Source organism: Euleptes europaea, chromosome 12, assembly GCF_029931775.1.
Source record: "Euleptes europaea isolate rEulEur1 chromosome 12, rEulEur1.hap1, whole genome shotgun sequence".
Lineage (NCBI taxonomy): Eukaryota > Metazoa > Chordata > Lepidosauria > Squamata > Sphaerodactylidae > Euleptes > Euleptes europaea.
In genome coordinates, this window is record NC_079323.1 from 4,795,254 (window position 1) to 4,866,889 (window position 71,636).

Here is a 71,636-nt window from a genome sequence, read left to right on the forward strand (position 1 = left end):
TTTCCATGATTAATTTTTTTCTCAAACATCGAAAATTCCTCCGTCAAATAATAACGATAGCAATTTCACGGGGGGGGGGGGGTCTTGGAAATTTCATCTCCCTGGTGAAGAAATGCCCGTGGCATCTGCTTTTAGATCTTACAGACCAAAATTCAATAACTTTTTGGTTACTTTGGACAATATTTTACTGCCTTTTCTTTCAACATACATCAATATTGGCGTAATAAAGATGGCCCTGTTGCTGGATCTCTGATTTTGCCTTTTTTTGGGGGGGGGGGGAGGAGACGAGCCCTGAACTTGCTGAGAATGTGTGGCTTTGAGCCAAACATTCCCTTCATTTGTTCAAGGATCTGGTAGCTTGTTGGGATGGTTCTTTTGACCACGGTGTTCTTTTATTAATGGGCTTCTGCTGAAGGTCAAAGCTGTGCTGGACGAACTGGAAGGAAAGCCTCGAGGGGGATATTGCAAGAGGCAGCTGCCTTTCGGTTTAAGTTCAAAACCAGCCATATCCATTTCGAGACAGGGCCAAAGGAGGCAAAACAGAGGACAGTCAGACCTAGGGTTGCCAACTTTGGGCTGGGAAATTCCTGGAGAATTGGGAGTGGAGCCTGGGGAGGATGAGGTTTGGGGATGGGAAGGACCTCAGTGGGGTATGACGCCATAGTCTACCCTCTAAAGTTGCTGCTTCTTCCCAGGGGACTGATCTGTGTATTCTTGAGCTCATTTGTAATTCTGGTCATTCTCCAGACCTCACCTGGAGGTTGGCAACCCTAATGTTAGGGTGTCTCACATATCCCAATCCATCCTTGCCTCAAATCCAGGGAGAAATCGGAGTGGGAACAATTTCACAAGCATCCATGCCCTATGTCAAGAGAAACTGTTTGGGTAGGGTGTCCGGCTAGAACCTGGGGGACTCATAATCACTTCCCTGATCAGTCATGAAACCCACTGGTTGACCTTAGGTAGGGTTGCCAGGTCCCTCTTCGCCACTGGTGGGAGGCTTTTGGGGTGGAGCCTAACGAAGGCGGGGTTTGGGGAGGAGAGGGACTTCAATGCCATAGAGTCCAATGGCCAAAGCGGCCATTTTCTGCAGGTGAACTGATCTCTGTTGGCTGGAGATCAGTTGCAATAGCAAGAGATCTCCAGCTATTACCTGGAGGTTGGCAACCCTAACTGTAGGTCAGTCTCCCTTCTTCAGCCTAACCTACCTCGTGGGGTTGTTGTGATGAGAAAATGGGGGGGGCAGGGGAGAACAACATACAGCGCTCTGAGCTCCTTGGAGAAAAGGGTGGGGGAGAATGTATCGATTGATATTCACAGGACTCTTTCCTTCTTTCTTTCCCTGAAGAGGTGCCATGCCAAAGTGACCGGGATTTCCATCTGTTGGAGAGGCACATCACCCAAACACCTTAACTGGAGCTCCAGCTGGCTGTAAACGCACCTTCAAAGATGGAGGCACAGTGGAAAAGAGGACAGATCCATCTCATATACCCCGGTTAAGAATATAAGAGGAGCCCTGCTGGATCAGACTGGTGGTCCATCCAGTAAAGCATCCTGTCTCACACAGCGGCCAACCAGTTCCTCTGGAGGGCCAACAACAGGGCCCAGAGGCAGAGTCCTTCATAAGAACATGAGAAAAGCCCTGCTGGATCAGACCAGCGGTCCATCTAATCCAGCATCCTGTCTCACACAGTGGCCAACCAGGTAGAGAGCCAGTGTGGTATAGTGGTTAAGAGCAGTGGTCTCTAATCTGGAGAACCGGGTTTGATTCCCCACTTCTCCACCTGAGCGGCGGACTCTAATCTGGTGAACCACCCACATGAAACCAGCTGGGTGACCTTGGGCTAGTCACAGTTCTCTCCGAACTCCCTCAGCCTCACCTACCTCACAATGTGTCTGTTGTGGAGAGAGAAGGGACGGAGATTGTAAACCAGTTTGATTATCCTTAAAAGGTAAAGAAAGTTGGCATATAAAAACCAACTCTTCTTCTTCTACTATTACTACAGAGGGCCTCAACAGGGAATAGGGTCTGAGATCTCCCCCTGATGTTGCCTCCTGGCTCTGGATTTCAGAGATTTGCTGCCTCTGTATATAGAGGTTTTCTTTAATCCCTGTGGCTATTAGCAATTAATGGACCCTTCCTCTATGAAACTCTCTAAACCCCTGTTAAAGCTGGCGGCCATCGCTACATCCTCTGGCAGCAAATTCCACATGTTAATCTCTCGTTGAGCGTCCTTGTGTCCGTCCTGAATCTATTGTTCACCAGATGCCTTCTCTCGAGTTCTAGTAGCCTTGGGGGCAATCTGGAATAATTCCCCTTGCTTTCATGCAAAGACATGGATTTAAAAGCAGGTGTCACCAAACTCTCTCCAGTTTTGAGCCTGCGGACCCCTTTGGAATTCTGGGGCTGTGGCTCAGTGGCAGAGCATCTGCTTGGCATGCAGAAGGTCCCAGGTTCAATCCCCGGCATCTCCAGTTAAAGGGTGATGTGAAAGACCTCTGCCTGAGTCCCTGGAGAGCCATGGAGAGGGGCCGTGGCTCAGTGGTAGAGCCTCTGCTTGGTATGCAGGAGGTCCCAGGTTCAGTCCCCGGCATCTCCAGTTAAAGGGTGATGTGAAAGACCTCTGCCTGAGTCCCTGGAGAGCCATGGAGAGGGGCCGTGGCTCAGTGGTAGAGCCTCTGCTTGGTATGCAGAAAGTCCCAGGTTCAATCCCCGGCATCTCCAGTTAAAGGGACTAGGCAAGTAGGTGATGTGAAAGACCTCTACCTTGAGACCCTGGAAGAGCCGCTGCCGGTCTGAGTAGACAAGACTGACTTTGATGGAACAGGGGTCCAGTTCAGTATAAGGCAGCTTCGTGTGATACGTGTGATAGTATTTTGGGGGAGGGACCGTTCGGCCTGCAGGAAGAAAATAACAAAGCCGCGCTCGCGCTCTGTTTGCCATTGTTAGGTTCTTCTGGCACCACACAACCTGGTGTATTCCAGCTCGTAAAAGCCTTTCTGAGCCCTGCAGGCAGCTGTGAAAAACGCACGCCTGATGAAATTGACTGCCACATCTGGAGATGCCAGTGGGCCCTTAATGACCACCGGCTGGATTTTGTCCTTAAGGCTCGGGGAAATTAAACAGCGGGCGGCAAATCCCTCGGATCCCGCAGCCTGCAAAGCTCCGAAACTCTGTGCAGGCGCTTGCAAATGTGCTGCAACCGTGCGCTACAGGAAGGGAATTAATTAAAATGGCCAAAGAATGGTGAGAGCCCAAAAAGCTTACCCAGAGTGGAGGCTGCCCGCTGGGTCTCTGCGTCCTCTAATTCTCTGGCTTTATCTCCTCACAGTCAGTTGGAAGGCAATAGAACCACAGAATCATAAAATCATAGAGTTGGACAGGACCACCAGGGTCATCTAGTCCAACCCCCTGCACAATGTGGGAAATTCCAAACTTCCTCCCCCCCACACACACCCAGTGACCCCCTACCCCATGCCCAGAAGATGTCCAAGGTGCCCTCCCTCTCATCATCTGCCTAAGGTCATAGAATCAGCATTGCTGACAGATGGCCATCTAACCTCTTCTTAAAAACCTCCAGAGAAGGAAAGCTTACCTCCTCCCGAGGAAGCCTGTTCCATTGAGGAACAGCACTGTCAGAAAATACTTCCTAATGTCTAGACGGAAACTCTTTGGATTTAATTTCAACCCATTGATTCTGGTCCGACCTTTCGGATCAACAGAAAACAACTCGGCACCCTCCTCTACATGACAGCCCTTCAAGTACTTGAAGATGGTTCTCATATCATCTCTCAGTCTTCTCCTCTCCAGGCTAAACATACCCAGCTCCTTCAACCTTTCCTCATAGGACTTGGTCTCCAGACCCCTCACCATAATTCTGCCCGGGCTCTGCATGGGACAGGATTGGACTAGCCATTCCATCCTTCCCAGCGCAGAGCTGCTGAAGCAGAAGGAACATCCCTCGGAGGATGTTGCCTGTTGTGCCTCTGAATACATCACTGAACAGCGACCTCCATAGAAACACAAGGCAGGGCTGGCATCACTGGGGAAACACTGGGGCCTGGGTACCCCAGGAGGGTCCCCTGCTGGTCCCTGAATTGCTACAGCACAGCAGCAGTCAGTGCTGCTTGTTTCTGTTTCTGTGGGGTGGGGGTGGCTGCGGGATCAGGCCCATTGGATATCCATAATCCATAACAGGCCCATTGGATATCCATAACTGCTGTTCCACACAGCCTTCTCTGTTTCTTTGGGTGAGGAAAGGGTAACAAGTAGTAACGGCAATATCATACATGAACACATGAAGCTGCCTTCTACTGAATCAGACCCTTGGTCCATCAATGCCAGAAATTGTGTTAGTCTTTAAGCTGCTACTGGGCTCTTCCTCTTTTCGACTTCTTGAGCAAAGCTGTCATGGTAGAGCATAGGGAGAGGGGTGGTTTAGAAGACCTGCTGGGGGAAAGCCCCACCTGCTTCCTAAAAACACTTGGTGGGCACCACATGGTGAGCCAGCTTGGTGTAGTGGTTAGGAGCAGTGGTTTGGAGCGGTGGACTCTAATCTGGAGAACTGGGTTTGATTTCCCCACGCCTCCACATGAGCGACGGAGGCTAATCTGGTGAACCAAGTTTGATTCCTCACTCCTACACATGAAGCCAGCTGGGTGACCTTGGGCAAAAACCAACTACTACTACTTCTACTACTCTTCCTCTTCTTCTTCTCTTTCTCCTTCTCCTCCTCCTCCTCTGTTCTAGGCCATATGTACCCCCATTCCGTTCATAATCAAGTTTGCTTGGGGAGGGGAAAAAATCCTTTCTCTAATGTTGCTTTGCTCAGAGTCTTTTTTCCATGTCTGTTTTTTCCATTTGCAGCCAGCAAAAGGAAGCCCTCAGCCTGTGAAAACACAATGTTATTTATCTAAAACACTTAAACAAACAAACAAAATCCTTCCACCCTTCACGAGATCGTCCATCCTTATTGCAAAAACCTTCCTGCCTCATGAGCTATCACAAGCAGAAACTAAATCACGGGGGATGAAAACAAGGCGATAAGCAGAAATGGGAACACTAATTTATTGGGCTGAAGTTATCTCAATCCAAGGAGAGGGGGAAGAATATTGCTGAATGTATCCGTGCTCCTGACAAGACACCAAACCCTAATGCAGCATGACATTGAGCAGATGCCGGCCATTAAGGCACAGATCCCGCGGAGACACTTACTCCTGTCAGGGCAAAGCCTGGTTGAAAACTTCAGTCCTTTAAGGAAGAGCCGTGAGAAGATGTTAGCTCTTGAGCTTTACGATTCTAATCTATTCTCCCTGTCAGGTCCCAGGATGCGAGGATGATAAATATGGGATCGCCTCAGCTCAGTTTGCTGGCACGGTTCCTAACATAACCCCAAGGCCAGCCCTGTTCTCCTCATGCGAGTCACCTGTTCCCAAACCTCAGCAGAACTGAGCTACACAGTTCAAGAAGCAGCAGCAGAAGAAGAGTTGGTTTTTATACCCAATTTTCTCTACCTTTTTCAGGAGACGCAAACCGGTTTACGATCGCCTTCCCTTCCTCTCCCCACAACAGACACCTTGTGAAGTAGGTGGGGGTGAGAGAGTTCGGAGAGAACTGTGACTAGCCCAAGGTCACTCAGCTGGCTTCACGGGTAGGAGTGGGGAAACCAACCCAGTTCACCAGATTAGAGTCCGCCGCTCATGTGGAGGAGTGGGGAATCCAAACCTGGTTCTCCAGATTAGAGTCCTCTGCTCATGGGCCGGATTAGGGAATCAAACCCTGTTCTCCAGATTAGAGTCCGCCGCTCCTAACCACTGTACAACGTTGGCCGAATATACTACCATAGAAGCCGCCACCCCCACCCCCCAAAACCCATCCATTTTCTCTGGGGAGGAGTGGGGAATCAAACCCGGTTCTCCAGATTAGAGTCCTCTTCTCATGTGCCGGATTAGGGAATCAAACCCTGTTCTCCGGATTCTCTAGAGTCCGCCGCTCATGTGGAGGAGCGGGGAAGCAAAGCTGGTTCACCAGATTAGAGTCCACTGCTCCAGACATGACCTTTGAGAATACACTTGTCTTCTCCTCATCTGCTGGAACAGAAAGACAGTGACTTCACCCATCTTGCCCAAGCGTCAGCTGGCCAAGAGAAGTGTTTTTCCTCCTGATTTACAATCCTGCACATTTGTTCTGGCTGCTGGAGTCTGCCTTCCCCCTCCCTCCCCCTCTGCTCCTCTTCCCAAAGGGACTCTTAATTCCATCAAGCATATTTCATATTTTAGCAAGGATATAAAACGGGATCAAGTGGGATCAAAGCACACTGTAAGGGTGCAAACACTGAAGAGGATGGATGGCTCTAGAGACGTGGAAGGGGGGTGCCAGGAGATAAAGGGATGAGCAGGAGATTAAAACCTGTTTTTCCTTTTGGCAACGTGTCAGGAAACTGAAGAGCTGTCAGCGGTTGGAGATTCTCCCGTGGGAAGCACCAGGGACCTCAACACTTGAATATTTCAGACTCGTATGGCACTGGCCATAAAACCAGAGGAAATAAAATTGCTTTAGGGAGTAGGGGGATATCTAACTGTGCACCTATTTAAGATCTGTTCGGGAGATTATCCCCCCCCCCCCAGTGGATAAGGTTGGTATGTAGTTATGGTGATGCGTGATCCCCAATTTGTAGGGTTGCCGACCTCCAGGTACTAGTTGGAGATCTCCTGCTATTACAACTGATCTCCAGCCGATAGAGATCAGTTCTCCTGGAGAAAATGGCTGCTTTGGCAATTGGCCGCTATGGCATTGAAGTCCCTCCCCTCCCCAAACCCTGCCCTCCTCAGACTCCACCCCAAAAACCTCCCGCCAGTGGCGAAGAGGGACCTGGCGACCCTAAGGTGGTGGCTGGAGATATCCTACTATTACAATCAATCTCCAGCCGATAGAGATCTCCTGGAGAAAAAGGCCGCTTTGGCCATTGGACTCTATGGCATTGAAGTCCCTCCCCTCCCCAAACCCCGCCCTCCTCAGGCTCCGCCCCCAAAACTTCTCACTGATAGCGAAGAGGGACCTGGCAAGCCTAAGCAGAAGGCCAGCTGGAGTCTGCGGTGCAGATGAGCCGTCTTGCTTAACCGGCACCGCTTTTCCAGAGGTGATGCCTTCAGGGTCTGTTTTCCAACAGGAAGCACCGCTGATCCCGCTGGGACCCGTTTATCACTTTCTCGACAAAGCCATCCTTAATTACACTCAGCTTGCCTTTCCCCTCCTCTTCCCCCGTCCCCCTTTGCCCAACGTGTAGCTTCCCAGGAAAATCCTCTTTTCCTTTGTCATCTCTGGGACAATTCAGGCAGCTTCTTCAGCCAACGTGGTGTAGTGGTTAAGAGCACTAGTGGTTTGGAGCAGTGGTGGTTTGGAGCAGTGGACTCTGAGGAGAAGACCGAGATGGGATATGATAACCATGTTCAAATACTTGAGGGGCTGTCATATAGAGGAGGGTGCCGAGTTGTTTTCTGTTGCCCCAGAAGGTCGGACCAGAACCAACGGGTTGAAATTAAATCCAAAGAGTTTCCGTCTAGACATTAGGAAGAATTTTCTGACAGTTAGAGCGGTTCCTCAGTGGAAGAGGCTTCCTCGGGAGGTGGTGAGCTCTCCTTCCCTAGAGGCTCTTAAGCAGAGGCTAGATGGCCATCTGTCAGCCATGCTGATTCTGTGACCTTAGGCAGATGATGAGAGGGAGGGTATCTTGGCCATCTTTTGGTCACTGGGTGTGTGTGTGTGTGGGGGGGAGGTAGTTGTGAATTTCCTGCATTGTGCAGGGGGTTGGACTTGATGACCCAGATGGTCCTTCTATGATCTGGAGAACCAGGTTTGATTCCCCAGTCCTCCACATGAGCGGCGGATACTAATCTGGCAAACTGGATTTGTTTCCCCACTCCTCCACCTGAAGCCAGTGACCTTGGGCTAGTCATAGTCTCTCAGCCGCACCTACCGCACAGGGTGTCTGTTGTGGGGAAGGGAAGGTGATTGTAAGCTGTTTTGATTCTCCCTTAAATGGTATAGAAAGTCAGCATGTAAAAGCCAACTCTTCTGCTTCTTCAGTATGTAAAATAAAGGGGGTGGGGGCCAGAATGGGAGCTGACGTGATGTCATTCTTGCAGAGGAACCAAGACACCCGCAGGAGATGATGAGAGAGTATGGAATGATGCCAAGGCTGGACACATGAGACTTCAGAGAGTGGAGGACAATGTGAGGAAACGGAGAAAGAGGGAGCTTCCAGGCAGGCAGCATGTTTGCAGGCCTTGTCTGTCGCCAGGGTGGGGCCCGTTGGGGCCTGACACCACTTGGAGTGAGGGTAGGGTTGCCAACCTCCAGGTAGATCTCCTGCTCTTACAACTGATCTCCAGCAGGTAGAGATCCGTTCACCTGGAGAAAATGGCCACTTTGCCCATTGGACTCTATGGCATTGAAGTCCCTCCCCTCCCCAAACCCTGCCCTTCTCAGGCTCCGCCCCCAAAACCTAACACTGGTGGCAAAGAGGGACCTGGCAACCCTAAGGTGGTGGCTGGAGACCTCCTGCTATTACAACCTCTCCTTAAACTACCCCCAAAATCTCCAGGTATGTTAGGGTTGCCAGGTCCCTCTTCGCCACGGGCAGGTGGTTTGGGGGGCGGAGTCTGAGGTGTGTGATTGGGCCAAGGTCTTACACCAAGCATCCATGGCAGAGTGGGAATTCCACCATTTTAGTTTTGTATCAACACACGCACACATTAGTAACAAAGACTTTAATTCCACGTGTGACGTAGTGGATGGGATGTCACAATAGAATCCAGGAGACTTGCATTGAAGTCCCCAACTCAGGAAGAACCTGGGCCAGTTGTTTCTCTCCACCTAATCTACCTCATGCCCTGACCCAGATGGCCCAGGCTAGCCTGATCTCATCAGATCTCAGAAGCTAAGCAGGGTCAGCCCTGGTTAGTCCTTGGATGAGAGACCACCAAGGAAGTAGAGTCACTACGCAGAGGCAGTAGTGACTCTATTCATCCCTTGCCTTGAAAGCCCCATGAAGAGGTCACCATAAGTAGGGCGTGAGTTGATGGCGCTTTCCACCGCCAATCTACCTCACAGGGTCATTGTAAGAAGAAGAAGAGTTGGTCTTTAGATGCAGACTTTCTCTCCCACTTAAGGAAGACTCAAACCTGCTTACAATCACCTTTCCTTCCCCTCCCCACAACAGACACCCTGTGAGGTAGGTGGGGCTGAGAGAAAACTGTGACTAGCCCAAGGTCACCAAGCTGGCTTCATGTGGAGGAGTGGGGAAACCAACCCAGTTCACCAGATTAGCGTCCACCATTCATGTGGAGGAGTGGGGAATCAAACCCGGTTTTCCAGATCAGAGTCCTCCGCTCCAAACCACCATTCTTAACCACTACACCATGCTGGACAAAATGGGGGAGAAAGAACCACACGCACCCCCCTGATCTCCTTGGAGGAAGGACAGGTTAAAAATAGATTGATGAGTATCCCTTATTTTATTATTCAGCCTGAGCTCTCGTGAAGAAATTGTTTTGGCAGCAAAATACTCTTCTGGACTGCAGACAGTCGTCTGGGGAACCGAGTGGTCACCAAGCACACACAATTGATCATCTGCGCTCTACAGGTTCTTGTCAACATCCTTCATACCAAATGGTGCTCACGATTTGGCCTTCGGCCCTTGCCCAAGGTCAGCAGAACGGCAGATGAATCACAAGGGTATCAGGCGTCTTTCAGACCTGTGTGTTATTCCATCCTTTATTTCAAACCATTATGAAGCTTGCCGTTAATATATTTATATATCTATACATATTTATATAAAGTAGAATAGAGGGAGGGCCGAAGAACGAGATATACTTTATAAATATTTCTGTATGTTCCGCATACAAAATAAAATATATACATCCACGACTCGGTAGTGGTTCTTTGCTGGTATGTCGAAAGGGCCGGGTGTTTCTCCTCCCCATACTTTGGCAAGCCCGGCTTGAAACGGCTGTCTTTCTGGGGAACTTCTCCCCGTGGGTACTCGGCTCTTGAATTACAATTCAATTTTGGCCTGTTATGCATGGCTGTTTCACTCGCCGGCACCCTCCGACGACTCCAGGTCTTTGTGTTGATTCTGCGTGTTGTTTCTGGCCGTCAGAGGTTGCCTCGCTCTCTCCCTGCCTTTCTTCGTGTTTTGCCCGCGTTCTCAAATTTGAGATAAAACAGGTTTCTGACAACGGGGCAAAACATGGGGAAAGGCAGGGGGAGAGCGAGGCGACCTCTGATGGTTGGAAATGGCATGCATAATCAACACAAAGACCCAAAGTTGTTGGAGGGATGACAGCAAGGGAAACAGCCCTGCATAAAAGACCTTTGCTGAAAGAAGTGTCTTAGACAGAGCTGGTTAGAATGAGTTTCAGAATATTGTCACAGAAGACATACAACCTAAGAAAAGTTGGTGGGAAAGATGGTGGCCGTTCATGAACTGGTTTTCCATTTCATGCCGGCATTTAGTTATGCCTCTGTTGGTTGTTCTCCTTTGCCCACTTGCAAATGTAGATCCTCAAGCCCCAGAAAGCTCCCTCCAGTTGCCAGGGGGGGGACCTGGTGACCCTAAAGGAAGTCCACATTTGGGGTTCATGGGCTCTTTCCTTTTCCTTTGGCCTGCTTGCCTGCTGGATATTTGGCAAGAGCTGTTAAGTGAATATACAGGGGAGCGTTGAGGCCTGGGTCCTTCGAACCGCTTCCTGACTGCAGGAAGCAAGGTGGTTCCTTCCGTAGCACATCAGGCTGCCAGCCTCCAGGTGGGGCCCGGATAACTCCTGGAATTACAAGTGAAATGGGTGCTTTGTAGGGTGGACTCTATCGCATTATGTTCTCAGAAACCAAGCGGGGTTGGCCCAGGTTGGTATTTGGATGGGAGACCACCAAGGGAGTCCAGGGTCACTAGGCAGAGACAGGCAATGGCAAACTACCTCTAAGAACATAAGAACATAAGAAAAGCTATGCTGGATCAGACCAAGGTCCATCAAGTCCAGGCAACCAGGTTCCTCTAGGAAGTCCACAAACAAGACAACTGCCGCAGCATCCTGCCTGTGTTCCACAGCAGCTAATATAATAGGCATGCTCCTCGTATAGTGGAGAGAATAGGTAAGCCTCATGACTAGTGTCCAGTTTGACTAGTAGCCATGGATAACCCTATCCTCCATAAACATGTCCATTCCCCTCTTAGAGCCAAGTTGGCAGCCATCACCATATCCTGGGGCAGGGAGTTCCACAATTTAACTACACTCCTCTGAGGTCCCTCCTTTCCCCAAACCCCACTTTCTCCAGGCTCCACCCACAAATCTCCAGGAATTTCCCGCCTATAGCTGGCACCTGGAGGCTGGCAACCCCACTGGCAACCCTAAGCAGAAGGGAGCCATAGGATTCAATGAGTTGCCTTTGATTACATTTGGTGAAGACCCAAACATTCCCACCTTCCGTTAGAGGCCTGGACCAGAGTCGGAGACCTCTTGCTGCAGCATGAAGGAAGAGCAAACTCTTGAGGGGTAGCAAGGTGTGTGTGGGATTTTATATTGATCTTGGCCCAGCGGGCGTGTGCATTGTGATGCTCAATGAGATCCCTCCTCCCCGACCCTAAGATGGGTTGCTGTGAATGAATACGGCATTGTAGTCTTTGGAGAGTGAATTGCTAGAAGGGGCAGTACAGGTTGTATCAGTGAAAAATGGGGGAAAGCGGGAAAGGATCAGAGGGCTGAGGAGAGAAGATAGTCCTCCAGCACCAAGTCAAGACGCACCCAATGCAATCACAGGTTGCCCTCTACTTAAGCTTCCTGGCTTGAGAGTAAGGATCAGCAACCGGTGAATTGGGGGGCAAGTAGTAATCTCCGGCCCCTGAAGATGAAAGAGGGACTTTTGCTTTGGCTTGGGGGTCGAGCATCTGCTTGGTATGCAGAAGGTCCCAGGTTCAACCCCCGGCATCTCCAGTTTAAAGGACCAGGCAGTAGGTGATGGGAAAGACCTCTGCTTGAGATCCTGGAGAGGGGCTGTGGCTCAGAGGTAGAGCATCTGCTTGGCATGCAGAAGGTCCCAGGATCAATCCCCAGCATCTCCAGTTTAAAGGACCAGGCAGTAAGCGACCTCTGCTTATGATCCTGGAGAGGGGCCATGGCTCAGTGGTAGAGCATCTGCTTGGCATGCAGAAAGTCCCAGTTTAAATCCCTGGTATCTCCAGTTTAAAGGACCAGGTAGTAGGTGATGGTAAATATCATGGAGAGGGGCCATGGCTCAGTGGTAGAGCATCTGCTTGGCATGCAGAAGGTCCCAGGTTCAATCCGCGCCATCTCCAGTTTAAGGACCAGGCAATAGGTGGGGGGAAAGACCTCTGCCTGAGACCCTGGAGCTGCTGCCCGTCTGAGCAGACAAGGCTGACCTTGATGGACCAAGGGTCTGATTCAGTGTAAGGCAGCTGTGTGTGTGTGTTCATTTGTGAAAGAAACGCTGCCCAGTAGGTAACAGTTGCAGTGACATGGCTTGGTGGCAAGGTACTTTTGGGCATGGGGATTGGGGTACTATGCCCATTCCCCATCCCAAATTTCTCACAATACCCCTCTAGCAAAACAAGCAGCCAACTAGGAGTTTAGCATCCACTCTAAAAGGACAGAAAACGGCATTGGTTTCATTATCGACAAAGACCTTTCTTCCTTTATCACCTAGGGTTGCCAACCTCCAGGTACTAGCTGGAGATCTCCTGCTATTACAACTGATCTCCAGCTGATAGAGATCAGCTCACCATGATGAGAAAATGGCCGCTTTGGCAATTGGACTCTATGGCATTGAAGCCCCTCACCAAACCCCACCCTCCTCAGGCTCCGCCCCAAAAATCTCCCACTGGTGGTGATGAGGGAACTGGCAACCTTATTGTCACCTGAAGTCCTTGTTCCCATCTAAAAAAAGAAGAGTCCATTTTGGTCAAGGAAAAGAGGGGAAGAAACACCAAAAGAATGAAAAACCGTGGCTGAAAAAAAAAAGCATTTCCTTTGCTTTTGAATGTCGGATTGAATGTCGGTCTCTATGGGACATCACATCTTTTACAAAATAGAAACAAACGGCTTTCCTGTATTATTTTCATGCAATCTTCATCTCCCCACCCAAAGCTCCCCACCCTGTCACATACTGCAGGCATTTGGTAGCTGGGTACCACCAAAAACGTACACCAACTGGTACCCAGGAGAACTGTTTTTTCCTTCTGGTTTGTATCTGCCACTGAGATCCCATCCAACGAGAAGCGCAGATATTTTAAGTCTTGCTTTTTTCGCTTGTTACCAAAAGGGAGCATAACATTGAAGAACGCGCTCATACGAATGCTGCGATCACTTTCTGATGAATTAATTTTTGTCCCCCGTGGCTCTCTGCAAAGTAAACATTGTCTAGCGTGGGAAAGCTTTTCTCCCGTCTTGGAAGGAGGCGGCGTGGACTCCTCGGTCTGTGGGCCAGCCGAGAGGAGAAAGGGGCCTCATTTGCACACGTATTTCTCGACAGTCTTCTCGCATTTCTTGCAGGTGACGTAACAGCACCAGTGGTACTTGCAGTGACACCTTTCCACCACTTTATCCATGTAAGGGTTGTAGCCACGCCCGCAGCACATGAGGTCACAGCTGTCGCTGCCGTTGGAGGTTTTGTTGCATTGCCTGGAAGAAAGAAGAGTGCGTGAGCTGGTGGGGAGACCAGAGGGCCGGCCGACAGGGTCACCCACAACGCAGATCGTGAGCGGGCAGAAAGCTGAAAAGCCACCAAGATCAACGTACGACAGAGCCAACATGGAAACTCCTTTACCCACCTTTGGGAAGGGGCCATGGCTCAGTGGTAGAGCATCTGCTTGGCATGCAGAAGTTTCCAGGTTCAATCCCCGGCATCTCCAGTTAAAGAGACTAGGCAGGTAGGTGATGTGAAAGACCCCTGCCTGAGACCCTGGATTGCCATGCAGAAGGGCCATGGCTCAGTGGCAGAGCATCTGCTTGGCATGCAGAAGGTCCCAAGTTCAATCCCCGGCATCTCCAGTTAAAGGGACTAGGCAAGTAGGTAATGTGAAAGACCCCTGTCTGAGACCCTGGAGAGCCACTGCCAGTCTGAGTGGACAATACTGGCTTTGATGGACCAAGGGTCTGATTCAGCATAAGGCAGATTCATGTGTTATGCAAAATAGGTGTCATTCCAATGCCTCGTTGCCACTTCCAGCATGAGCCCAGCAGTGACACCATTGTGTTGCTGCAATGTTCTAGAATTCCCCTATACCAACCTCTCCCAGGTGGGGCCTGGAAATCTCCTGGAATTACAAGTGATCTCCAGACTACAGAGATCATTTCCCCTGCAGGAAATAGCAGCTTTGTAGGATGGGCTCTATCGCATTATACTCATAAGAACATCAGAAAAGCCCTGCCAGAACAGACCCAGGCCCATCAAGCCCAGCAATCTGTTCACACAGTGGCCAACCAGCTCCCAAGCAAGAGCAACCAGCAATCTCAAGACTGGCTTATCTGAGTAGATCAGGTAGCCAACAGTTGTGTGTGAACAAAAATAATCTATCAAGGGTTCTAAGGAAAACCCATACACTCTTAGTTCGTTCCGTTGGAGCACATGAACCACTGCCAAAAATCTGTATGTCCTGTTAGATATGATAGGTGGTACCATCTCCTTCCCTTCCTCTCCCCACATCTGGTGAACCGGGTTGGTTTCCCCACTCCTCCACATGAAGTCTGCTGGGTGACCTTAGACTATTCACAGTTCTCTTAGAGCTCTCTCAGCCCCAACTACCTCACAGGGTGTCTGTTGTGGGGAGGGGAAGGGAAGGAGATTGTAAGCCGGTTTGATTCTTCCTTAAGTGGTAGAGAAATTCGGCATATAAAAAACCAACTCTTCTCCTTTTCCTTCCCTTCCTTTCCCCACAACAGACACCTTGTGAGATAGGTGGGGCAGAGACTTTGGAGAGAACTGCGACTAGCCCAAGGTCACCCAGCATGTGGAGGAGTGGGGAATCCAACCCAGTTCTCCAAGATCAGAGTCCACCACTCTTAACCACTACACCACGCTGGCTCATAAAAACAAGATACATTTCTCTGAGAAACAGTTTGGACCATCTCCTTTGCGTCGAGCAATTATTGAACAGCCCATCAGGCTGGCGAAGAGGAGAGGGAAGCAGAAACAAGAGAACTGGACTCTACCTCTGTTAAGGGATGGAAATGAATCCCCCCCCCCCAAAAAAAAGATTTATATTAAATTCCTTGTGAGGTAATGCTTTATGAGAAGTTACGGGATTAATGAAGTGTGAAGACTCTGTTCTCCATCCGTCCTCTTATTTATTTCTGACTCAGCCTGGCCTCCTGTTTGTTATTTCAGATTTTGGAATTCCTTTGCAGGTTCAATTTTTCCCCCCTTTCCCCCTTTCTCTCTTAAGCCTGTCCGGCTCATCACCCGTTTTCCAGAGGGAGGGAGAGATGCATGTAAACATTTACAGACCTCTGGGAGGTTTGCCGAGGCATTCTTTGCAACACACCTCAGCCCTGAGCCAAAACCCTCGATTCGTGGCCACATGCTGTGTGTTTGTCTAGCGCGAGACCAAAGGCGTTGTTATGCACACGCCCCTAGGAGCCGGGACAGCTTCCAGCAGGAACATTCAGCACAACCACCCCCCCTACACAAATTAGTCCCAACAAATATTTGGAGCAAAGGTTCAGAGGTGTCAGCGGATACAGGGGGGAATTGGAGGGTTTAAGAAAGGGGCGAACTTTCGAAGCCAACTGCCAGAGGATCCAACAACTTCACATAATGCAAAGCTTAATTGTGGAACTCCCTGCCCCAGGATATGGTGATGGCTGCCAACTTGGAAGGCTTTAAGAGGGGAGTGGACATGTTCATGGAGGAGAGGAGTATTCATGGCTACTAGTCAAAATGGATGCTAGTCATGAGGCATATTTGTTCTCTCCAGGATCAGAGGAGCAGGCCTATTCTATAAGGTGCATTGGAACACAGGCAGGGTAATGCTGCTGCAGTCGTCTTGTTTGTGGGCTTCCTAGAGACACCTGGTTAGCACACGGTGTGAACAGACTGCTAGACTTGATGGGCCTTGGTCTGATCCAGCATGGCCTTTCTTATGTTCTTGGATTCTTATGGAACTTGCTGAGCATCTATTTAAAAGCAAACCCTGAGATAAGACTCAGTTCAGAAGGCAAAAGTCTTATGCAGGTGGGGTTTCCAACTCCGGAAAATCCCTGGAGATTTTGGAGGCGGAGCTTGGGAAGGGTGGCTTTGGGGAAGAGAGGGAGCGCAGTAGAGTCAACCCTCCAAAGAAGCCATTTTCTCCAGGAGAACAGATCTCTGTACTCTGGAGGTCGTTTGTAATTCTGGGAGATCTCCAGATCCCACCTGGAAGTTGGCATCCCTAGCCAAAGGGGCTTAACCCTCCCTTCCATTTGCTGTTTGCCCCCTGGCAATCCCTTTCCCCCCAGCTGTTTTTATTTTTGAAGGAGATGTTACAGAATTTTGTGAGCATGTCGCTTTTGAAAATTTCAGGCACGAATATTTCACAAAGCTCTTCCCATAAAGGCAAATCTGAGGCAGGGGGAAGGAAGAGAAAGCCAAAACCCACAGCATGTTTCTTTATAGGGGAAGAATTGTGTGTTGATGTGCTAGGGGAGGCAGAAAACCTACGGGAGTAGGGTGACCAACCTCCAGGTACTAGCTGGCGATATCCTGCTATTACAGCTGATCTCCAGCCGATAAGAGATCAGTTCCCCTGGAGAAAATGGCTGCTTTGGCAATTGGACTCTATGGCATCGAAATCCCTCCCCTCCCCAAACCCCGCCCTCCTCAGGCTCTGCCCCAAAAACCTCTCGCCGATGGCGAAAAGGGACCAGGCAACACTATACCTTATGGGGAATAACACCACCATCAAGATAGTTTCGAATTATTGTCTCATGCAACGTATTTTAATTCAATGTAATGTTTTTAAATCTATGTTATTATGTATTATTGTACATCCTGTTTTTGTTGTACATTTTGTGTTGTTTGCTGCCCTGAGCCCCGCTTCGCCGGGGAAGGGGGAAATAGAAATAAAAATTTATTATTATCTTTATTATTGTCATTATCATCATCATCATTATTATTATCATAATCATTATCATGAAAGGAGAATGTTGCAAGCTGCTTTAAAGGGTGCCCGTTGGGGAGAAAAGCGGGGGGATAAATGAAGGAAATAAAATGAATTCAGTAAGCTATAAGCCCCTCCATCTATCCAGGGGCTCTTTTCATCATTTGAAACTCAACGGAGCTTGCGGTTAACCTCTCTATCCCGTAAACAAGTCTAACGCTGAAGAGAAGGAAGGGCTTGTTCCCTCCAGGGAAACGGCCCTTTAAATTTGGTCTCAGTGTGAACAAACAGCTCAGCCAAACAGTCTCCCAGCCATTGATCATTCGCCTTAATGGGATGCCCCAAACAGATGTTTTCTGCTCCCGGTCTGATTGCTCATGAAACAATTCTGCAAACCCCAGTCGGTTGCTCTCTTTCAACAGGGTTTCCCTCGTCTTCTTTTCCCCTTCTTCCCCCATTGTTGACTGCAGCCTAATCTGGTATCATTTAAATTGTTATTTGAAATCAGGGAAGAATTTTCTATCAGTGTGTGTGGGGGGTGGGAATTGAACAATTCCATTTAAAAGTTAGACGTGCATTTCTTGACCAGGAAAAATCTTCCAAAAACTGAACAGAAACATAGAATCATAGAGTTGGGGCGAAAACGCATGGTCGTTTTATCCTCCTTTAATCCCTGTTTTAGCCAGGATCGAACGCACATTAGGCGAAACGCACGCAATCGATCCAGGCTGAACCCTGGATGAAACAGGGATTAAACGAGGATAAAGCAACCATGCGTTTTCGCCCTTTGAAGGGACCAACAGGGTCATCTAGTCCAAAGCTTCTTAAACTGTGGTTGCGACCCCATATGGGGTTGTGTAACTGATTGTGGGAGTCGCAAAAAAATTGGCAACAGTAAACGGTTTCTTTATGATTGATTATCAGTAAATGTTTGGTTTGTATACCTATTTTATATACCTATATATCCGGGGTTGCGTAAAAATTTCTCAGGCGAAAATGGGTCCCAAGTGGAAAAAGTTTAAGAAGCCCTGATCTAGTCCAACCCCCTGCACACTGCAGTAAATTCACAACTACCTCCCATATCCCCCCGCCCAGTGACCCCTACTCCATGCCCAGGAGATGGCCTTTTCTCCAATAAACATGGGCTGGTTCTTGACAAATCTACAGATTTGATTTTTCTCCTCAGGTCATTTTTCTTTTGCTTAACATAACCACAATGGCGATAAATGGAAGGTAGAGAGATATCATTAGGGTTGCCAACCTCCAGGTACTAGCTGGAGATCTCCCGCTATTACGACTGATCTCCAGCTGATAGAGACCAGTTCACCTGGAGAAAATGACCCCTTTGGCCATTGGACTCTATGGCATTGAAGTCCCTCCCCTCCCCAAACCCCATCTTCCTCAGGCTCTGCCCCAAAAACCTCCCACTGGTGGCAAAGAGGGACCTGGCAACCCTAGATATCATCATTCTAGTTGTTAGAGCTAGCACAGTGGCATAGATAGCACGCTTATTCATCTTAAATCACTGGTTTCCATCTAGGCCTTGAACAATTTCGATGTTTACAGGATGCGAGTTGAATCTGAGAGCTGAGGGGCCAATTTGTGAGCTCTCTGGTTCCAGATCCAAAATCGGAACGCTCCCCAAAGCTTGGGTGCGGACTTTGGTTCACCCAGGCCCGCGTCCAATTTCAACTTTTCTTTGATTAAAACAAAACATAAACGAAACCAGGTTGGCTTTCCAACACGGCCCCAGGATCTTTGAGAATGAGTCCCAGGTTTCTCTAAAACCAGTTACCCCTTGCTCTCACCTTAGGCTTGCCAGTTGCCCGTGTGTGTGTGTGTGTGTGTGCAAAAGCCGGGCAATTCACCAGGCTGCCTGCCGCCCCTCAGCTATCAGAGATAGTAAGAAGCCCTATGGGTCACTGGTCATCACTTGAGGTCTTTGTACCTATCAAGAACCTACTTAAGGAAATATATGAACACAAGGATTTATGACTGAAGAAGCTACCGTGAAACGAATACAAGATCCGGAAGTATCGTTTCATTCATTATCTTACTTTGGAATCACGGTGGAGCAACGGTCAGCAGAACTCTTTTGTTTTCCACATTACTTTGCTGCAACGGTGGAGCAACCGTTTTCAGAACCCTAATTTTTCTTTTACAATATAACAGCGGCGGATTAACCGACTGGAACGGACTCTTTCTTTATTCTATTCATGACGGTCTTTACTGTCTTAGAAACTTACCATATTTGGACTATTACGGTGTAGGAACCTATATTTTTGTTTGTTTACTTTATTGACCTGTATTACCAGGTTTCAGACTTGTTCATACCTGCGTTGTATGTTTAGACATGTTTGATTTCTATTGACGGTAAAGTTACTAAATAGTTTCTATTGAATACTATATTGAGCTGTGGTGCTGTTTGTTTTCTCAGCCCCTCAGCTGGTCGGCAGGCAAAAGAGGGAAAAGCGTGCGACATGTGTGCGACCCTCCCACCACGCTGACGTCACTTCCGGGTTTACACAGAAGTGATGCAGACGGTCTAGCAATCTCTGCCAAAACTCTATGGAAACCATAGTGGAGATTGCTAGAGCGTCCACTTTGCTTCCGGGCAAACCCGGACGTGACATCAGTGCATGGTGTGGGTTGCGTGCATGGTGCACCCCCCAGCCATGCCCTCGCAAATCTCCCACCAGCCGACAGAGATCAGTTTCCCTGGAGAAAATGGCCGCTTTGGCAATTGGACTCTACGGCATTGAAAACCTCCCGCCGGTAGCAAAGAGAGACCTGGCAACCCTAGGTAGCCTATACCCTCTCCTCATGCAAACAGCATCAGTAGATTGCCCCCAAGAAGATAGATGCAGCTTCCCGAGTCCTGGTGACTCGCGCCAATCTATCGCAACACTATTTGGGGCCTCTGCTCAAGCCAGAAATGCAGGCATACCACCAGTTAATCCATTAACGTTCAGAGAGCGGAGTGTCAATAAAGAAGGGGGAAAGGGGGAGAGGTGATGGATCATGTCCTGGCTGCCTTGCCGTTCTAACACCTCCAGTTTCCTGATCCTCCAAGAGCCATTTGCAGCCAGCTCGAAAGATGAGGGGGGGACCCCCTTTTCTTCTCGGCCTGCCAACCCAAAGCATGTATGAGTGGGTGAAGTCTGGAGGACTCATTTGGGGCAGGGTGGGAGGGGAGGAAGCCCATCGCGGACTACAACTTGGAATAACCTCCAGAGTTCTCAATCCATCGGATCCATTTCTTAAAAGCCATGCCCAAATCCTCTGCAAATGGAAGTTGAAACGGCGTCAAATCTTAAGGGGGCCTTGGGGGCCCCGTCAACCCATTTGGAACATGGCCACGTGAACATTGCGCTTTTTATGTGTGGGAGGTGTGAACTATATTTCATATAAGTTCTCTTGCCCTCTTTCACTCTCTCACACATGCAAACACGTTATATATCTCCTGTTCCTGCCTGGAAAGACATTTCTCCGGAATTTTCCCCTCCCGATCCTCGTCTCTTTCACCGGTCAGTTATTTGCACGGAGAACACAGGAAGGAGAAGAGGGCCCTCCCTATTTTCATGCATCCCTCAAGTGCGAGTTCATACAATATATTTTCCCACACAACCACACACGTACAAGGGGAGGGGCTATGGCTCTGTGGTAGAGCATAGAATCATAGAGTTGGGAAGAGAGGCCACGCAGTCCAACCTCTTGCTCCATGCAGGCTCAACCTAGAGCATCCCTGAGAAGTGCTTATCCAGCCTCTGCTTAAAGACTGCCAGGGAGGGGGAGCTCACCACCTCCCTAGCTAGCTGATTCCACTGCCGAACAACTCTTACTGTAAAGAACCTTTTCCTAATATCCAGCCAGTACCTTTCAGCCCTCAATTTAAACCCATTATTGCAACTCTTATCCTCTGCTGCCAATAGGAACAGCTCCCTGCCCTCCTCTGACAGCCCATCAAATGCTTAAAGGGAGCAATCCTGTCCCCCTTCAACCTTCTCTTCTCCAGAACATTCCCAACTCCCTCAGCCTTTCCTCGCAGGGCTTGGTCTCCTCGTCGCTCTCCATTGCACCCGCTCGATTCTGCCCACATCCTTTTTGAAGTGAGGCCTCCAGAACTGCACACAATACTCCAGGTGCAGCCTGACCAATGCAGCATCTTCTTGGCATACAGAAGGTCCCTGGTTCAATCCCCAGCATCTCCAGTTAAAAAGGACCAGGCAGTAGGTGATGGGAATAGGGTTGCCGGCTCTGGGTCAGGAAACACCTGGCAATTTGGGGGCGGGGCCTGAGGAGGGCGGGGTTTGGGAAGGGGTCACCTTGGGCTTGTCACAGCTCTCTTAGAGCTCTCTCAGCCCACCTATATCACAGGGTGTCTGCTGTGGAGAGGGGAAGGGGAGGTGATTGTAAGCCGGTTTGATTCTGCCTTAAGTGGTACAGAAAGTCGGCATATAAAAAGCAACTCTTCTTCTTATGTTCAGAACATACTCCCAGAAACCACTTGAATATCATGCAAGTGCTTCCAAGCCTACTAATACCATTTCGATGTGACTGATCCTACAGAGTGGAAAGACCAGACTTGGTCATCGATAACCCTGCCATGCATAGGGACGCCAGGTCCCTCTTTGCCACTGGCAGGAGGTTTTTGAGGTGGAGCCTGAGGAGGGCGGGGTTTGGAGAGGGGAGGGTCTTCAGTGCCATAGAGTCCAATTGCCAAATCGGACATTTTCTCCAGGCCGAACTGATCTCTGTCTGCTGGATATCAGTTGTAATAGATGGAGATCTCCAGGTAGCATCTGGAGGTTGGCAACCCTAGCCATGCAGTTGTCCTGTCACTGCTAAGAGGTCCCAGGTTCAATCCCTGGCATCTCCTGCTAAAAAAGAATCTGGTAGTAGGTGACATGAAAGACCTCTACCTGATACCCTGGAGAGCAGCTACCAGTCAATCAATCAAATTTTATTCCGATACAATATCAGCTCTGAATAAAAATCAAAGTTAGGTTAAAATAATAAAAATTGATGGTAGGGATGATTTGAAGAATAGGAGGAAAGATCTTCTATGCGGAAAGGTTTTCAATCAGCCGTTTACGGATCCCACTAGACCAGAGGCAAAATTTAGCTACTTGAGTGGTTATCTCCTGAGAGGTGTCTGCTAAGAGAAGGGAAACTTTAGCTTCTTCCAATCTCCCAGGAAAGGATGACAATATGGGGAGAATGTACTGCGATCTTATGTCGTTGTAGAAAGGACATTGCAGCAGAACATGTTCTATTGTTTCCACTTTCTCTGTTTTGCATGGGCATAATAGTTGATGAAAGGGGGTACAGCGATACCTGCCTTCCAGGAGAGCAGAAGGTAAGGCAAGAGTAAAGGCCCTTCGATATCTGGATATTTCCAGGAATCCAAGGTCAGCTACCAGTCTGAGTAGACAGTATTGACTTTGATGGACCAAGGGTATGGTTCAGTATATGGCAGCTTCACACGTTCAAGTGAATAGAAGAGCTACAGCTGCTGAGCTGAGCAAACGGCCATATCATCTGAATCTTCAAGGCAGCTATTGAGGTCGACAAGAAGGAGGGGAAAGACAGCGATTAAAAACTCTGGCCGTGTCCAACTGGACAACCCTGAAAGGCAGAAACTTAACTCTCCGAGTGGGAATTGGACCAGGATACAATTCTTTTTTAACGCAACAAACAAACGAGCGCCTGGAGATCTTGGATGACCTCTCTGTTCACTTCTAAAGCTTGCGTTGGGTTGACTGCAGGCCAGTTGGAGGACAGCCCTAAGGTTCCCCCTGGTCTCCAAACACTAGTTGTTTCGTCTTGCGACAGACACAGGTCACTGGCTTAACTTAAGATCTTGCAGATGGAGAGGATGATAGCGAGGCAGCCGTGCTCCAGTGAGGAAGGAGGAGCCAAGGACAGATGGTGGGAGAGTGCTAGCCTTAAAGCCGGGGCAGGCCATCTGCCATTCTTAGAATCACAGAATCATAGAGCTGGAAGGGACCACCAGGGTCATCTAGTCCAACCCCCTGCACAATGCAGGAAATTCACAACTATCTCTTTCCCCCTCCCCACTTCCCCAGTGACACCTGCTCTATGCCCAGAAGATGGCAAAAAAAAAAACAACCCTTCAGGATCCCTGGCCAATCTGGCCTGGAGGAAAATTGCTTCCTGACCCCAAAGTCGCAATCAATCGGCTTTACTGTGGGCATGCAAGAAAGGGCCACGAGAGCCAAACACTGGCGCAACCCTTCCTGTCCTCCCTCTCATGATCTGCCCAAGTTCACAGAATCAGCTTTGCTGTTAGATGCAAAGAACACAAAACATGCTACAGGTTAACATGAACACATTAAGCTGTCTAACACTGAGAGATTGTTGGTCCATCGTGGTCAGAACTGTCAGCTCTAGATGGCCGTTGCTCTCCTGGGTCTTTCGCAACACCTAATACCTGATCCTTTTAACTGGAAATTCTGGGAATTGAACCTGGGACCTTCTGCACACCAAGCAGCTATTTTGCCACAGAAGCACACCCCTTCCCCATGTAGGGTTGTCAGCCTCCAGATACTAGCTGGAGATCTCCTGCTATTATAACTGATCTCCAGCCAATAAAGATAGTTCACCTGGAGAAAACGGCTGCTCTGGCAATTGTACTCTATGGCATCGAAGTGCCTCCCCTCCCCAAACCCCACCCTCCTCAGGCTCTGCCCCAAGAACATCCCGCTAGTGGTGAAGAGGGACCTGGCAACCATATAACCACGCTTCTCCCGGGTCTCAGGCAGAGGTATTTCCCATACCTTCTACCAGATCCTTTTAACAGGAGATGTCAGGGATTGAACCTGGGACCTTCTGCACGCCAAGCAGAGGCCCTACCACTGAGCCATGGCCATGACCCGACAGCTCTATTCCCCTGAGAATCTGCTAAACAGACAACGATTCTGATCATGATGCCTATTTTGAGGGGCTTCCTGAAGAAAAAGAGTGTTAAATCAAGATATAGGACAACACTCCACCGAGACGATATCTACCTGTCCTGCGTCCCGTGGGAGCCAACTTTCTCGTTCTTCATGCAGAAGTCAGGGGAGCTTTGCAAATAAATCAATTCCGTCTCCTTTACTGGGCGAATATCGATATCCTTAGGGACCAGATGCTTGCGCGTCCCCATGGGGCGATGTACCACCTTTGTAGCTGAGAGGTATTTGTTTTTTAAGTCCTGGGAAATATCTCTGAGCTCCTGAAGCCCTCTCCAGCAAGTCTTGATAGAGCACGAACCCGATACTCCGTGGCACTTGCATTTCATTTCCAAAGAAGCTTTCAGGGCCTGCAAAACCAGAAAAAGACGGGTTTTGAAGAGACTGTTCTTCTTTTTCCTCACGTGTCCATTTACCACCTCCCCTCCCAAAGAATGCTAAAGGGAGTACGTGTGTCCTAAATGGGTGTGCATTGGGCACCCAAATAAAAAGCAAGCTATAATCTGGGTACTGTTTGCTAGGGTTACCAAATCCAGGTTGGGAAATACCTGGAAATTTGAGGGGTGAAGCCTAAGAAAGAATGGGGTTTTGGAAGGGGAGGACCTTGTAATGCCATATATTTTACCCTCCAAAGCAGCCATTTTCTTCAGGGTTATGGATCTCTATAGTCTGGAGATCAGTTGTATTTCTGGGAGAGTTCCCCTGGAGGTAGGGTTGCCAGCTCCGGTTTGGGAAATATCTGGAGATTTATGGGGTGGAGCCTGAGGAGGGTGGGACTTGGGGAGGGGCTTCAATGCCAGAGAGTCCAATTGCCAAAGCGGCCATTTTCTCCAGGAAAACTCATCTCTATCGGCTGGAGATCAGTTGTAATAGCAGGAGATCTCCAGCTAGTACCTGGAGGTTGGCAACCCTACCTGGAGGCTGGCTTCCCTATGATGTTCACACATCTCCTTGGAGGGGGGGGGTCCTTTCTGTTTTGTTCACATTCATCCCATTTGGTGGCTTTGGAGAGGACTTAAGTGATAGGCCCATATCCTACAAGCCAGGGAAGGTGGGATTGTTCCCACCTCCTAGGGCTGCCAGGTCCCTCTTTGCCACCAGTGGGATGTTTTTGGGGAGGAGCCTGAGGAGGGTGGGGTTTGTGGAGGGGAGGGGCTTCAATGCCATAGAGTCCAATTGCCACAGCGGCCATTTTCTCAAGATGAACTGATCTCTATCACCTTTCGGGGCAAGAGATCTTGATTATAGACAGCAGAGAAGACATCTCAAGGAGGGACAGAAATCCTGAGATGTCAGTTTGTCCTTTGGCTATAAGCGTAAGGAGCCAGGTCACAGCTTTAGAAGACCAGGCACAATTCTACCGGTCTCCAGAATTGACCAAGTCAGTAGCCGCAGTACCACTTTTTGCCCATCCACAGTGGGGGCACTGAAGATCAGCAGAGAAAGGGCCAGAAACCCCTTTCTCTAGTGAGCCGCCATTGCTGTTTAAAGAATTAGGGGTCTGCTGTCATCATCTCTGGATTGAAATGCGGATGCTAGAGAGCACCCTCGCCCCACCTATGAACGTGCTGTGCGATCAGTCAGTCATGCAGTTCTCCTGTACATTCCTCATTGGGCTAGAACTCCACAAAAAAAAGCAGGAACAGGAGAGGACTTCCCGATGGATTGCCCCCTGAGGGTCAGATCTGTGTATCTCTGTCTGTGCTATCCTGAATGACCCTCGCAATCTGCCCCTGGTTGACTCAGTTGGGGCTGGTGGAAATAGGGTTGCCAGCTCTGGGTTGGGAAATACCTGGAGATTTTTGGGGCAGACACTGAGGAGGGCAGGGTTTGGGGAGGGGAGGGACTTCAATGTCATAGAGTCCAATTGCCAAAGTGGGCATTTTTTCCAGGTGAACTGATCTCTGATGCCAGGAGATCAGTTGTAATAGCAGGAGATCTCCAGCCACCACCTGGAGGATGGCAACCGTAGGGGGAAAGTGTCATCAAGTCACGGCTGACTTATTGTAACCCTGTAGGGTTCTGAAGGCAAGAGACATTCGGAGGTGGTTTGCCATTGCCTGCCTCTTCATGGGCTGAGAGAGTTCGGAGAGAGCTGTGACTGGCCCAAGGTCAGCCATAGGATTGCCAGGTCCCTCTTCACCCCCGGCAGGAGGTTTTTGGAGTGGAGCCTGATGAGAGCAGGGTTTGGGGAGGGACTTCAATGCCATAAAACCCAATTGCCAAAGTGGCCATTTTCTCCAGGGGAACTAATCTCTGTTGGCTGGAGATCAGTTGTAACAGCAGGAGATCTCCAGCTAGTACCTGGAGGTTGGCAACCCTAGTCACCCAGCAGGCTTCAAGTGGAGGAGCAGGGAATCGAACCCGGTTCTCCAGATTAGAGTCCGCCACTCTTAACCACTACACCAGGCTGGCTTGCGACTGCCTTTCAATACTGGGCTCCCTTGGTCAAACCCCCAGAATGGCGATTTTGCATTAACGAGAACAACCCTCTCGGATCGGTTACCTGTCTCCCTACTTCACTGTTGTGCAGATGCATCAGCTTATTGGCTTGTGATCCTGATTTTTTCATCTTCATGGGAGCATCTGAAAATTTGGACCCCATGACAAGACCATAGTTGAGGTTGTCTGCACATCCTCCCCAGCGATACCCAGGTCCAGGTGTCTCACCTGGGATGGGACCACAGGAGCAGCCAGGGAGGTCCCCCGTGGTGCAGGATCTGGCGATGGTGTGGCTGATGGCGGCGGCGGAGAGGGCGTACACAAAAGCCGACTCCCTGGTGCCTGGAAGACAGAAGGACACACGGGGCAGGCCGTCAGTGACATCCCAAAAGTTCAGAAACTATTTTTGTAAATAACCCGCGGTACATAACACCTGCCGGGGGACATTGTAGACCAGTGGGGTCAAACATACAGCCCACAAGCTGGGTCCGACCTTTTGAGAGCTCTTATCCGGCCTGCAAGCCAGCAGAGGCAACCACCGCCCCCGGTCCCAATCTGGACTTGTGAGGCATGGCCCAGCCTGACCAAGTGACATTTATGTCATATCCGGCCCTTGTAACAATTGAGTTTGACACCCAATGCAGCCAAATTATAGTAATTCCATCAAGTTTTTTCAAGGCCTGCTTCTGCGTAGCAACTGCAGACTTCCTAGGTGGTCTCCCATCCAAATGCGATCTTGAGCTGCATCAACAGAAGTGCAGTGTCCAGATCACACGAAGTCCTATGAAGAAAGGTTGAAGGAGCTGGGTATGTGAAGCCTGAAGAGGAGAAGACTGAGAGGGGATATGATAATCATCTTCAAGTACTTGAAGGGCTGTCACATAGCGGGTGCCAAGTTGTTTTCTGTTGCCCCAGATGGTCGGACCATAACCAAGGGGTTAAAATTAAATCAAAAGAGTTTCCGTCTAGACATTAGGAAGAATTTTCTAACAGAGCGGTTCCTCGGTGGAACAGGCTTCCTCGGGAGGTGGTAAGTGCTCCTTCCCTGGAGGTTTTAAAGCAGAGTCTAGATGGACATCTGACAGCAATGCTGATTCTATGACCTTAGGCAGATGATGAGAGGGAGGGCATCTTGGCCATCTTCTGGGCATGGAGTATGGGTCACTAGGGGTGTGGGGGGAATTAGTTGTGAATTTCCTGCCTTGCACAGGGGGTTGGACTAGATGACCCTGGTAGTCCCTTCCAACTCTATCATTCTATGATTCTATGATACTAGGGTTGCCAACTGGAGATACTAGCTGGAGATCTCCTGCTATCACAACTGATCTCCAGCCGAGAGAGATCAGTCCCCTGGAGAAAATGGCTGCTTTGGCAATTGGACTCTATGGCATTGAAGTCCCTCCCCTCCCCAAACCACACCCTCCTAAGGCTCCGCCCCAAAAACCTCCCACCAGTGGAAAGGAGGGACCTGGCAACCCTACCAAGTACTAACCAGGGCTGACCCTAGTTATATTTGAGGTCTGGTAGGATCAGGCTAACCTGGGCCATCCAGGTCAGGGCAAAAGACATACAGAGGTAGTTTGCCATTGCCTGCCTCTGCGTAGCAACCCTGCCTGGACTTCCTTGAGTCTCCCATCCATGGACTAACCAGGGTCGACCCTGCTTAGCTTCTGAGATCTGATGAGATCAGGCTAGCCTTGGCCAACTAGGTCAAAGAAAGAGATGAACAGAGGCGATTTGCCTTTGCCTGCCTCTGCGTAGTGGTCTCCCATCCAAGTAGGGTTGCCAACCTCTGGGTACTAGCTGGAGATCTCCCGCTATTTCAACTGGTCTCCAGCCGAGAGAGATCAATCCCCCTGGAGAAAATGGCCACTTTGGCAATTGGACTCTACGGCATTGAAGTCCCTCCTCTCCCCAAACCCCACCCACCTCAGGCTCCACCCCAAAAACTTCCCGCCGGTGGTGAAGAGGGACCTGGCAACCCTACATCCAAGTACCATCCAGGACCTTCCCTGCTCAGTTTCTATGATCTGATAAGATTGTGCTAGCCTGAGCTACCAAGGTGAACGCAAGGCTTCTTCTTTCTTTTTTTTACCTCTCTCTAAATCCAGCAGGTAGTTTGGGGCCAGCTCGATGGAGGAGCAGTTCCACCGCATGTCGGAGAAGGCTTTGCGGCAGGTCTTGATCACCTCCCGGGCGGCCTGGATGATCGTCTGCATCACCTCCAGGTTGCTCCGGCAAAGCTGTACTTGGGAGACCACCAACCCTTCCAGCTGCTTGCAGTGCTGCGTCTGGTTCAAGGCCAGAACCGGGGGAGTCTTGGACAGGGCTCTGGGGAGACAGGGAGGAAGGAAAGACCCCCGACGAGGTTAGCAGCCTTGGCAAGTCTTTGCATTTTTATGTAGACTCTGCACACACCCCAGGATTGAACTGATTCAAGGCAACCCCCAAATATATCAATGCAACAAGCTCTTAAAGACAACATAAAAATCGCAATGATTCAAAATCCAGCAGCCTAAAGATCAAAATAAAGACAACAGTTAAAGCAACAGTGAAATAAAACGCTTACATAAGTTCACTTGCCAACTTCCAGGGGAGATAACCCAGAATGACAACTGATCTCCAGATAGGGTTGCCAACCTCCAGGTACTAGCTAGAGATCTCCTGCTATCACAACGGATCTCCAGCCGATAGAGATCACTTCACCTGGAGAAAATGGCCACTTTGGCTATCAGACCCTATGGCATTGAAGCCCCTCCCCTCCCCAGACCCTGCCCTCCTCAGGCTCCGCCCCAAAAACCTCCCACTAGTGGCGAAGAGGGACCTGGCCACGCTGTCTCCAGACAGCAGAGATCTGTTCCCTTGGAGAAAGGGGGAATCTATGGATTTGCACCCTGCTGAGGTCCTTCTCCCCAAACCCCAACCTCCCCGGGATCCACTCCCCAAACTGTAGGGTTGCCAACCTCCAGGTACTAGCTGGAGATTTCCTGCTATTACAACTGATCTCCAGTCGACAGAGATCAGTTCACCTGGAGAAAATGGCCGCTTTGGATGCAATTGGACTCTATGGCATTGAAGTTCCTCCTCTCCCCAAACCCCACCCTCCTCAGGCTCTGCCCCAAAAACTCATGCTGGTGGCAAAGAGGGACCTGGCAACCCTACCAAACTGCCAGGCATTTCCCAACCTAGAACTGGCAACCCTTTACGTAAGATGGTTAACAGGTTCAGGTAAAAAAAAATGCCTGGTGAAACATGACATCTTAGGTGTGTTGTTCCACAGCAGGCAAATGGACTTCTTGGCAAAGATGCTCCTGGCAAGAAGCTCCTTCCAGGTTAATTTGGCATCCCGAAGCTGTGGGGTTCTTTTCCTGCCGCCACCCACCCAGCTCCGTCTGAAGCACGGCGCGCTTCCTTCCCGTTGCGCTTTTGAAACATCCAGCCAGAGCAGCTGTAAAAAGTCCCACTTTTGCTCATAAAAAAATATTTTTGATCTGACAGCTGGAGAATGACCCCCCACACACACACACCCTGTGAACGGACGGCAAACCCTGGGGCTTCAAAGCAAATTGTCCCTTTTTGAGCCCGGTGAAAAATGTCCTCTCCCTCCCATGCTTACCTCCTTGGGCACCTAGGCGCATTTTCTCAGGTCTTTAACGGGCACATTTTTATGGCTGTGATTTATTCTTGGCCAGAAGCTAAAAGGCTGCCTGGCAGCTTCAAGTTAAAACCCAGGATTAGAAATGAGGCACGGGCATTGATCAGGGCACCCCCTTCTCCAATTCTGCCTCTGAGGAATTCAAACTCGTGCCCAACGCATGCCATGAGACAATCGGAATGAGCTCAGGCGTGACCGACCCATGTCTTCAGAGCCAGCTTTGAGAAGGTTAAGCTGACAAATGGGAGATCTAAGATTGCCAGACCTAACTTTTAAAAGGGGGAGGGGGCTTGAATAGGAATGATTAATCCTTCATTCTGGGCCAAGTGTGGAGTGAACAAGGCCTTTTAGGTTGAGGAAAAGACTAGGGTTGCCAACTCCAGGTTGGGACACACCTGGAGATTTTGGGAGTGGAGCCAGAGGAGGGCGGGGTTTCAGTTTAAGGCAGTTTCATTTGTTCAAGAATGCCAGTTCAGTTGGCTTGTAGACTGGGACCCAAGCGAAGGAAGTGATCTTCTTCTGAAGAGGCTGTGGTTCAGCAGTAGAGCATCTGCTTGGCATTTAGAAGGTCCCAGATTCAATCTCTGACATCTCCAGCTAACAGGATCAGGTGGTCAGTAATTTGAAAGACCTCCACTTGAGACCTTGAAGAGCCTATGTCAGTCTGAGTAGACAATACCGATCTTGATGGACCACTGGTCTGATTCAGCTACATGAGTGTGTTGTGTGTGTTAAGTGCCGCCAAGTTGCTTCCGACTCATGGCAACCCTATAAATCAATGTCCTCCAAAATGTCCTATCTTTGACAGCCTTGCTCAGGTCTTGCAAATTGAGGGCCGTGGCTTCCTTTATAGAGTCCATCCATCTCTTGTTGGGTCTTCCTCTTTCCCTGCTGCCCTCAACTTCTCCTAGCATGACAGTCTTTTCCACTGACTCTTGTCCTCTCATAATGTGACCAAAGTACGACAGCCTCAGTTTAGTCATTTTAGCTTCTAGGGTCAGTTCAGGCTTGATTTGATCTAGAACCCACTGATTTGTTCTTTTGGCCATCCAGGGTATCCGTAACACTCTCCTCCAACACCACATTTCAAGCTACATGAGTACCTATGGCTTATCCCCAATTTTGCATTGTTGAAGCTGAGAAAATCCTCGAGAATTCACTCTGGGCTTCTTGGAAGCAGGATATTATTATCATAACATTATTCCATCGCTGACCATGAATGAAGCCAGATCCCTGCGAATGTTTACCGAAGTTTCCCCGTGCTTAGTGGGATTTACTCCTAAGTAAGCACACCTGGGACTGCAGCCTCTGAGTCAGCACATCTTACCTGTGAGTCAAGCTAAATTCCCTGTCCTTTCCCATCTCCCCAGTCGTAAGAAGGGCTGGTTTTCATTTTGTTCTTTCTCTTAAGTAATAAATAAATAATGAGGACTCTTCGCCCCTTCCAGGGATAATATAAACAGGCGTCAAACCACAATTACACAGACGTAGCAAAGCTTTCAAATAATGTTAAGGGTGCTGTCAGGAAAGCCGAGCCCTGATTGCATGGGACGTCCAAGCCGTGCGCAGCCGGTGGGGGCTGCGGGTGAACTGTTGAGATGGGTCAGGTGGAATCAATCTGCTTGGAAACGGGAATAAGGTGTGAAGCGATATGCAGTGGAAAGTCTAGAAATCAGCCGTTCACATGAAGGACAGCCAGACCACATGATTGCAACTGTCACGTGGTTCAGCCATCATGGGACAATCCCACTTCTCACATAGGGTTGCCAGGTGGCTAGGGTTGCCAACCTCCAGGGACTGTTAGGAAATTAGCACAGGAGCGACACAATATAATTGCGAAGTGCAAAAAAGTTCTATTTGGAAAAGCTACAAGTAATAAGCAACAACATAACATGCACAAAATATATACATTATACATATCTAAAGTATGCCAGTATACTTACAACGTCAGTATACTTGTATCAAGTCTTCTTGACGTTGTAAGTATACTGGCATACTTTAGATATGTATATTGTATATATTTTGTGCATGTTTGTAGAGATATGTGTGTATATATGAAATATTGTATGTTGTTCTTTATATGTTTGTAGTGGGGACTGATGAAGAATTGAATTGAAGAAATCTGAAACGGCTGTATCCCTGAGTCATCTCTTAAAGCATCATCACCTTTTCTTTATTATCTTCAATACTAATATATCAGTTACTATTGGACTTTGTAGACACAATGTGATTTATTTTTGTTATGTTGTTGCTTATTACTTGTTGCTTTTCCAAATAGAACTTTTTTGCACTTTGTAACTATATTGTTGTGTCGCTCCTGTGCTAATTTCCTAACTGCTTAGTATCAGTACAGTGGTGTCTTCTTTTCTAGTAACCTCCAGGGACTAGCTGGAGATCTCCCACTATCACAACCGATCTCCAGCCGATAGAGTTCAGTTCCCCTGGAGAAAATGGCAACTTTGGCCATTGGACTCTATGGCATTGAAGTCCCCTACCCCAATCCCCGCCCTCCTCAGGCTCCACCCCAAAAGCCTCCCGCCAGTGGCAAAGAGGGACCTGGCAACCCTACAGGCAGTGCCGGTGCCAGTCTTTTTTGCGCCCTAGGCAAGGCCAACTACTTGTGCCCCCCAATTGCTAACCAATTTTCAAAAACAGATGTCTTGTAGAAAAAATAAATGCCTGATGCATTCCTACAAAATTTTTTATAAGATGTTATAATTAATTATATTCCATAGCCCTGTTGTGGTACTTAAAATTTAAAAAATATATAAATTGTCAGTTGCATTTTTTCAAGAAACTGATCTGCTTAAAACTGTGCCCCTTAGGCCAGTTCTGCGCCCCTCTGAGGTCTGCGCCCTAGGCGACCGCCTACTTCGCCTAATGGTGGCACCGGCCCTGCCTATAGGTGACTGTTAATGGCAGGCTATTGTCTGCCAATTAACAGGTCCGCCCGCCACTCCTCAGCTGGCCGACGGGAGGAAGCAGGCGAGCTAAAGGGAGGAAGCAGGCCAGCTAAAGGGGGTGTTATGTGCCCATGCATGGCGGCGTTTGGCAAAATAATGTCTCTTCCAGGTTTACCCTGGAAGTGACATGGGCACTCTAGTGTATCCCTAAAAAACCCTCTATGGAAATCATAGACTTTGGAGGGATGTGTAGAACATTCCCATCGCGTCCAGGGTAAACCTGGAAGAGATGTTTTTGCATGGGCGAATTGCCCCCCTCCACTGAAGCTCCCACCGGTGGCAAGTGTGGACCTGGCAATGCTATTCACATGGCAGGTGGGACATCGCATGCTCCCTCACAACAACTTCCCAGCTAGGGTTGCTAGCTCCGGGTTGGGAAATACCTGGATATTTTTGGGGTAGAGCCTGAGGAGGGCGGGGTTTGGGGATGGGAGGGACTTCAATGCCATAGAGTCCAATGGCCAAAGTGGCCATTTTCTCCCAGTGAATCATATAATCATAGAGTTGGAAGGGACCACCAGGGTCATCTAGTCCAACCCCCTGCACAATGTAGGAAATTCACAACTACCTCCCCCCCACACCCCCAGTGATCCCTACCTTCTCCATGCCCAAAAGATGGCCAAGATGCTCACCCTCTCATCATCTGCCTAAGGTCATAGAATCAGTATTGCTGACAGATGGCCATCTAACCTCTTCCTAAAAACCTCCAGGAGATCTCCAGCTAGTACCTGGAGGTTGGCAACCCTACCAACGGCCCCCCTTCCTCCGATGAAGATCAGAAAAGAAGGACAAGTTCATACAGGCAGAGATGGGCCTCCACAGTTATTGAAAGTTCAAATTCTACTTTAGCTGCTATAGAGCATGAAATGGAAGGGTGTGTGCCGCATGGTATCTTAGCGTTCATGTACATCCATACATCCATTTACCCACACTTGCACTAGAGTTGACGCATCCATTCCTTCCTCAGTGATTTAACTTCCAAAAACCCCAAAGGAGCCAAATTTTGATTGCCAGCTCTGTCAACTTACGCTAACTTAAAAAAAATAGTCTCTCCAAAAGGCAAGAACAAAACAGGGTCAAGTTCCAAAAAAGGGATTGAGTTTGGCAGGAGGAGGAAGAGGAAGAGTTGATTTTTATATGCTGACTTTCTCTACCACTTAAGGGAGAATCAAAACGGCTTACAATCACCTTCCCTTCCCCACAACAGACAGCCTGTGAGGTAGGTGGGGCCAAGAGAGCTCTTAATAGAATGGTGAGTAGCCCAAGGTCACCCAGCTGGCTTCGTGTGGAGGAGTGGGGAAACAAACCCGGTTCTCCAGATCAGACTCCACCGCTCCAAACCACTGCACCACGCTGGCTCTCAGTGTGGAGTGTTTGTACGTCAGTGGAGTGTTTGTGAGTCACTGAAACACCCGAGAAACCCCACCTGGGGCTTCCTTGTTTACACAAGTGTAGCAGGAGAAGACCACCGTATTTCGTTCTCCTTTTGATGTGATCTTTTTAGATCTCTCTTGATCTGCCCCTCAAAGATTTATTGGTTTGGACTCATTCCAATGTGTGTGTGTGTGTGTGCTTTTTGTTGAAAAATCAATATGCCGCAATCCCCAAAGCTCAAAGAGGTTCACAAAAGGAGCGATTAAAAACAGCCGATCAAAGTCTCTAACACATCACATATGCGTGGCATGCAGTGCAAAACACACCATGGGAAAGAATCCGAAAGAAGATCAAAAGAAGTAGCGTCTTGGCAGCAATCTCAGACTCCAGAACATTTGCTTGGATCGATTTGCTTTCAATGTCATTTTGATCTATGAGTGATTGGGGCAGGGGGAGGAATGCCGCATGCATTATCTTAGTTCATTCAATGCTTTATGCATTCTGATTTTGGAATGGAAAATGCTTTATGCATTCTGATTTTGGAATGGAAGCCACTTGGAACAACCATTGGAAAAGCAAGGTATAAAGCATCTAAATAAATAAATACACTGTAGAATTAAAGTAAGAGCCCCGTGGTGCAGAGTGATAAGCTGCAGTATTGCAGTCCAAGCTCTGCTCACGACCTGAGTTCGATCCCAACGGAAGTTGGTTTCAGGTAGCCGGCTCAAGGTTGACTCAGCTTTCCATCCTTTTGAGGTCGGTAAAATGAGGACCCAGCTTGCTGGGGGTAATGGTAAGATGACTGGGGAAGGCACTGGCAAACCACCCCGTAAACATAGTCTGCCTATTAAACGTCGGGATGTGATGTCCCCCCATGGGTCAGGAATGACCCGGTGCTTGCACAGGGGACCTTTACCTTTTAGAATTAAAGTTGCTAACTCCATGTTGGGAAATTCCTGGAGATTTGGGGAGTGGATAGGGTTGCCAGCTCCAGGTTGGGAAATACCTGGAGATATTGGGGGTGGAGCCTGAGGAATGCAGGGTTTGGGGAGGGGAGGCCAAAGCGGCCATTTTCTCCAGGTGAACTGATCTCTATTGGCTGGAGATCAGTTGTAATAGCAGGAGGTCTCCAGCCACCACCTGGCAGTTGGCAACCCTATGTACATGAGGTGCTTCAAGCATTTGAAAACGGTCATAAATGCGATCGGTACAAACTCAACATATCAAGACAATGCAGCGACGAAAACTCTATGCACAAGATCCACGGCTGCAGGGAGAAGGAAACTCTTCAAGTCGGTCTGATCTTCAGTGAGGAGGGACAACGGTAATTTCTCATCACAAATCCCGGCAACTGTTAGCTGAATTTGAAAAAGTTTGGCCAAGTTAGCCAACCCCCCGCCCCACAACTTCCTAATAGTTTCCACCTGCTAGTTCATTGATCCCAGGTTCTCTCACAGCAGAATCGGCCAATTCCTGTGTGATGCTAATCGTAGGCCTTTTAAAGTTCCTACACTAATCCGATGCACTTTAAAGTTACGGGTGATCCCTGGCCCAAAGTCAATCGGGCTGTCCTCGACTCCAGGTGGTGGCTGGAAACCCTCCCACTATTACAACTGATCCGATCAGTTCCCCTGGAGAAAATGGCCGCTTTGGAGGGTGGACTCTATGTCATTATACTCCATTGAAGTCCCTCCCCTCCCCAAACCCCGTCCTCCTCAGGCTCCAGGTACTTCCCAACCTGGAGTTGGCAACCCTACATCCAGGTCAGGGTAGAGAGAGCCGCAGAGAACTTGACAATTTGCACAGCCTTCGTTGCACTCTGCAAAAAAGGTTTTTGCAGAGTTTTTCTTTGGGAATTGTCTCTGCCGACGAACGCAGCTACTCGCCACCTTTGCTTATTTGGGGAAAACTAGGGTTGGGAAATACCTGGAGATTTTGGAGGCAGAGCCTGAGGAGGGTGGGGTTTGGGGAGGGGAGGGACTTCAATGCCATAGAGTCCAATTGCCAAAGTGGCCATATTCTCCAGTTGAACTGATCCCTATCGGCTGGAGATCTACAGCTGGAGGATGGCAACCCTAGGGAAAACAAGAACTCAGCTGTCACAGATTGTAGGGTTGCCAGGTCCATCTTCGCCACCAGAGGGAGGTTTTTGGGGCGGAGCCTGAGGAGGGCAGGGTTTGGGGAGGGACTTCAATGCCATAGAGCCCAATTTCCAGAGAGGCCAGGGGAACTGATCTCTCTCTGCTGGAGATCAGTTGTAATAGCAGGAGATCTCCACCTACTTCCTGGAGGTTGGCAACCCTACTTGGTCTTCAGGACCCTGCCTTCCAGGGGTGACCATTGTGGAGTGCGTGGAAGTCAATGGCCTCCTCCTGAAACAGGCAAACGTTCAGAGAAGCCTCAGGGGGCGGAATATGTGACCCACGCTAAAATGTGTGAACAAGCTCTAAATAAACGAAGGAAAAAAAAGAAAACACGGCATTGTCGTCCCCTTGGAAAGCAGCGCAGATTTTTCAAAGAAGGCAGCCAGCCTTTAACAAGCAGGGACGGTGTTTGTTTCTTGGATCAGGAAGAAAGGGAACCCCCCCCTCCGCCGCTGCCGCCGGATGCCCTTTGCTTCGCCAGCTCAGAAGCCCGGCACAGCGGCTGCCTTTGTTCGCGCAGCCAGCCTGGCAAGCGTCCCGCCCTGTTACCCCAGAGTAGACGTGCTGCAAGCCATAGGGTGGTTCTGCAGCGGCCCGAAGACTGCAGGCGAGGCGAGGCACGTGTAAAACATGAAGTGCTGTCTCGTACCACCCAGCCAAATCCCCCCACTGGCATCGGCAAGCAGGGCTTCGTCGGATTCACAGTGAAATCCGGCATTGATGTTCCTGCCAATTCCCTGGATTTGGCTCTGCCGGAGCAGAGGGAGGCCAACATGCCTGCGGAGGTTTGTCAGCTTTCGTTCAGTGTGGTCACGCTGGTTGGGTTGCCAGCCTCCACTGGGGCCTGCCGATCTCCCAGAACTGCAACTGATCTCCAGACGACAGAGATCGGTTCCCCTGGAGAAAGCGGCTGCTTGGGAGGGTTGCCAGGTCCCCCTTCGCCACCAGCAGGAGGTTTTGGGGGCTGAGCCTGAGGAGGGCAAAGTTTCGGGAGGGGAGGGACTTCAATGCCATAGAGTCCAATTGCCAAAGCAGCCATTTCTTCCAGGGGAACTGATCTCTGTTGGTTGGAGATCATTTGTAACAGCAGGAGATCTCCAGCTACTACCTGGAGGTTGTTGTACTATAATACAACACTTGTATTCATATTTTGAACTTTTTGCTGTTTTTTTCCTACGACTACTTACCTTACAGCATCATGTAAGGTAACATGCTGATTTCTCCACACCCATCTCTCCCCTGGACATCACAGACTCTTCTGCATACAACACCTAATCCCATCATGCCTGCTATTCACATTGACATACTGTTAACATTTACATATTAATGCTTGTCTGAATTCACTCTCCTCTACTTAAAGACAGATGGATTCACATTCTAGCTGTATCTGAAGAAGTGAGCTGTGGCTCACGAAAGCTCCTACCCTGCCAGAAAATATTTTTGTTAGTCTTTAAGGTGCTACTGGACTCTTGCCCTTTTCTACTACTTACAGCATCGGTACATTTTTTCTTGTCACTACCTGGAGGTTGGCAACCCTATCAGTGGTAACAGCAGGCGATCTCCAGCTAGTACCTGGAGGTTGGTAACCCTAAGTCTGCGCTATCCAGATCAGTGCATTTTGCATCTTACAAACTAACAATTTGGCATCTTTTCTCATTTAGTATCTTGCAGACTAACAATGTGCCATCTTTTATTTTGCATTTTGCAGACTAGCCGGTGGTTCCCCTCTGGAATTACCTTCTGGGTTACGTTTAGGATCTGTGTTGTTGCAGAGACCTCCCTCTAGTGGCTCTGGTGTTTGTATCCTTCCTTCGATACGTTTGTATGGATCCTAGTTGCAAAGAGCGGCCACCTTTTTGAAAGTCAGGTAACTGGGTACACGGTTTAAATACAATGCCGGTTTCGTGCTGGCAACTCCACCATCGCTCCAGAGCAACATTCGGAAGAACGGGCAACAGTTTTGGCCAGCAGGAACAAGACATGGACTTTCTGAACAAACTAGCAAGGCCTTCTTCGAACGCTGTCAGAAACGGAAGGCTTCCTCTGCTCGCGGGGCAGGAACTCTGCCCGGAGATTTCTCCCTCTATTTGTACCCCCTGTGGTTTTATAACTCCACGCTTTTTGACACGCATTTTTTTGTAACACAGGCCTGTTGTTCAGGTGACGTCATCTCCCCTTTAAATCCTAGATCTTAACTGTGTTTGCATAAAATGTGTTGCATTTGGGGCAGAGTGAATTTGCTCCACTTTGCCCCCCTTAGAATGGCCTGTACCACTACAGGGGGAGAATTCTGACTTGGAATTAAAAAAAAATCTTTGCAAATAGAAACAGCACAGCGGGCAGACAGGGTCTAGCCCAAGGGAGGGGGCCGTGGCTCAGTGGTAGAGCATCTGCTTGGCATGCAGAAGGTCCCAGGTTCAACCCCCGGCATCTCCAGTTAAAAGAGCCATTTTCTCCAGAGGAACTGATCTCTGCAGTCTGGAGATCAGTGGTAATTCCAGGCAATCTCCAGGCCTCACCTGGAGGTTGGCAACCTAAGCAATACAGAACCTTGTTCAGAAGGCAGCCTGTGTTACCAACACACCAGAGAATAACCCTTAGCCTTTATAGAACATCATGCAGCACTTACAGTCAACTTTGTCTGATTACAATTCTTACAACAGCCTTATAAGGTAGGCCAGAACTACGATTCCCTTTCTGCAGGGACTGAGCGAAGCTGAGAGACGGGAAGGGGCTTGCCTTGGTCCAGTTTGCGGGAGAGGCAGGAATTAGGGTTGCCAACAGCCTGGAGGGAAAAAAGTCCTGCCCCTTTAATAGAAGCTTAATGGGAAGTTATTTTGCCAGGTGATGATGTTGCCGTGGAGAGCCCATTTAGCTGCCTGTTAAGCCTCTATTAAAGGGAGAGGACATCCCCCCCCTCCAGACTGTTGGCAACCCCAGTGGACCGGGATTCAACAGAGATCCTGCAATAACTTCTCTGCTTCTTTCAGCCAAGGGCAGATGTTCCGCTCACCCTTCCTTTCGCTCCGGAGAAATTATCTGCCCACACATTTACCAGCTTCCAGCTAAAGCAGACTATACATTTTTTTTAAAGTGAAAACCAGGGTAGAAGGAAATTACAAGGTAGTTCTGATACTGAAGATGAGGCAAGATGGGGTGTGTGTGTCCAAAGTCATAGGACACGGGAAGATAATTCAGCTCCTGTCACTCATGGGTAGGGTTGCCAGCTTCCAGGTGGGACCTGGGGATCCCCCGAAATTAGAGCTCCTCTCCAGACTACAGAGATTAGTTCCCCTGGAGAAAACAGATCAGGAGTGTCAAACATACGGCCCTCAGGCTGGATCCGGCTCCTTGAAAGCTCTTATCCAGCCCATGAGCCAGCCGAAGCAGCAACCACCCTTCTCGATCTGTGCTGCCACCCCTCCCAGTCCCGATCTGGGCTGGCAAGCCCGCTGCGGGCTCATCAGCTGAGGCAGCCACCCCACCCCACTCTCAATCTGGGCTGGTGAGGCATGGCCCAACCCGGCCCGACCAAGTGACATTTATGTCATATTTATAATTCAGGGAGAACTGCAGAAGATTTGGGGGTAGAGGTCGTGGAGGGGAGAGGTTGAGGAGGGGAGAGGCAGAAGAAGAAGAAAAAGGAGGAGGAGGAGCTGGTTTTTATACCTTGATTTTCTCTACCTTTAAGGAGCCTGAAACCAGCTTGCCTTTTCTTCCTCTCCCCACAACAGTCACCTTGTGAGGTAGATGGGGCTGAGAGATTTCGGAGAGAACTACGACTGGCCCAAGGTCACCCAGCTGGCTTCGTGTGGAGGAGCGGGGAAACCAACCCACTTCACCAGATTAGAGTCCGCCGCTCATGTGTAGGAGTGGGGAATCAAACCCAGTTCTCCAGATTAGAGTCCGCCACTCCTAACCACTGTACAACGTTGGCAGAATATACTACCATAGAAGCCGCCACCCCCACCCCCCAAAACCCATCCATTTTCTCCGGGGAACTGATCACTATTCTCTGGAGATGGGTTTCCAGGTGATCTCCAGGCCTTACCTAGAGGATTGCATTAAGAAGCTATTCAACCTTTGGTTGAATAGCTTACCTAGAGGATGGCAAGCCATAGGGGAGGATAAATTTCCAGCTGAGAAAACATCACAGGAAGGAGAGAGTTAAGCCCCCTTCTCCAGAACCAGAACCCCGATCTATACCACCTGGCTCCTTCTTTCCACAGCAAACAGCCCATCTAGCATTTCAACCACAGAACTCTAAAGTCACCCCAGTACTCTCAACTAGGGTTGCCAACCTCAGGTAGTAGCTGGAGATCTCCTGCTATTACAACTGATCTCCAGCCAATAGAGATCAGTTCACCTGGAGAAAATGGACTCTATAGCACTGAAGTCCCTTCCCTCCTCAGGCTCTGCCCAAAAAACCTCCCGCCGTTGGCGAAGAGGGACCTTGGGCAACCCTACTCTCAACCCATTTGATACAGGGAAAGGCCAGACACACAAACAAGGAAGGAGTTTCCCCACGATGTTTGGTTTGCCCCTCTCATGGTTTGGTTCTCCTTCCCTGGTCCCCCATGCCACTGAATCTTTGGTAGAAAATGCCAATTAAAAGTTTGTACATCCTCCCCCAAATTGGGCCTAAAAACGGCCAAACTGCTCAAAAGGCGCAAATATGGGGAAATCGACTTACAGCCATTTAATTCCATTGCAGGTCCCGGTCTGCAAGATGAAAGCCAGGAAAAACGCCGCTGAAAACTGATGCTTCATCTTCCTTTCTCTGTAGCCGCCGATGCTATCTTCAGAAGAAGGGGTGAGGGGAGAAAAGAAAAATGGATTTTGAATAGACGAAAACCCTTCACTTTCTGAAAAACAGGATGCCTTCGCCCAATAACCTGAAACCTAGGAAGGCGATTGCAGAAGAGAAGCACGGCGGAGCGTTTTGCGTCCGCGCAAAAGGGAAACCGAGTCTTTCTGACTGCAAAAAAGGAGTGCTTTATGAATCACGGACTAAATTCTGATTCCCCCGCAACCCCCCTGTTCTCGATAGAACCTTGTGAGTCAAAGAGACAGACAAGACGTATGGCTTGAATTACAGCCCCGTGCTCGAGCTGGGTTGTATGTTTCTGGTTACTCGACATATGGTGAGATTTCGGTCTTTATCCTGGCTTTATTTTCTTCCTTCAAAAAAATGTATGCATTTGGTTGAGAAAAAGGGGGGGGAGTTATATATGGGAACATCAAATCTCAAGTCTCCCTAGAGGTTTTAATCCTTATCCTTTTCATTTGCAGAGATATTAAAAGGGGGGGGCGTGGGGGGGTGAATTCCGCTTTCCAAATGGCAGGAACGACTGCAAGGCTATCCCCTCTCTGCAGATGGGAAGAGGCTATCTGGATGGAGTTGGGTTGCCAACCGATGGGGTTCGGTTGCCAACCTCCAGGTGAGGCCTAGAGATCTCCTGAAATTGCAACTAAGCTCCAGATGACAGAGATCAGTTCCCCTAGAGAAAACGGCTGCTTTGGAAAGAGGACTCTATGGCATTATACCCTACTGAGGCGCTTCCCCTCCCTAAACCCTACCCTTTCCAAGCTCCATCCTCAGATCCCCAGGAATTTCCCACCCTGGAATTGGCAACCCAAAGGGAAAGATTTCTGCTCTCTCTCCCCTCATCGGCTTGGTTTCTCCTTTCTCCCATGAGTGGAAACAGCTCTGAAATGCAACTGAATCTCCACACCATCTCTGTTAGGTCTTTCGCCCTGACCTCGATGTACCACCAAGGAAGTCCAGGGTTGCAGAGGCAGGCAATGGCAAGCCGCCTCTGAACATCTCTTGCCTTGAAAACTCTAGGGGATCATCATAAATCGGCTGCAACTTGACAGCATTTTTAAAAAGAGCTTCTTAGAGAAAAGGAAATGACAGAAGTGAATAGTTGTGTGTACTCCGACTGCAAACTATGCCCAGATCTATGTCAGCTCACCGAAACAATCGCACAGGGTGCTCCTGTGTATATTTATTATGTTGTGTGAGATTGCATATGTGTAGGGTTGCCAACCACCAGGTACTATAACAAAACAAATAAATTACCTGTACTGTACAAATGTGAACTATAACAAAACCTCCAGGTACTAGCCGGAGATCTTCCGCTATTACAACTGATCTCCAGCCGATGGAGATCAGTTCCCCTGGCGAAAATGGCTGCTTTGGCAATCGGACTCTATGGCATTGAAGTCCCTCCGCTCCCCAAACCCCGCCCTCCTCAAGCTCCTCCCTAAAACCTCCCGCCAGTGGTGAACAGAGGGACCTAGCAACCCTATCTCCAGCAGAGGCGATAATCCTGTTTCCACAACGGACTGTTCTATGCCATTTCAGAAATTAAATAGAAACTTCTGTTTTACAGCTCATGAGACTGTATTTGGGATGGGCCCATCCGTCTGTGTGGGCCCCTGTTACAAAACTGTGCATGGCCCAGAGATACTATGCACTCTTAACTATCGACAGAGTCGGGTTGCCAACTGCCAGCCGTGGCCTGGAGATCTCCCACAATCCCATCCGAGTCCCAAATTACAGAAATCAGTTCCCCTGGAGGAAACCCAACTCTCTAAAGGCTCTGCCCTCAAAATCTCCAGGTATTTCCCAACCCAGAGCTGGCAACCCTACCAATCTCTGGGTAGTGACTGGAGATCTCCAGGGATTACAACTGATCTCCAGGCAACAGATATCTGTTCACCTGGAGAAAATGGCCACTCTGGAAGGTGGACTCAATGGCTTTGAAGTCCCTCCCCTCTCCAAACTCTGTCCTCCTCAGGCTCCACCCCCAAAATCTCCAGGAATTTCCCAACCCGGAGCTGGCAACCCTATCCCTTTCAGAGGTACCTCCCCTCCCAAACTCCCACCTTCCCCAAACTCCACCCCCAAATGTCCAAGAGTTTCCTAACCTGGAGTTGGCAACCCTACAGCGGAGTGAACTATGGGACTATTTTTGCATCACTAGTGTGTGTGTGTGTGTATCCTTGTATCCTGGAAACGGCAGCTTCCCTCCTGGCACGCAGCGACCCAATTTTGAAATTGAGGAGACTTCCAAAACCAATTTATGATGTGGATGGGCCAGCTTTTGGACAGAAGAGAGTCACACACCACATCTGGCGCACTGGAGCATTAGGATCCTGGTCCATGTTTACTCAGCAATCTGAGCCATTGATTTTTAAGTACATGTAAAAGAGAGAGTGCCAAAGCAGGACTACAGCTGAACATCAAGAAGACAAAAGTAATGACTGCTAGAGAATTACACAACTTTAAGGTTGACAATGAGGAAATTGTTGAAGACTTTCTGTTCCTTGGCCCCATCATCAACCAAAAGGGAGACTGCAGCCAAGAAATCAGAAGGCGATTGAGACTGGGAAGGGCAGCCATGAAGGAGCTAGGAAAGATTCTTACATGTAAGGATGTGTCACTGGCCACCAAGACTAGATTAATTCATGCCATCGTATTACACCTATTACTTAGTGCCGGATTTACGTATAAGCTAAACAAGCTATAGCTTAGGGCTCCACTCTCTTGGGGCCCCCCAAAAAATTTAAAGGAAAAAAAACTGGATGTACATTTCCAAAATATAAGATAAAAAACAAATAAAACCTACATACAGCAACAGTGTTTTGTGTTGTGTAGGCTCCTATGATGTAAGTAATGGGCCCCGCCTGTTAGCCTGCTCCCTAAAATATCACTGGTTTGCTCATTTCTATATATAGGGTGCCTACATTCTGCATAAAAAAACAGCAACAATTTGTTGTTGACAAAGGACAGATGGACATATAAAGGGCCCCATTACCTTCAATAGCTTAGGGCCTCATCAAACCTAAATCTGGCCCTGTATTACTATGCATGGGTGTGAAAGCTGGACAACGAAGAAAGCTGACAGGAAGTAGACTCCTTTGAAATGTGTGTGTTGAAGGAGAGTTTTATGGATACCGTGGACTGCCAAAAAAACATCAGTGGGTTCTAGATCAAATCAAGCCTGAACTGGCCCTAGATGCTACAATGACTAAACTGAGCCTCTCGTATTTTGGCCACATTATGAGAAGACAAGAGTCACTGGAAAAGACCGTCATGCTAGGAAAAGCTGAGGGCAGCAGGAAAAGAAGGAAGCCCCAACAAGAGATGGATGGACTCAATAAAGAAAGCCACGGCCCTCAATTTGCAAGACCTGAGCAAGGCTGTCAAAGATAGGACATTTTGGAGGAAATTGATTCATAGGGTCGCCATGAGTCGGAAGAGACTTGACGGCACTTGACACACACACAACCTCTGGAGAAGGGCTCCATCCCAATCGGCGCTTGCTTGAGAATCAGTCCTTGTCAAGAGGTTGGAATGAGCAGAAATAGCCAAACTGACTGCTTTGATTAGAGAAAATAACTTATCTAAGTTTGTAGAAAATTGGAAACCATTTATAGACCTTTTTGTGTAATACGGAAAAGAATGAAATGATGATTTGTGGGTTTGAAGAGCAGAAGAATCAGAATGTAGGTACGAAAGAGAAAAGTTTGATTTTTGTAGTTGTAAGAATAATTTAAAAAATAATTTTGTACATGTAGCTAGAGAACAGGTTGTAATTTCTTAATTAGATTTATATTCGATACAAACGAAAACGGATGTTTTTGTCTCTGTGTTTGTATTATTTTTTCCCTTTTCTTTATTTTGTTTATTGTAATTTTGTTAACAATAAATTTAATAAAATGCTTAAAAAAAGAATCAGTCCTGATGAAGCATGAGGGACTCATGCCTGAGTCAACATGCATCGCATCAGCCTGAAAGAATCATTGAACCATAGAGTTGGAAGGGACCACCAGGGTCATCTAGTCCAACCCCCTGTACAATGCAGGAAATTCTCAACTACCTCCCCACCCCACCCCCAGTGACCCCTATTCCATGCCCAGGAGATGGCCAAGGGTTCCCTCCCTCTCATCATCTGCCTAAGGTCACAAAATCAGCATGGCTGACAGATGGCCATCTAGACTCTTCTTAAAAACCTCCAAAGAAGGAGAGCTCACCACCTCCCAAGGAAACCTGTTCCACTGAGGAACCACTCTGTTAGAAATGAATTGTTTACTCTATTAGAGTACTCTACTCTAGTACACAACGAAGGTTGCCAACAGGCCTGGAGAAAAGTGTCCATTCTGTTGCAGACCATCGAGCCTCACTGAACTGAATGTTTCACAAAGCTACTTGGATAAATTATTAGGGATTGTGGTCTAGTGCTGGTGTGGTGTGGTGGTTAAGAGCGGTGGACTCTAAGCTGGAGACCCAGATTTGGTTCCCCACTCCTCCACATGAGCAGCGGACCAGGTCTGGGTTGGGAAATACCTGGGGATTTGGAGGGTGGAGCCTGAGGAGGGTGGGGTTTGGGGAGGGGAGGGACTTCAATGGGGCATCATGCCATAGACTCCACCTTCCAAAGTGGCCATTTTCTCTTGGTGAACTGTCGCCTGGAGATCAGATGTAATGCCGGGAGATTTCCAGCCACCACCTGGAGGTTGGCAACCCTACTCCCAGCTCCCCGGGAGAAAACAACTGCTTTGGAGGGTGGATTTTATAGTATTGTACCCGGATGAGGTCCCTCTAGGGTTGCCAGGTCCCTCTTTGCCACTGGCGGGAGGTTTTTGGGGAGGAACCTGAGGAAAGCAGGGTTTGGGGAGGGGAGGGACTTCAATGCCATAGAGTCCGATTGCCAAAGCGGCCATTTTCTCCAGGGGAGCTGATCTCCATCAGCTGGAAATCAGTTGTAATAGTGGGAGATCGCCAGCTAGTACCTGGAGGTTTTGTTATAGTTCACATTTGTACAGAACAGGTAATTTATTTGTTTTGTTATAGTACCTGGCGCTTGGCAACCTTATACATACGCAATCTCAACACAACATAATAAATACACACAGGAGCACCCTGTGCAATTCTTTTCTCCAGGTGAACTGATCTCTGTCGGCTGGAGATCAGTTATAATAGCAGGAGATCTCCAGCTAATACCTGGAATTTGGCAACCCTAGGTCTCTCCCTTCCCCAAACCCCGGGTTCCCCAGGGTCCAACCCCAAATCTCCTAGAATTTCAGGACTCAGACAACCCTAGCCTTCTAAATTCAGACAAGATCTGGTTCTGACTTTTTAATGGCCACCATACGTCTGTTTTAATCAGGACGGCAGATCTGACCCCTCCTGGTACATTGCATGATGGCAAATGGCGATTCTCTCCCTTTCACCCCCAGCCCCACGTTTTACGAGCAAGTTTCGAGCCCTCCAGTGGGTTACGAGAGAGAGAAAGGTTCATTCGGCAAGAATGCCTTGGAGGAGAAAGTTACTCTTGGAAATGGTTCCGAGGAACGGCTTTTCCTTGGTGGCACATTTGCCGTGCTCTGGTGTACGCATTAAAGTTTTCATCCAGAGCATCCCGCTGGCCTAAGAATCCACTCTCTCCAAACGGCGTTCCTGGATAAGAGCCATTACAGAGAACAGACCCGTCTTGGCAATCTTCCTCGTCTTAGCAATTTCTTCTTCTTCTTTTTAAAGAACAAAACCACCAATTGCTACGAGTATAGATAACGCCGGGCCGTGGCGGGGGCGACTTTCCAACCATCTCCTGCATCTGCAGCTGGTATATTTCAAAGCCCTTTATCTTCACCCTGAAAGATGCCCACTTGAAAACTTCACTCCTTAATCGTATCCGTGGTTTTGTCTGCTGCTATTTCGGACCCCCCTTGCTATCTCTCTGTTGGCCTCAGGCTTCTTAACATACAGACTACTATTCTCTAATAGGTCTGTTATATTCCAGAGGTGACATTCAAAAGACCCTATTAAAGCATAGAATCATAGAGTTGGAAGAGACCCCCCAGGGTCATCTAGTCCAATCCCCTGCCCAATGCAGGGAATTCTCAACTACTTCCCCCCAATGACCCCTATCCAGATGCATGGAAACCCCTTTTAAAAAGAGAGCCTTTAATGGAGTATTATTATACAATAGGGTCGCCAACCTCAGGGTACTAGCTGGAGATCTTCTGTTATTACAACTGATCTCCAGCCCTCCTCAGGCTTCGCCCCAAAAATCTCCAGGTATTTCCCAACCCAGAGTTGGCAACACTAATTATACAACTGTCCTAAAAGTCAGGGACACAACAGGTTACCACCTTACTGGTTACAGGAATCCATTAAAGCCTCTGGCCAAGCAAAATAGTGCATTTCCTATTGAACTGGGCAAAACTGGGCAAATCGCAGAGGGAAAGCAGCATTTTAGAAAAGCCCCCCCCCCCATTGTTGTACTAGACTAGAGGAATGCATCTTCCAAGATGCTGCACAGATACAATTTAAACACAAAGAGCATTTTATTCTCTGCCATACAGCGGATGATAGTTTCAGAGAGCAGCCACGTTGGTCTGCAGTAGAACAGCTAGATTTGAATCCACTAACACCTTAGAGACCAAGATGATTTTCAGGGTCTGAGCTTTTGAGAGTCAAAAACTCCCTTCATCAGGCACAAGTTGGGATGGAAGTCCCTATCTGATGAAGGGAGCTTCAGCTCTTGAAAGCTCACCCCCCCAAAATTGAGTTGATCTGTACGGTTCTAAGGAATCCAGCTGAAACATCAGAGGAATGTGTGACTGGGTGATTAGAAAGCTTTGGGAGGAGATCCCAAAGACCTGTCTGTTGCGTTCCTGTGATGGGCCGTTCACACACGGAGGCATAACCACTTCATGTTGGGATGAGCTGGCATGTAGGAACAAGCCTGGCTAGGGTGGAAAATCGAACCTGCTCAAGAGTCTCGTTTGAGCGAGAATGCATAAAATATGGGGGAATGCATAAAATTTGGGGGAAATGCATGGAAACGCCCAGGGAGAGCAAGGAAACCTCTGACGGTCAGAAAATGTAAGCATAATCAAAGCAACGCCCAGAAGTAGTTGGCAGGGTGACCGCAAGGAAACAGCCATGCATAAATGGCCTTAGTTTATAGATAAAAGCGGCCATTTTCTCTAGGTGAACTGATCGCTATCGGCTGGAGATCAGTTGTAATAGAGGGAGATCTCCAGCTAGTACCTGGAGGTTGGCAACCCTAGCTATTGGACTCTATGGCCTTGAAGTCCCTCCCCCAACCCCGCCCTCCTCAGGCTCCACCCCAAAAATCTCCAGGCATTTCCCAACCAGGAGCTGGCAACCCTAATTTCGTGGCACCCATTTTGTGGTTGTGCCCACCATGCCCTGTCTGAATTCCAAATGTGCCCACAGGCGCAAAAAGGTTGGGGAGCCCTGAAGTAGATGACAAGCACATCAAGATAATGATGTTCAAGTGCTTTCAGCCTTAATTAGAAAAAATAATAATTTAATACAAAATAAAACATATATATTGAATTAGTTCAGCCAATGGTAAGCTCTCCTTCCCTGGAGGTTTTTAAGCAGAGGCTAGATGGCCATCTGGCAGCAATGCTGATTCTATGATCTTAAGCAGATGATGAGAGGAAGGGCTTCTTGGTAGGGTTGCCAACTACCAGGTACTACCTGGAGATCTGCTGCTGTTACAACTGATCTCCAGCCAATAGAGATCAGTTCACCTGGAGAAAATGGCTGCTTTGGCAATTGGACTCTATGGCATTGAAGCCCCTCCCCAAACCCCACCCCCCTCAGGCTCCACCCCAAAAACCTCCCGCCGGTGGCAAAGAGGGACCTGTCAACCCTACATCTTGGCCATCTTCAGGGCATGGAGTAGGGGGTCACGGTGTGTGTGTGTGACGGGGAGGTAGTTGTGAATTTCCTGCATTGCACAGGGGGTTGGACTAGGTGACCCTGGTGGTCCCTTCCAACTCTAGGATTCTATGATATTCACCCTATTTCTTTGTCATGCTCTCAACAATATTTCCATATTGTGGCATCCATTAAAACAATAAAAGAGACGTGTTGCAATTGTTCTGGTTGATGAATCATTGAGTTTTATTTCGGAACTAGCTAAAGGAACGACACAGGCCAAGTTCCATCTTCCATTACTGGATGCTTAACTCGGCCTGGCTCGCTCTTTAAAATAAGCAAACGTCCCTGGAAAATGCACAATGACTCATCGGCAGGTGCAGGGCCATCTCGTTGCGTAAACCGAGCGCCGTGTTTTTTACAAGCTCCTCGCATGCTTGGAAAGGCCGAGGAGGGAAATGTGCACCTTCCAGGAGAATTTCTAAGAATGGGGGGGGGAGCCCGGGGGAAGCAGATCCTCAAAGCCGGCAGAGATGTGGTTTTGCAAAAGGTGAAAAGTCAGGTCAGAGGTTGAGCTCTGAACAAGCGGCCCTTGTTATCTGCAGGCCTGGCTTGCCTTCTGGGGAGCTTCACGCATCTGTGTAATTGTGTTTTTGTAAGAGATATCTCCCCCCCCCTTTGCAGGTTTGCCAGATGCAAGAAAACCATCCAGAGGGAAATCTCCTGACATGGGGACTGTGGGTCATATTCGCTCAGGACAGAGCAAGCGGCTATGAGTAGGGTCGCCAGCCTCCAGGCACTAGCGAGAGATCTCCTGCTATTACAACTGATCTCCAGCCAATAGAGATCAGTTCGCCTGGAGAAAATGGCCGCTTCGGCAATTGGACTCTACGGCATTGAAGTCCCTCCCCTCCCCAAACCCCGCCCTCCTCCGGCTCCGCCCCAGAAACCTCCCGCCGATAGCAAAGAGGGACCTGGCAACCCTAGGCTATGAGTCTGATTACAGAAAGGCAAGCCAGGGAACCAGAATAAAGGAGCAAAGTCAAAAAATAGGGTTGCCAGGTCTCTCTTCGCCACTGGCGGGAGGTTTTTGGGGCAGAGCCTGAGGAGGGCGGGGTTTGGGGAGGGGAGGGACTTCAATGCCGTAGAGTCCAATTGCCAAAGCAGCCATTTTTTCCAGGGGAACTGATCTCTATCAGCTGGAGGTCAGTTGTAATAGCAGGAGTTCTCCAGCTAGTACCTGGCGGTCGGCCACCCTATCGTAGAATCATAGTATCGGAAGGGACCACCAGGGTCTACAGCGTGGTGTAGTGGTTAAGAGCAGTGGTTAAGAGCGGTGGACTCTGATCTGGAGAACCGGGTTCAATTCCCCACTCCACATGAGCGGCGGAGGCTGATCTGGTGAACTGGATTTGTCTCCCCACTCCTACACATGAAGGCAGCTGGGTGACCTTGGGCTAATCACACTCTCTCAGCCCCACCTACCCCACAGGGTGTCTGTTGTGGGGAGGGGAAGGGAAGGTGATTGTAAGCTGGTTTGATTCTTCCTTAAGTGATCTAGAAAGTCGGCATATAAAAACAAACTCTTCTTCTTCTCCTCCTCCCTCTTCTTCTATCCAGTTGCCCATCTTCCCAAACCGCTCTGTCAGACGCAGCAAGTCAATGCTGTTTTAATTTAAAAAAAAAAAAAAAATCCAAAGTTTTCCAGGCAGAACCTCAGTCAAACCTAAACCATGCACTCTTCTGCATTTTTACAATTCCAGAAACGACACCATAATCGCAGCTCTTTGGATTTTATGGGCGTATAAAAATCAGATCGGCCGCCTGTTTCCATGCAGATTTATTCAGAGGGAAGTCCAAAGGTATTCTCCTTCGTTGTTTTCCTGATGAAACATACACAGAACTGTACTCTTCCTTTGCTGGGCTGCCACCACAAGTCAGAGCGTGCTTTCTCAGAAGTAGTCCCATTTTCATCCCAAACATTTTTCACTTCAGTGACTCAATGTCCGTTTATGCTTGGTAACTAGCAGTACGTTCCAGGCTGAAGTGCTCCGCATATTTTTTTGAGTTCTGCACGCTGAACCGTCATTCCAGAAGTCACAGCGAAGCCGGCGCATACCTGCTTTGCTTTTCTTAAGAGCCCCTTTAACACGACTTTTTTTTTAATTTGCTCCATCCCCTCCTCGAAGTATCCACTCAAGGAAGCATGAAGAACCACAGCCACTAGGGTTAGCTATGCAAACGGCAATTGCTAATAGCTATGCAAATGAAGAAGTGAAGGAGCAGGCGAGTGGGGGGTGGAATTTGTTTGACTTTCTCCTCTTGTCTCAGGACCGTGAATAGGCATTTTATAGGTCAGATTTAAAAAAGGAGCTTTGAGCGAGCATCAAAATCGACCCTGCATAAATGGCAAATGTGACTTGGTCTCCAGGAAAGTTGCTTCTGATGGCAGTTTTACATTTAGATCAGTTCTGGCGAAAGGGAGTTTTGAGTCTCAAAAGCTCATATCCTGAAAATCCTGCTGGGCTCTAAAGGGCTCCTGGTCTCGAATCTAATTGTTCTTCTGCACACCAACCCAGCTATCGTTTGAAACAGTTTTAGGCTGAAATCCTGTGTTCATAGATAAAAGCAAGAGTCCTGTAACACTTTAAGGACTAGCAAAATTTCTGGCTTGGTGTGTGTGTGAAGTGCCGTCCAGTCGCTTCCGACTCATGGCGACCCTATGAATCCATCCATGTCCCAAACGTCCTATCCTTAACAGCCTAGTTCAGTTCTTGCAAATTGAGGGCCATGGCTTCCTTTATTGAGTCTGTCCATTTCTTGTAGGGTTTTCCTCTTTTCCTGCTGCCCTCAACTTTTCCTAGCATGACGGTCTTTTCCAGTGACTCTTGTCTTCTCATAACGTGACCAAAGTACGACAGCCTCAGTTTAGCTTCTAGGGTCAGTTCAGGCTTGATTTGATCTATAACCCACTGATTTGTTTTTTTGGCGGTCCAGGGTATCCTTAACTCTCTCCTCCAACACCACATTTCAAAGCAGTCTACTTTCTTCCTATCAGCTTTCTTCAATGTCCAGCTTTCACACCCATACATCGTAACAGGGAATACGATGGCATGAATTAACTTAATCTTGGTGGCCAGTGACGCATCCTTAGTCTTCAGAATCTTTCCTAGCTCCTTCGTGGCTGCCCTTCCCAGACTCAATCTCCTTCTGATTTCTTGGCTACATTCTCCCTTTTGGTTGATGATGGAGCCCAGGAATAGAAAGTCTTCAACAATTTCAATTTCCTCATTGTGAGCCTTAAAGTCGTGCAATTCTTCTGTAGTCATTACTTTTGTCTTCTTGATGTTCAGCTGTAGTCCTGCTTGGGCACTTTCTCTTCTCATAATCTGACCAAAGTACGACAGCCTCAGTTCGTGAATCACAGCTCACTTGTTCAGACGTGTGACTCACGAAAGCTCCTTCCCCCCCAGAAATGTTGTTAGTCTTTAAGGCGCTACTGGACTCTTGCTCTTTTCCACTGCTACAGACAGACTAACACGGCTACCCATCGTGATCTGTATTCATACATGCAAGCGTTAAGTCCCTCTGTCTTCAATGGAATTTATTTCCTCCTCTGTATCCACCAGGCCTGGCTTCTTATTGATTACCAACAGTTTCTATTTACATCTCTCCTCCCCCCCTTTATGGGTTTGTCCCTTTAATGCTCAAATGCCACTGAAGTTAAGCTTGTTGACTAGTTTTACAAGTCCTTTCAAATTCCTTTGAGACAATAATCCCTTCAGAAGACTCAGACAATACTAGGCGATAACATGTTTCTCCCTGGATTGAATGCAGTCATCTTTTCCGGATGTTAAAAGAAAAGAAAAAAAGACCATCAACTCTTGTTTAAATGCACCCCCCATTGAGAGAAATTTACACAAACCCCATTCGACTCAGGGAGGGCTACAGAGGTACCCTGCATGGGTATCAAAGAAAGATTGTTTTGTCCCTTCTATAGAGCAAAGTTGTCACTGGCAACCAAGATTAGGTTAATTCATGCCATCGTATTTCCTATTACTATGTATGGGTGTGAAAGCTGGACAATGAAGAAAGCTGATAGGAAGAAAGTAGATTCCTTTGAAATGGGGTGTTGGAGGAGAGTCTTACGGATACCCTGGACTGCCAAAAAATCCACAAACAAACAATTCACTGGGTTATAGAGCAATTCAAGCCTGAACTGACCCTAGAAGCTAAAATGACTAAACTGATGCTGTCGTACTTTGGCCACATTATGAGAAGACAAGAGTCACTGGAAAAGACAATCATGCTGGGAAAAGTTGAAGGCAGCAGGAAATGAGGAAGACCCAACAAGAGATGGGCGGACTCTACGAAGGAAGCCATGGCCCTCAGCTTGCGAGATCTGAGCAAGGCTGTTAAAGATAGGACATTTTGGAGGACGTTGATTCATAGGGTGATTAGGAAGCGACTTGACAGCACTTCACACACACACACAGCAAAGTGAGCCAGCGAGGTGTAGTGGTTAAGGTGTGGGAACAAGACCTGGGAAACCCAGGTTCGAATCCCCACTCGCACCATGGAAACTCGCTGGGTGACCTTGGGCCAGTCACACACTCTCAGCCTCAACCCTGGCAAGCATTTGGATGGGAGACCTCTGAGGAACACCAGGGGCCTCATGTGGAGGTAGGCGATGGGAAACCACCTCTGAATGTCTCTTGCTTTGAAAACCCTACAGGGTCACCAAAAATCAGCTGTGACTGGATAGCATTTTCCAGCACCTAGAGCGAAGTCTAGCGGGACCAAGACAGGCCATCTTCTTCCAACATTATGAAAAGGTTTTGCTTGAATTCTGGAAGTCTCTCTTGTACAGCTCTGAAAAGGTAAGTGGGAGGATCCTGGCCAGTAAGCGAGCAACTGCTTTACACAAAGAAGGTCCAGATTCAATGCCCCTTATGTCCACCTAAAAAGGACTGGGCAGTAGGTGACCATGGGGAAGACGTCAACCCGAGATCCCCTGCCAGTCAGCCTAGACAAGGCTGAGGTGGACAGACCCCTAGCCTGGCTGGAGAGAAGGCAGCTTCATGGACGGGGACCAAAAGACTACCCTTTCAAGTAGGTTTTAAAATATCCCGTGAGAAAAGATTATCTTTATGCGGTTTGAGTCAACATGATACACTTCAGCATATAATCATAAACTGTCTTCTGCAAGATGGCCCTCGTAAGAAAACAATTTTACCCTTGATTGATAAAATGAAATCTAGCCAAGAATCTTCCATATGCTGGTTTTTAATGAATGACTCTATCCCTGAAGCCACATTAAAGGTGGCGGAATTTTTGACGGAAGTTGTCAAGACTAGGATCAAAGTTTAAATTATATTTATATGGGAAATGTATGGTTTGAGGATTCTTGTGTAGCGTCTATGCTATATTTCTGAGAATATGCCAATAAAGGTCGATTGACTGATTACCCTTTCAAATGAGCCTGGCAACATTTGTATAGCGCTTTGGAGTGTGCAAAGCGCTTCACATTCACAATGATCATTATAGAAGGTAGCCGTGTTGGTCCGCAATAGATCTGAGTCCAGTTGCACCTTAGAGACGAACCAGATTTTTAGGGCATGAGTTTCCCAGAATTTAGGCATCTGACGAAGGGAGCTTTGACTCGCAAAAGCTCCTACCCCCAAAAAAGCTTCTTGGTCTCTAAGGTGCTCCTGGACTCAAATCTAGACATTCCTGATGACACAACAACCCAGGAAAGTAGGTCAGTAACAGCAGCCCTCCGCATGTTTAGAACCATGGGGGGGGGGGAGTACAAGCAAACTCTGTCCTGACAACACACCTGGGCACTTTCACACATGCCAAATAATGCACTTTCAATCCACATTCAATGCTCTTTAACAATTGTTTGCAAGTGGCTTTTGCCATGGATTGAAAGTGCATTATTTGGCATGTGAGAAAGTGCCCTTACGGAAAGAGACGTGTAAGGAACAGGCAGGCTAAAAGCATCTTTAACTAATATGCAAACACACAAAGATAGCAGATGCTGGAGAAAAGAAAGAAAACTTTCTTCCAGAATCAGCCTGTGGGGTTTTGCCTTGGATTTGCTACTCTCTAGATGCTCATTTTCCCCATCTGAATTCTCAAAAATCAAAAATAAGCCCCCATGCAGAGTTTTGAGGATTGGGATGGGGAAAATGTGCATCTAGAGAGTGGCAAATCCAAGGCAAAACCTCCCATGCATATCGCAGGCAGGCTGTTAACTAGACCCTTTTAAACCAGCCATTTCATAGTTTCTTTCGCCCTCTCCAATCTTCCTTCCCGAGACCAATTTCGGGTCATCGCCCTATCCCCCCCACAAAAACCCACCTCTCTTCTCAACCAAATAGGATCCACCCCGCATACAAAGCTGGACAATGAAGGAAGCAGATAGGAAGACAGCAGATTCCTTTGAAATGTGGTGTTGGAGGAGAGTGTTACGGATACCCTGGACCGCCAAAAAAACCAAATCTGTGGGTTTTGGATCAAATCAAGCCTGAACTGACCCTAGAAGCTAAAATGACTAAACTGAGGCTGTTGTACTTTGGTCACGTTATGAGAAGACAGGAGTCGCTGGAAAAGGCAGTCATGCTAGGAAAAGTTGAGGGCAGCAGGAAAAGAGAAAGAAGAGATGGCTCGACTCTGTCAAGGAAGCCACGGGCCTCAGTTTGCAAGACCTGAGCAAGGCTGTTAAAGACAGGACGTTTTGGCAGACGTTGATTCATAGGGTCGCTATGGCCAATTTATGCATGGGAGGTTTCGCCTTGGATTTGCCAGTCTCTATATGCACATTCCCCCCCCCCATCTGAATTCAAAAATAAGCCCCCATGCAGAGTTTTGAGAATTGGGATGGGGAAAATGCGCGTCTAGAAGGCAAATCCAAGGCAAAACCTCCCAGGCATAAATGACTGAGTGGGAAGCGACTTGACCACCCCACGCACAATACACGCACGCATCACCTCTCGAAACTCGGGCAGAACTTTCCAAAGACAATAACCTCGACACTTGAATCCATTTTCTTTCCTTCTCGTCCTACCAGCAAAACCAGGCAAAACCCAGCCAGCACGGGAATCCCGGGCGGCGTCGGCGTCTGGTCAATTGCGCTGAAATTGACCCCACGCCTCCAGGCGAAGCAGCCTTTTGCAAAGACCCCCTTTCCCGGAGGGATCTCGGCCAGGTGATCCCACCCACCCGCCAGCCGGATCGGAGTCGGCCGACCAGGGAGGGATCCCCGGGGCTTCCTTCCTTCCTTCGCCCCCAAAGATCGCAAAAATATATATCTCACAGTTGGGTAGCCGTGTTAGTCTGTCTGCAGTAGTAGAAAAGGGCAAGAGTCCAGCAGCACCCTAAAGACTAACAAAAATATTTTCTGGCAGGGTAGGAGCTTTCGTGAGCCACAGCTCACTTCTTCAGATACAGCTTAGAATGTGACTCCATCTGTCTTTAAGTAGAGGAGAGTGAATTCAGACAAGCATTAGTATGTAAATGCTGACTTCTCCACACCCATCTCCCCCCTGGACATCACAGACTCGTCTGCATACCACACCTAATCCCATCACGCCTGCTATTCACATTGACATACGGTTCACATTTACATACGAATGCTTGTCTGTGTTCACTTTCCTCTACTTAAAAACAGATGGATTTTTGTTAGTCTTTAAGGTGCTACTGGACTCTTGCCCTTTTCTACTATATATATATATATATAAAATACTAAATATGTATATATATGTGTGTGTGTGTGTGTGTGTGTGTGTATACACTGAAGGACAGTGTCTCTCAGTGTCAAGTGTGTAGGAAGAGTAATATATTGTCAGAAAGGGGTTGGGTTTGAGCTGAGTCATTGTCCTGCAAAAGTAATGTGCTAATCATTGTCCTATAACAGGACATATATATACACATATTTAGTATAATTTATATATATATATATATACACACATATCCCGCCCGGGCAGAGTTGCTCGCCTTCCTTACCTTGGTATTCTTTGCAAAACGGTGCTTCTTTTCTCTCTCTCCCCTGAATCTTCGTCTCGGTTTGGGGAGGAGGAGAAGGGGGAGAGAAACCTCCGCCCCAGCCCGTCGCTTGCTTCTCTTCCTTTTCCCCCCCTTCGCGACAGATGCAGCAGATGTTCCCCCCCCCCCGCGTAAGTTCCCAAACCGCTGGAAAGTCAGCCAAAGGAGCGGCCGAAAGGCGAAAGAAACGGGGCAGGAGACGGAATTAGCCACGGGGCGATCGCTGGATCCAGAGGGAAAAGGGCTGAGCAAAGAGGGCAAGAAGAGGCTCCGGGAGGCGGCCGACTCGCGAGCCTCCCGGACAGCTGGGCGGCTGCAAACTTCCCTGCCGGAGCTCCAGGCGCCGCCTTTTATGCTCCCCTCCCGCCTTTGATGTGAGCGGTGACGTCAGCGGCGATTTGCATAACAAAAACCGGGGCCGGGGCAAACCGCGCGTTTGATCCGTCCACAGGGGGAGATGATGCAAAGGGGAGTGGGCAGCACGGGTTTGTCCTGCACGGGAAGGATGTGGGGGAATTTAAAATGATGTGGTCCAAAGCCTTCGCGTATTGGGATCAGCTGGCAAAAAATGAACTTTCTTGATATAGTGAACAAGTTGTAGATACAATTTGGAAAAGTTGTAGATACAATTTGGAAATATAAATTGTTGTTAAAATAATCTATTCATAAACTGTTTGGACACTTCTCCGGAAGTTCAGCAGGGTGGTGGGAGGGATTAAGGGTACACTGGTGGAGGGAGGTGGGAACAAAATGGGTAAGGTGATTGTAATAAGAATGTAATGATTGTATTTTGAATCTTTTTTTAAAACCTTTTTATAGATATATCATTCTTATTATGTAGTTCTCTATATTGTGATACTTTTTTCTTTTGTATTTGTTGTTGTTTGGATTTTTTTATTTTTGTTTAAAAATTTAATTAATTTTTTTTTTTTAAAAAAAGGAAGCACAGATTTGTGGACGATCGGCCACCCACCCACCCCCAGTCCCCGATCCCTCCCTCCTGAAGGATTCGAGCCAGAGGGCAGGCGGTTGGGGGGTAGGAAGGCTTTCTCCGGGCAGCCTTTGGTCTAGCCCAGTAAGCTAGGGTTGCCAACCACCTAGAGGAGACGAAGTCCCAGACCTTTAATAGAGAAGGAGGAGGAGAGTTGGTTTTTAGATGCCGACTTTCTCTACCACTTAAGGCAGAATCAAACCGGCTTACCATCACTTTCCCCTCCCCACAACAGACACCCTGTGAGGTAGGTGGGGCTGAGAGAACTGTGGCTAGCCCAAGGTCACCCAGCTGGCTTCATGTGGAGGAGTGGGGAAACCAATCCAGTTCCCCAGATAAGTCTCCTCTGCTCATGTGGAGGAGCGGAGAACCAAACCCAGTTCTCCAGATCAGAGTCCACCCTCCAAACCACTGCTCTTAACCACTACACCACTCTGGCTAGAGGGTCGTGGCCAGGCTATTTTGCAAGGGATGCTGATGGACCTTCCATGCTTCATCTGCCCATTTCCACACATTCAGGCAAGATGAAAGCAACAGAACATTCTTCTCCAGGTTGTAGTATTTTCTCCCTCTCTCATAATACCAGAACGTGGGGTCATCTGCTGAAGCTGGAGGGTGAGAGATTCAAAACTGATAAAAGTATTTCATCACACAACGCATAGTATAATTGTGGAACTCCCTGCCCCAGGATGGGGTGATGGCTGCCAACTTGGAAGGCTTGAAGAGGGGAGTGGACATGTTCATGAAGGAGAGGGGTAATTCATGGCTACTAGTCATAATGGACGCTAGTCATGATGCATACCTCTTCTCTCCAGGATCAGAGGAGCAGGCCCTTTATACTAGGTGCTGTGGAACACAGGCAGAATAAATGCTGTTGCAATCATCTTGTTGTTAGAGGCACCTGGTCGGCCACTGTGTGAACAGACTGCTGGACTTGATGGACCTTGGTCTGATCCAGCAGGGCTTTTCTTATGTTCTTATGATATAGCGGAAAGCGATTTGGGAGCACAGATTTCTGCATGTTTTGGCAGGACTCTGGGGAAGAGATCTTTGGATTGACTGAGAGGAACTCCCTCTCCCATTTAGTAACTGACTGACACCTGCAAATGGAACGAGGTAGTAAAAGGGCCTCCATCACCTCAGACTGGGGTGGGCGAAGAGTCACACCGTTTGGAATGTTGCCTGATTTTAAAGACTCCCTTGCTACAAAAAGGGGGGGAGGGAAATGGTAGGGGGGGTGAAAAACAGTGCAGCAGTAAACAGGGGGATGGAAAAGCATCTTTCATCATATGCTACATTTCTGTGGGCATGGAAGGGTTTTGTTGTTGGAAGATCTGGGAAGCTAAGCAGGGTCAGCCCTGGTTAATACTTGGAGGGGAGACCAGAGACATAGAAGAAGGCAATAGCAAACCACCTCTGTTTGTGTATTGCGTTGAAAACCCTATGGGGTTGCCATAAGTTGGCTGCAACTTGACAGCACACAATCATTGCCCTGGTCTGGATGGCCCAGGTTGTCAGATCTCGTCAGATCTGGGAAGCTAAGTTGGGTCGGCCCTGGTTAGTACTAGGATGGGAGGCCACCAAGGAAGTCCAGGGTTGCTATGCAGAGGCAGGCGATGGCAAACCACCTCTCTATGTCTTTTGCCTCTACCTGGATGGCCCAGGCTAGCCCCATCTCATCAGATCTCAGAAGCTAAGCAAGGTTGACCCTAGTTAGGACTGGGATGGGAGACCTCCAAGGAATACCAGGGCTGCTATGCAGAGGCAGGCAATGGCAAACCACCTCTGAACGTCTCTTTTTATGTATGTATGTATGTATGTATGTATGTATGTATGTATGTATGTATGTATGTATGGATACAGAAAAAAGAGAAAGGGGAAAAAGAAAAGGTTGGGGGGAAATACATGAATAACAACCTGTCTGTGCCTTCACTGCTATAATTAAAAATGTACAGCTTCCCATCCCTAAAATTTGAAAGCTGGTCCTTGTTTTATTACTAAGTGCTGTAGATACCATACAAAAATTTTCGATTACTGTTTCAGATAATATTGTTATCTTAAATTAGTCATGTGTATATATTTTCTGTGGTAATTATACTGTAATGATTATACAAGTAACACCATCTAATATACTGATTCCCATAAACTCTTCTTCTTCCTCTTTTTCTTCTTCTTCCTCCTCTTCCCCCTCCTCTTCTTCTTCTTCTTCCTCTCTTTTTTCAAGGCTAGGGTTGCCCGCTCCGAGATGAGAAATACCTGAAGATTTTGGGGGCGAAGCCGGAGGAGGGCGGGGCTTGGGAAGAGGAGGGATTTCATTGTGGTATAATGTTCACCTTCCAAAGCTACCATTTTATCCAGGGGATCTGATTTCTGTCACCTGGAGATCAGTTGTAATAGCAGGAGATCTCCAGCCGCCACCTGGAGTTTGGCAACCTTATTCGAGGCTCACATCCGTGCCTTTTCGTAGGAAGTCTTCGTGGATAAATTGTACTTAACATTCTTGCAGAGGACGGTTAATAATTACCAAGGAGGAAAAAATAAGCAGTTAATAGTTCAACCGGAAATCTTTCATGTTACCTTCCTGAAGATTGACTGGTATCGACTGATTTTAAAGGCTGATTTCACAAAGTAAACCCAAAGAGTATTGGTCTTCATCCACACCCCATTAATATTTGATACAGTGTTTTCATCTGATAAAGAGGGGAAACGACCGACGGAAGGGAAGGAGGGCGGAGTGGAGACCACAAACCTGCTGGAGTCATCCAGGTCAACCTTCAGAGAGCCTTTTCCATATATCAGAGAGCAGAGGCCTCCTTTTTGCTGAATTAAAAGTGGGAAGTGCCTTTTATTGGGATACCACCCCAAGGTTTATCCTGAGAGAGACCACCCACTGTCTGAGAACCACCCTTCAGATTCCACAAGAGTTACCGATCTGGACATCGCTGACGGAGATGGGAATGTTTGGTCTGGAGAAGAGGAGGTTGAGGGGGGACAGGATTGCTCTCTTTAAGCATTTGAAGGGCTGTCGCTTAGAGGAAGGCAGGGAGCTGTTCCTGGTGGCAGCAGAGGACAGGACTCACAATAAAGGGAATAAATTACATGTGGAAACGGTAAAGGCTGGATATTGGGGGGGGAGGGATTTACTGTAAAAGTTGTTCAACAGTGGAATCAGCTTCCTAGGGAAGCTGTGAGCTCCCCCTCACTGGCAGTCTTTAAGCAGAGGCTGGACAGAAACTTGTCAGGGATTCCCTAGGCTGATCCTGTATTAAAAAGGGGGTTGGACTAGATGGCCTCTATGGCCCCTTCCAACTGATTCTATGATCTCTAGACTGCAGAGATCTGTTGCCCTAGACCAAATGGCTGCTTTGAAAGCTCGACTTCATGTCCTTATACCCCACTGAGGTCCCTGCCCTCCTCAAGCCCTGCCCTCCCCAAATCTCCAGGTGTTTCCCAACCAAGAGTTGGCAACTGTATGCAACAGAGACATGGCAGAATTATTAGACCCCCACCCCCCACCCAGCTGTAGTCCACTGGAAGGTATCTTGCGGAGAAAACTGCTAGTGGGCCTTGAGAAATGACAGAATCAAATACCTGAAAGAGGTTTCTCACTGTGTCTCTGTATGATTCATGAAGATTCAGACAGAGATGCAGCAAGCAGCCTCCTGTCTCGATGGGGTGATGGGGTCATTTCTCAAGGCACTCTAGCAGCACATGGATTGGGAACCGCTGGCTTAAGACGGGAGAAAGCAGGTGCTTGTTCCTCTGGTGGAAAATCTTGCTCTGGATCTTCCCAGTCTGCATAGATGGCTCGATGGCCATCTGTCAGCAATGCTGATTCTATGACCTTAGGCAGGCAGGGAGGGCATCTTGGCCATCTTCTGGGCATGGAGTAGGTGTCAGTGCGGGTGTGGGGGGGGGAGGTCACTGTGAATTCCCTGCAATGTGCAGGGGGCTGGACTAGATGACCCTGGTGGTCCCTTCCAACTCTATGGCTCTATGATTCTATGCAGTTTCCTCTGCCCCTCTTCCTACGCGAGAAAAGCATCTGCATCTTTTTAGCTGGATAGTTTAGATGTTTCTTAAAAAAAGACGACACAATCTTAATTAGATTTTTGCGGGTCAGTAAACAGAAACACTAGCTCAAACACTCAAATTAAAATCAGATTGCCAGCAGGGATCCATTTCTTTTCTCGGGGAGGGGATTCGGCTGCCAGAAGGAGAGCATCTAAGAATCTTTCTCATTCTGCAGGAGCATTCTTACAGATATTGGCCAGGGTTCCTGGAGTTGGGTTTTTTTTTAATTAATTAAATTTTTATTGTGCCAAACATAACAACAACACACACAACATACAACCTGTATTCATGAACATTGCTCTGTATCTAAAACAATGTTAAAACAAGATCTTTATCTACCTCCCTGTGAGGGGGAGATGCCACACGCTATACTATTAGGTTCCCCCCTCATACAAAGTTGACTGTGTAAAGCTTGGTTATTATTACTTTATACTTATATCAACTACTGTATCATCTACTATAACGTCTAGCAAGTAATTGATTATACAGGTTTAATGTTCTTAAAAATAAAAAAATATCACTGCTTTCCACCTTGGTGGGCTACAATTAGTAAGCTATATGGCATTTTTATATAATAACGAAGGCTATTACTATGTATGCCCCATGGCGCAGAGTGGTAAAGCTGCAGTACTGCAGTCCAAGCTCTGCTCTCGACCTGAGTTTGATCCCACCGGAAGTGGGTTTCAGGTAGCCGGCTCAAGGTTGACTCAGCCTTCCATCCTTCCTAGGTCAGTAAAATGAGTACCCAGCTTGCTGGGGGTAAAGGGAAGATGACTGGGGAAGACACTGGCAAACCACCCCGTAAACATAGTCTGCCTGGGAAACATTGGGATGTGGGTCAGGAATTACCTGGTGCTTGCACAGGGGACCTTTACCTTTATTACTATGTATGGGTGTGAAAGCTGGACATTGAAGAAAGCTGATAGGAAGAAAGTAGATTCCTTTGAAATGTGGTGTTGGCAGAGAGTGTTACGGATACCCTGGACCGCCAAAAAAACAAATCAGTGGGTTCTAGATCAAATCAAGCCTGAACTGACTCTAGAAGCTAAAATGACTAAACTGAGGCTATCGTATTTTGGTCATCAGATCTCAGAAGCTAAGCAGGGTCGGCCCTGGTTAGTATTTGGATGGGAGACCACCAAGGAATACCAGGGTTGCTGTTCAGAGGAAGGCACTGGCAAAGCACCTCTGTTAGTCTCTTGCCATGAAAACCCCATAAGGGGTCACCATACGTCGGCTGCGACTTCACGGCACTTTACACACACACACGAGAAGACAAGAGACACTGGAAAAGACAATCATGCTAGGAAAAGTTGAGGGCAGCAGTTAAAGAGGAAGACCCAACAAGAAATGGATTGACTCAATAAAGGACGCCACAGCCCTCAATTTGCAAGATCTGATCAAGGCTGTCAAAGATAAGACATTTTGGAGGACGTTGATTCATAAGGTCGCCATGAGTCGGAAGCGACTTGACGGCACTTAACACACACACACAATTAAGGCTTCCCTTCTGTAAGCTTATTTCATAGGGGTTGGTTTGCCACATATTCATAATACAATTTCCAGTTCTCCGGAACTTCTTCCATTGGTCTTTTATTGATGATGTTCATCAGTCTCGCCATCACTGCATATTCAGCTAGTTTTTCCAGCCAGTTGTCTGTTGACGGGATTACTTCTGATTTCCAGTGAAATGCAATTATCAGTCTTGCCGCTGTAATCATATATCTAAGCAAATCTTCCTCTGGGCATACAGCAGGGGGAGAGGAGGAGAAAGGTAGCTGTGAATTTCAACCCTCAACCCTGTGAGGTAGGTTTGGCTGAGAGAGTATGACTAGCCCAAGGTCACCCAGTGAGCTTCCATGGCATGGGTGGGGATTCGAACCTGGATCTTCCAGATCCCATTCTGACACTCTTAACCACTTCACAATACTGGCTCTCCACATTTAAAGCCACAGAGGATGGAGAATCCCTGCAGCATCTAGAGAAACATGGAAAAATCCACCACCTGCTCTTTGAAGCCGTCCTCCCCCCCCCCCCCCAGGTTTCTGGCCCCTCATTCTCTTGCATATACAATTATTGACAGGGGCCAAAAAACGCTTGCCCTTTTTTCAGCTCCTCCATTTTATCCCCACAACAACAACCCTGCAAGGTAGGTTAGGGCCACCTTGGTTACTGAGATGCTCAGGAGGAAGGGGAGTGTAAATATTCTAAATAAATAGGATATAAGAGAGTGACTGTCCCAGATTTCTAAGGCCGAGTGGGAATTTCAACCTGGGTGTCTCAGATGCTTTTCATTCATTCATTTGTTCGTTCGTTCTTTCATTCATCAGTTCGTTTATGCGTTTGTTCATTCATTTGTTCATTCATTTCGTTTCATTTACTTCCTTTATACCCCACCCTTCTCCAACGGGAACCCAAGATGGCTTTACATCATTCTCCTCTCCTCAATTTTATCCTCGTTACAACCCTGCAAGGTAGGTTAGGCCAGGAGCATGCGACTAGGCCAAGATCACCCAGGGAGCTCCCACCACAGAGAGGGGATTCGAACCCGGGTCTCCAAATCCTAATCCAACACTCAAATCACTACACCCCACTGGCCGTCAGTTTATGTGGAGATCACGGAAACTTAAGTTCCGGTCCTACATGTGGAGGTGGAGGTGGTAGGGGGTGAATCTCCCCTCTCGCCTCCCTGTCGTGCTTGGGAGAGATTACACTGGCCACCGCTGAAACAGAAGAAAGACCCCCGGACCCCTGATGTAATGTAGCAGGGCTCTGTTTACGTTGCTGTTAGCATTTTCCCAACGGCACCGTGTGGAGATCGGCCTGAACTTTGTGCAGCAAATTTTGAGACAGAAAAAAGACTCGAAATGACTTAAGTTATCCCAATACTTTACAGGGCAACACCCTTGTTTTCATAGTCAACAGTGTTTGTTTTACGCACTTTCATATGATCTTATTCTCCCAGGTATGGAAGAATGCAATTGTTCTTTCTCTCTGTTTCTCTGTTTCTCTCTCTCTCTCTCTCTCTCTCTCTCCTTTTTCCTCCTTTTTCGAGGCACCTGGGAGGGGGCTAGGGTGTTGATCCAAATCTTTGTCTGGGCAAAAGAATTCATCGGAGGCAGACGGGGGTGGGGGGGCAGATGAATGACAAGCTAGACATTCTCAAAGCACATGTGGGAGAGAGCATCTTTAAAGGTAGGAGGCGGGGCGGGGGGAGACAGAATCGCACACTTCTTCTCCTCACGCCAAGCCAAAAGCGCAGCTCTGCCAAAGACCCGATGTGAGGAAAGCATCTGAAGCGCTGGAAGAAGGCCGCCGCCGCATCTTGCGGTGGAGCCAAGAGCAGACATTTGGCCGTAAACGATGCATGATCCGTTTTGCAAAATATGCTTTTTGCTGGGAGCTATTTGGAAGATGGGCTCTTAAAAAAAAAAAAGCAAGACCAGAGAGAAATCTGGGACTTGAGGAAAGGGCCCCTAACTGCCTCCCCATAGTTTGCAAAGGACACTTAACCTTGCAGAAACAAAAGATGTTCCAGATTTTTGAAGAAGAAAAAGAAAAGTTGGTTTTTGCATACCAACTTTCTCTACCACTTAAGGCAGAATCGAACCGGCTTACAATCACCTTCCCTTCCCCTCCCCACAACAGACACCCTGTGAGTAGGTGGGGCTGAGAGAGCTCTAAGAGCTGTGACTAGCCCAAGGTCACCCAACTGGCTTCATGAGTAGGAGTGGGGAAACCAACCCGGTTCACCAGATTAGCCAACGCTGCTCATGTGGAGGAGTGGGGGAATCAAACCCGGTTCTCCAGATCTGAGTCCACCGCTCCAAACCACCGCTCTTAACCACTACACCACGCTGGCTCTTTTGTGCTTTTGTCTGGAGCAGGAGCCCACCAAGTGTTTTTAGAAAGTGGGTGGGGCCAGGTGGGGCTCTTACTCATCAGGGGTTGGCCACTGAAGATCTGGTCGCCAATGCAGATTAAAATAACATTGGTTCAGAGGCAGCTGTCTCCACAGCGTATGTTTTATTCGATAACCCCTCCCAGTGTATTTTTAATGATCCCCCTTCTCCCCTGCACATTGGCTTCTTCTGTGTATGCGGCTCCGCCTCCTGCCACAGCCACTTTGTGGTTGGCTCCGCCTCCCGTGGCAGCCATTTTGAACTTGAACCTACCACCCTGTTTCAGAACTCCAAAAACGCCCACAGATTCAACAAGGTTGGGGACCCCTCATTTGGAGGTTTCAGGACATGGGGAAAGACCCTGAAATCCGAATGTTCCCTTCCATTCGGTCAACTTTCATAGCTATCCCAAGTAGGCTTGCCAACCTCGAGGTAGTCAGCAAACTAGAAACAGCACTTCACAAAGCTAGACACAATGATTATAAAGTAGTAGTATTTAATAACATATCCACCACTGATAGTATGTAGGCAAAAACATGTGTTGTTAATTATTGCCTTTTAAGTAACGCCGAAGAGAGGACTATGCCTTGTTACAAACAGAAGCCCGGTGATCTTTCTGTTTCGGTGATTAACGCCTTCTTCAGGGACCACTATATCATAAATTAGTTCATAATACTAATTAACAAATAATAATTAACATGAATATGCTAGCAATTGGCTTAAACAAGGGAGAAAATAGAGAGAAGATCTATCTTCAATGCCATAGAGCCCAATGGCCAAAGCGGCCATTTTCTCCAGGGGAACTGATCTCTCTCGGCTGGAGATCAGTTGTAATAGCAGGAGATCTCCAACTAGTACCTCGAGGTTGGCAACCCTATGGTGTTGTACCCCATTGAAGCCCCTCTCCTCCCTAAATCCCACCCTCCTCAGGCTCCACCCCCAAAATCTCCAGGTATATTCCAAACCAGAGCTGGCAACCGTGATTCCAAGATCCATTCTCTCTCCATCGCCCTCTCTGTCCTGTCTATCTATCTGAATCTCTAGTCAGTTCCCCCCTCTGAATGTGGAGGCAAGTGACACCATAAAGAAGGGCATATTTTCCAACATCGTCTTCACTTGAGTCTTCTGCTCTCTATCATTCACAGGGTAAATCTTTTTACAAGATCGAATCGCCGCCTCTTCCCAGTAACATCTAACAAAAAGCGCTGTGTGGCATAAAATAAATTTTATTTGCGGCTAATATGCCAGATAAAACAGGTAAAAGCTGTGTGGCATGGCATCACTGAGCTCAGAATTTCCCGGAAGTGAAAGCCTTTGAAGTCAAAGGGCTTAGAGCATTGCTTGGGTTTGCACTGGCCTTTTATGCATGGCTGTTTTATTCGCTGACACCTCTCCAATGACTTTGGGTCTTTGTTTGGATTATGCATGCCATTTATGACCACCAGAGTTCACCTCGCTCTCCCCCTGCGTTCCCCCACGTTTTGCCTGTGTATTCAAATTTGAGATAAAACAGGTCTCTCAAAAGGTGTCAGCATAGGGTTCCGAACCTCCAGGTAGTGGCTGGCAATCTCCTGCTATTACAACTGATCTCCAGCCGATGGAGGGGAGGAGGAGGAGGAGGAGGAGTTGGTTTTTATATGCTGACTTTCTCCACCACTTAAGGAGGACTCAAACCACCTTGCAATCACCTTCCCTTCCCCTCCCCACAACAGACACCCTGTGAGGTAGGTGGGGCTGAGAGAGCTCTAAGAGAGCTTAGACTGGCCCAAGGTCACCCAGCTGGCTTCGTGTGTAGGATCAGGGAAACCAACCCAGTTCACCAGATTAGCCTCCGCCACTCATGTGGAGGAGTGGGGAATCAAACCCGGTTCTCCAGATCAGACTCCACCGCTCCAAGCCACCGCTCTTAACCACTACACCACGCCGGTTCACCTGGAGAAAATGGCCACTTTGGCCATGGGACTCTATGGCATTGAAGTCCCTCCCCTCCCCAAACCCCGCCCTCCTCAGGCTCCGCCCCAAAAGCCTCCCACCGGTTGCAAAGAGGCAGCTGGCAACCCTATGTCGGCAGGTACTATAGTCCCCACAGTGCCAGGTTGGGGACCCTTATTCGATGATCTTATATTCAACTGCTGGTGGCTCTATTCTAGGGTTGCCAAGGCCCTCTTCACCGCTGGAGGGAGGTTTTTGGGGCGGAGCCAGAGGAGGGTGGAGTTTGGGAGGGGAGGGGACTTCGATGCCGTAGAGTCCAATTGCCAAAGCGGCCATTTTCTCCAGGGGAACTGATCTCTGTCGGCTGGAGATCAGTAGTAATAGCAGGAGATCTCCAGCTATTGCCTGGAGGTTGGCTGGAAAAAAGAGGCACTAGGTACTTGTATGGGAATAGAGAACAAAAATAAGTACCAAACAACAACTGGAATGCAAACACAAATTTAGTGCAAGTGAAAAATCAGTGCAGAAAGTGAAACAATGACTAACATAACAATACAATTCTAGAATACATTGCTCCCAACGGAGTCTTCAATGAGAACGTTTAAGTCTCTTTGCAAAGGTCCCAAGGACTTCATACAAAATAAGAAGCAAAAAGCAGAACAGGTCAGGTCGTGGTCGAAACGCAGTCCGGATTAACTTGACGTTTTCACCACCGCAACGGCGGCTTCATCAGCAACTCTGTTCGGTATCAGGAGACAAAGCTCCTAAATAAAACTCCTTAATACAAAAAGTGTATCAAAACTCTGCAGGGAGTAGAACAATTTCACAGCGCTCACAGAGCTGCTCCGTTCAAAGTCGGATCACTTGCACTAAATTTGTGTTTGCATTCCAGTTGTTGTTTGGTACTTATTTTTGTTCTCTATTGCCTGGAGGTTGGCAACCCTACTCTATTCCGTCAGGGAGCAGGAGGGGGGGCTGGAGAGGGACCGTGCATCTTCCCCTCCTTCCCTCTCCCCAGCACATGGGCAGATGATTACAATACCTCCAGCCCCCCACACCTCTGCTGGCTCTGTCGGGAACAGCGGTCGTAAAAAGTACAAACAGGAAAACAGCAGCCAACCTTCTCCGGGTCCCCCCCCCCTTTCTCTTTTGGTATGTTATGGCCTCCCCGGAGCATGCTAGGTCTGAAAAGGTCTTGCTCAGAAAATGAGCCGTCAGGAGAACAGGTTCAGCTCGCATGCCGCTTCTCAGGTTAATGCGTTGAGATTTCTTTTTCTTTTGTTTTTCCAAAAGGCATCCACGGCTGATTCCGAGCCTGTCGACATATTATTATCATCAAACCGACCCAGGCCGATCCATAAAATTTGCTGGCACCCGGCCAACTCTTGCCACCACCCTTCCCTCCCCCTTGCTAAAAACTCTTTCTGGTAAAAGCATAAGCTTGGCTTTATTGACTCACCGGATTGTAGATAACGTGTCTTGCACAACCTCGGGGGTTCAATAAAGAGAACATGACCTCCTTTTCTCTGAAAGCTTTTTTTCATGTTTAAGCAGAAGAACGTCTCCTGTTCTCTGCAAACATAGCTTGGCAACACATGAAGCTGCCTTATATTGAATCAGACCCTGGGTCTATCAAAGTCAGTATTGTCTACTCAGACCAGCAGCGGCTCTCCAGGGTCTCAAGCAGAGGTCTTTCACATCACCTACCTGCCTGGTCCCTTTAACTGGGGATGCCAGGGATTGAACCTGGGACCTTCTGCATGCCAAGCAGAGGCTCTGCCATTGAGCCATGGCTCCACCTGTAATAAATGAAGCTGCCTTATACTGAATCAGGCCTCCCCTTGGTCCATCAAAGTCAGTATTGTCTACTCAGACCAGCAGCGGCTCTCCAGGGTCTCAGACAGAGGTCTTTCACATCACCTACCTGCCTGGTCCCTTTAACTGGAGATGCCAGGGATTGAACCTGGGACCTTCTGCCACTGAGCCACGGCAATGTGCTCCTTGGCACCGTTCGGCCATGCCGAACGACAATCGTTTGGAGGGGCAGCAAGAGACATTTGCCAGAGAAGAGAGAATACAGTGTGGTTCTTTAGTGCATGGGTCTCCGATTTTTCTGGGCCTGCGAGCACCTTTGGAATTTTGACACAGGATGGTGAGCGCAACTACAAAAGGGCTGCCCCCATAGGGTTGTCAGCCTCCAGGTACTAGCAGATCTGCCGCTATTACAACAGATCTCCAGCCGATAGAGATCACTTCCCCTGGAGAAAATGGCTGCTTTGGCCATTGGACTCTATGGCATTGAAGTCCCTCCCCTCCCCAAACCCTGCCCACCTCAGGCTCCACCCCCCAAAACCTCCCGCTGATGGTGAAGCAGGACCTGGCAACCCTAGCACCCATGCTTGTGGGCTTTCCAGGGCATCTGGCTGGCCATTGTGGGAAACAGGACATTGGACTCGATGGACCATCGGTCTGATCCAGTAGATCTGCTCTTACGTTCTTTTATTTCATGTTCCAGTATTTACAGAGGAGCTCCAAAATGTATTTGGAAGGAAAAACGGGTCTCACCGATCACTTTTTCCTTCCCTCTCACACACATACGCACATGCAAAGAAATCTTGGAACTTGCTCATCTTGGATTATTATATATATTTTTGCGCTTATTTTCATGTTTCAGTACATTGGACATGTCCAATAACCTTCCCTGAAGACTAGACAGAGGTTTTGTTCCAGGAAATGACATTTTTGTGCACGTGGAAGAAAAACGTAGTAGAGAAAAAGGAGGATAACCCTGCTTTAAGCTGAGGGTGGTTAAGGAGAAAATAGTAACCGAAATGATCCTTCAAGGAAAGGTTGGGGAATTCGGGGGTTGTTAGTTAGATAAAAGACAACTAAGTGGAAACACGATAGAATAAAATTCTGTATGGAATGGAGAAACTGGAAATGACATTTTTGCGCATGTGGAAGAAAATGTAGTGGAGAAAAATCAGGATAACCCTGCTTTAAGTCGAGGGTGGTCTAGGAGACGGGTGCAAAAAAATGGTAACTGAAATGATGCTACCAAGAAAGGCTGAGGAATTCGGGGGGGTGTTAGTTTGATAAAAGACACCTAAGTGGAAATACGGTAGAATATAATTCTGTATGGAATGGACAAAGAGAACTTTTTCCCTTTCTCCCATAATGCTAGAACTCATGAGTTGGATTGCCAACTCTGGGTTGGGGAATTCCTGGAGATTTGGGAGTGGAGGCTAGAAAGGGTGGGGTTTGCAAAGGGGAG

At 48.3% G+C, this 71,636-nt stretch overlaps 1 protein-coding gene across 1 annotated transcript; it reads right to left on the reverse strand.

Annotated features, from left to right (window-relative positions):
- Positions 1-13,446: 13,446 nt before the first annotated feature.
- Positions 13,447-41,472, reverse strand: WNT11 (Wnt family member 11). The gene is made up of 5 exons (XM_056858532.1): positions 41,396-41,472; positions 28,662-28,897; positions 26,631-26,908; positions 24,182-24,474; positions 13,447-13,695 (listed from the first exon to the last, which is right to left on the reverse strand). The coding sequence occupies exons 1-5, from the start codon at positions 41,470-41,472 to the stop codon at positions 13,521-13,523; spliced, it is 1,059 nt and encodes a 352-aa protein (XP_056714510.1). The 3' UTR covers positions 13,447-13,520.
- Positions 41,473-71,636: the final 30,164 nt, after the last annotated feature.

Bases quoted from the DNA above. Each gene is read 5' to 3' on its own strand.
- WNT11 (XM_056858532.1), bottom strand. From the start codon at position 41,472: ATGAAGCATCAGTTTTCAGCGGCGTTTTTCCTGGCTTTCATCTTGCAG. The intron at 28,898-41,395 runs GTAAGTCGATTT...CTGTCTCCCCAG, and splicing joins TGCAATGGAATTAAATGGCT to AGCCCTGTCCAAGACTCCCC. The intron at 13,696-24,181 runs GTAGATATCGTC...TCTTTCTTCCAG, and splicing joins TCCCACGGGACGCAGGACAG to GCAATGCAACAAAACCTCCA.